The 72,089-nt window shown below is 38.3% G+C and overlaps 2 protein-coding genes and 1 long non-coding RNA gene across 7 annotated transcripts in view; 2 read left to right on the top strand and 1 right to left on the bottom strand.

The window, feature by feature from the left end:
* FAM172A (family with sequence similarity 172 member A) overlaps window positions 1-8,160 on the top strand; it is a 501,056-nt gene extending 492,896 nt beyond the window's left edge. For all 3 annotated transcript variants that reach the window (XM_031967600.1, XM_031967592.1, XM_031967603.1), the window contains one exon: window positions 7,545-8,160. In XM_031967600.1, the coding sequence (XP_031823460.1) occupies window positions 7,545-7,649 (105 nt within the window). In that variant the 3' untranslated portion in view covers window positions 7,650-8,160. The remainder of the gene's footprint in view (window positions 1-7,544) is intronic.
* A 27,302-nt stretch (window positions 8,161-35,462) lies between these two features.
* Window positions 35,463-45,522, bottom strand: NR2F1 (nuclear receptor subfamily 2 group F member 1). The gene is made up of 3 exons (XM_003759842.4): window positions 44,976-45,522; window positions 41,867-42,394; window positions 35,463-36,548 (listed from the first exon to the last, which is right to left on the bottom strand). The coding sequence occupies exons 1-3, from the start codon at window positions 45,415-45,417 to the stop codon at window positions 36,268-36,270; spliced, it is 1,251 nt and encodes a 416-aa protein (XP_003759890.1). The 5' UTR covers window positions 45,418-45,522; the 3' UTR covers window positions 35,463-36,267.
* Window positions 45,523-59,955: 14,433 nt separating this feature from the next.
* On the top strand, window positions 59,956-70,658 carry LOC116423446. Of its 3 annotated transcripts, none has more exons than XR_004234059.1 (4): window positions 59,956-62,502; window positions 62,774-63,291; window positions 65,890-66,006; window positions 69,207-70,658. It is a non-coding gene; the product is annotated as an uncharacterized LOC116423446 (long non-coding RNA). The 3 variants fall into 3 exon arrangements; XR_004234060.1 differs by lacking the exon at window positions 69,207-70,658 and having other exon boundaries at window positions 62,774-62,977; window positions 63,168-63,291; window positions 65,890-68,489; XR_004234058.1 differs by lacking the exon at window positions 69,207-70,658 and having other exon boundaries at window positions 65,890-68,489.
* Window positions 70,659-72,089: the final 1,431 nt, after the last annotated feature.

The raw sequence follows: 72,089 nt of genomic DNA, 5'->3' as shown, positions 1-72,089 counted from the left end.
GCAAATGTAAAAACCCACAAAGTATCTATGCCTTCTGTGTTATTTTGTCCATATTTTCTCAAAGTTTATCATCAGAGAATCTACCCCCAGTATGTTAGAGCCCTTCTTCTAGGTCTTTTTACATTTTGTAGAATACGTTAGTTGTCCATCTGCTATCCTTCATTCTCCATGCTTGACCAGTGCAAACCCTTTTCATGAACACTTCTTTAAGGAATATCTGTTACACCACTTCTTCAGCATAAGTGATTACTGGAAATTTTTTTCAGCTTATTTTCACATACCACATATTTTTCCACTAATCTTTATTCACCTGCAATTTCGATTCTTCATAGATTATGATATCCTAAAATTCACAGTCAAGAAGCATCATTTGTGGAACATGCATAAAAACTAGTTTTTGAGAAGTTTCAGATCATCAAAAAGCAAGACAGCTTGCTGAGTGCAATCCACCACGTATTCCCCCCCCCCCCCATTCAATTCTGGGTCAACTTATTTTTCATCTGCATTGCTCACCTCAGATACATATATTGATGTACTAATTTAAGGAACTAGTCATTCAACTATATATCATAGTTTAAGCTGAGGGTTCTTAGATTTTATCAGGGAAAAGGGTGGTATTTTATTCAATTTAAAGTATTCCTAACAGGGGTTCAGACACTTTACCATACTGCCAAAGGGGACCATGAAACAAAAAGAGTTAAGAATCCTTGGTTTAGAAAATAGCATTTTTAATTCATTTCCCCCCCCCCCCCTCCATGGATTGTTAAGAATTATTACTCTTTTAAGTAATTACAGGTCTTATTAAAGAGTCCATATAATGTTTTGGAACCTGATGGCAACCTAGTATTGTTTACCAGCAGAAGCATCTGGATCACCTCACCTCTATATTTTTTTCATATCCATTAGTTAATATCTATTGTAGAATACAAATTTGTTTGTATAAGCCAGTAAACAAAGTGCTTTATCTCCAAGGATATCTGAACTTTACCCTTTATATAAAGAAAATGAAGATTTTTGCTCTAACCCATTCCCATAGTCTTCAGTGTTATAGCACGATATTTACCCTACTGCCCCATTTGCAGTAAGAAGTGAATTGCAGTCAGTGAAGAATATTTCTGTTAAACTTTAATCTCAGCAAAACAAAAGAAATGCTGTAGGGGCAGCTAGGCAGTGCAGTGGGTAGAGCACCAACCCTGAAGTCAGGAGGTCCTGAGTTCAAATCTGGCTTCAGACACTTACCACATCTTAACTGTATGACTCTGGGCAAGTCACTTAGCCTTAATTGCCTCAGCAAAAAAAAAAAAAAAAAAAAAAAAAAAAAAAGAAAGAAAAAAAGAAAAAAATGCTATAGTAACAAGTCCCCTATCCCAGTTATTCCATATCTCAAGAAATTGAGCTTCATATAGTCCCGTTATTTTATGCAGCCCAGGAACCATCTTTACCATAAAACTTTTCCTGATCCCCAAACTACTAGCGCCCTTGTTCCCAAATTACTTTGTTTTGTATTTAACTACTTTGCATGTATAAATCTATTTAGTTATTAACTTTATATTTGTGCTGCATTTATTTCTATATATAACTCCTTTTTACAATGTGTGTAATAATGATTAGTAGGAGTTGTTTCATTCTTTATATCCCAGTACCTACTAACACTCCTGGAGAGTCCGTCTGTAAACTAGCATTTATTAAGCACCACCTGGGGGTCAGGGCACTGTACTTGGAGGTATAAGAAAGTCAAAAGACAGTCCTTCCTTTCAAGGAGTTCACAATCTAATGAGAGGACAATATGAAAAGAACTGGGTATAAACAAAGCATATACTGTATAAATTGGAAATAATCATCAAAGGAGATAGCTCCATCATTGGAAATAATTGTCAAAGGGTAATAATTAGTATTAAAGCAATATACAAAGTCTTCTTGTAGAAAATGCAATTTTTGCACAGATTTTTAAAGGAAGCCAAAGAGGCAGAGGACAGAGAGAATTCCAGGCAGGGGGGAGAGGGAAGCCAGTGAAAGTATATATATTAACTTCTTGTTCGAATAGCTGTCTAAATAGTCAAAGCTATCTATTTATTTTGCAGAAGATATTTTGAAAATAATATTTTTTACTCTGTAATTTTATAAAAATTATTGATAATGACATATGTGAATTAAATAATTCCACCAGAACAAAATACTGTATATCACACATTTGAGGCCAAATTTAAATTCAAGTTCTCCTGACTTCAGGGCCATGTAGGTGTTCTCCCTTTCCCCCACACACACTTTTGATATTTTAAACCAGAACATTTAAAATATATTTTAAACCATAACATATTTAAATCAGAATTAGCCAAAAAATAGAAACTCAATAAATTCTAGTTACATTAAATATTCTTGCAAATTGACCAGCTTTTTGCATAGAATTGAGTAGCTATTGCTTCCTTGATATGGACTAGAGGGGTAAGAACTGCTAGAGGCTCTACTATACAGAAAAGGAACTATCAAGATACTGCTAGAGCACAGAAGACGTGAAACAATGGATACCTATTGTGAAGCTAGGCTAAGTTCCACAGCACTCTCCTGAAAGCAGAAATATACCCCATTACTACCAAATTTCATCTAATTCCTGATTTTATTCATCCTAACAGCAAATAAGACAGAAGAGACAAAAATCATGAATTTTGGCCTCCACAAATCCCATAGATTGGAATTTTAAAATTGCTATATATTTACTTAGTATCTGGGGCTTAAAAAAAACAAACCTTTTTTTCTTCAAATTAATAAATATTTATGTTTTATTCTTTTGTGAATTCAAAATTGTTCTAAGGGTGGATAATTAATTTAAATAAACAAATGAAAGACTAAAAGGGACAAAATCCAAATTGATCAAGTGAAGTTGCATTCCTTTTTTTCTTCCTCATTTTTATTTTTTTTGTTTTACTGTTTATTATATTGTGATATATCTGTCATATACCTTTACCAAAGAGTACTATTTAAAGAGTAAAGCAAAATAAAAAACTTTTTTGTCTCATTTATAATCATGGGTAGAAAGAAGAAAGCAATAGTTATAGTGAGTTGTTTTAGTTGTCTGTGTTCATTAAATTTTTAAAGAAACAGTTTTTCATAGATTATTGGGTTACTAATCTGATATTATAGATTAACTGTGAAACAAGAAGGCAGATCATTGTCAGTCCAAATGTCAACCTGAAAGGATAAAGGAAGATAACAGAGGGCTCAGAAGGTATCTATGCATGGTGAAAGAACCCTTCTTTTCCTCCTAAGTGGGAGGCCCATTGGAATCAAGGGAAATATCAGGTGGGTAAGTGGGGAGTAATATTAGTCTTTAAAAAAAGAAGCTATTAATGGGTGTGAATAAGATAGTGATGGAACAATAATTAGCTCTCCTGATTTTCAGTTTATGTTTTCTCAGTTAATTGATAATAGACAAGGTTTTCCACTTATCTCATATATCGTTGCTCTATATTCGTAAGTTACCGGTCTTTTGATTAGTTTGAACATTCTACCTTATATCATTACCCAGTTAGGGAATATTTTTGAATTTCAAAATATGATATTTAGATATTTTTGAGAAAATTTAAATTTTGGTTGCTAATTTCTTCAATTATTCTGGAAAACTGATCTAAATTTTTTTCATTTATTATTTCCAATAGCAGATTCATATTTTGTTTTAAAATTTTCTTGTCAATTCAAAAAGTCTTTTATTTTCCTGCCTTTATGGTATTTAATATATAAATATTTTTGCTCAACTTCTGCCTCCATTTTCTAACATGGTTTAAAAAGATATATGTTCTTGAAACATGTGCATGTGCAATTCCTATAGATATTTAATCTTATGCTATATAAAAAGCCAATGCCAAAAAAGTGAAAAGAAACAACTTTCTCCATTCCCTCTATACATCTTCATGTTATTATTCCATTAATGAGAATCAGCCTATACTTGCTATAATTCAGTGTCACTTCTAGACTCAATATTTCCTCTTACTCCTAGCAATTTCCTGTCTCTAACAGAAACAGAAATTCTCATTCTTTATACCCTTAAATTGCAAAAGTAAACATTGAGGTCCAGAGCAGACACTCAGCTATGTAAGGGGCTTGTCTTTTCAGCACAATACTAATCAAGCAAAGAGTTATCATAACCTCAAACTAAACAACCTTTGTAGTGATCTTATCATCAGGGAAATTGTCCATTCTTCAGAAAGATTGTCACTGGGAAAGGAAAAATAAAGAGGGGGTTAAAATTGCTTTAGACCATTGACTTGTTAGGTCCCTCTAGATTCAAAGCTTGAATTGGTTTTCAAGGGGAGGAGGTACAGAAGGATAGCTCTAAGAAAGCTCACAAATTGATCATAGTCTTGATAACACTAGTGGGTGTGAGTATGATCATTATAGGGAAAAAATGCCAAATGTGACTAAGAGAAAAGAAATAGGAAAGGAAGAAGACAATTAACATCTATTTTCTTTAACTTATTGTGTTTGGGATCTCTCCTCTCTCTCCCCCCCCCCCTACTAATTTAAGAATGGGTTTTCACAAAGAGGAAAAAAATATAATAGATTTTAAAATCTTTTAATATGGTAAATGCAATTAGTAGCTGCTATTGTAGTATGTATTCATCTAAATCAAGGCCTAGAACAGAAGTTAATTGTTCAGTTGTCTGAAACAATGTGTAACATGAATGGCGCTAAGATGATGAGTGCTATAGAAATATAGACATAGAGACATAGATATTTGTAGACCAATCCAGAAACCAGACTCGTCTGGTTATGTCCTGTGTTAAAATTAAGCAAATACAGAACTGCCTTGGTTTGGGGAAAGCCTGTCTGCTAAATAGTGCTAAAATTGACATATTATAGGAAAATCCATTTTTATATGTTCTGTAATCATTACATATACCAGAGAAAGATTCTGATCAGTTCAATTTTCAGATATAGTAGGAAAAATTTCAAGCAAAATAAAAGTGTTCAGTTCAATTTTCATATACGATAGAAAAAAGTCAGACAAAATAATGATTTATTTCTAGTTCACCCAAATTCAAACAGGTACATCTGGATTTGCCTGGATAAGTATCCTTAATTTAGTGGCCTTCCACCCCTTGACACTTAAAGATTTGCCCAAAATGAGACGGTAAAGCCAGAAAGGTCCTTGTCTCTGGATTAGTATATATTCTAGTATTGGTAAATATTTTTTGAAGTTATCTGGGAGTTGTAAGAAGTTCTCAGTTTCAGTTCAATTTCATTAAGGGAAGGGTCCAGAAGTGGTAAGTTATAAAAACATTTATGTAGGTAACAGTGAAAAGTTAAGGTTTTTGGCTCTATACTTATTACAATAGGGCCTAACTCCCACAGCTAAGTCATATACACAGACTGTAGCTTTCTGCTTTGTGGCCAACCGAAGCCATCACATCCTTATTGTTGTAACTCCCAGATTGTGATACTGTCACAAAACTGTTGCTAGGCAACAAATGTGGTTACCGGGTCTCAGCGAATAGCTGAAGGGAAAGCAAAGTGTTGCACCATTGTAGAGTAACCATAGCAATGACCTACTATTACAGACTAAAGAATTATCATTAACAATGTTAAAGTATCAAACAGAAGCTCTGAATCTGGAGACTTCCAGGCAGCATCTCTGAATAATTGGGTTATCTCGGAAGAGATTTAAACTCTTTCAAAGGCATTCACTCATTATCTCTATGAGAAAGTGTTTTAAATTATTTTTATTATTTTAATAAAAGAAATTTCCCAAGTAGTTATGGGATTTATGCTAAGGTGATGTAGGTAAATTATGTAATCCATCAAAATTACTTGAATTTTATCAGGCGATTATCTTGATAAAATACTTCCCTTTCCTAGATATTTCTTGCCTATGTGTGGCTCATGGTGCACATGATTTGAAAAAAAGTATTCATAATATGATTGTACTTCATTTAAAGACAAAAAGAAGAGGGAGTTGAAATAAAAAATTAAAAAGTAAAAAAACCCTTAAGTCCCGACAAATATAGATTTCCTAAATTGAGGAAAGAGGAAAAGGAAGAGGAGGAGGAAGGGAGGGAGGTGAAGGGAGGAAGGAAGGGAGGGAGGTGAAGGGAGGAAGGGAGGGAGGGGGAAGGGAGGGAGGGAGGAAGGAAGGAAGGAAGGAAGGAAGGAAGGAAGGAAGGAAGGAAGGAAGGAAGGAAGGAAGGAAGAAAGAAGGAAAAAAAAAGGTGAGAGAGAGAAATGAAAGAAAAGAGAAACGAGTTGGTTTAGTGGCGGGTTGGGAAACAACTTAATGAAAACTTGACCCTGTGAATAAGTTGTCGATTCAGTAACAGTACAGACCGAGGTGTGGGCTCCTGTAGAGCCAGTTCTTCGTCCGGCTTTCTTTCCTATAAAGTCCGTACTTAGTGCAAAAGAGAATAGAGATAATTCGAGTGGGAGTCCTTTCAGTAGCCGAACTCGGAGACAGGCGAGAACAGTCTTTTTTTCACACACCCCCCCCCCCAAAACAAGCGAGAATTGTCGTTTTTCTCCTTCTTGGGAAGTACGGGAATACCTCTGGTGCTTTAGGAAGGGCGGAGGGAGTCTAGTTCCCGTCTGCCAGAGAAACCTGTACCCAGCGGAGGCGGCTTTGGAGCCTGAGGTGAGATGAAATATTTTCAAGCAGCCAGGGAGTTTTCCTTCCCGCCTAGCCGCTTGATTGGCCTTAGGGGGTGGATCAGGGTGAAGGACTGTCCTGCCTCCATCCTCGAGCCACCTCCGAGCAGGGTCTGGAGGATTAAGGTGAAGTCGGGGGCCTACCCTTGGAGGGTGGACCTGAGGACGAATTGACTGAGGGGCGGGCAGACCGAAGTATCCGGAACTGCTGCAGCACAAGGAGCCGCCCTCGGGTGTGGCAGGTCCTTCTCCCCTCCTCCTTGCCCAGTCCTAAACAGCCTCCCCAGGCTCCTCCTCATTGGTCTCTTCAAGCCCCTAATTTTGGTAGAAACTGTAACTTCTCCCCAGGAGATCCAATTGACCGAATCTTCAGGAATTTGTGTTTTTTGTGGGTGTGGAGCTGGTCTCGGCTTTGAAGGTTCAATCCTTCTTCACCTACTCTCATACCAAATGGGTGGTTTGCTGTACGCTGTAGTATGTAGAATTTCGTCGGTGTTCAGAAATCCTGACCTTCCTTTCCTGGTGTTCTCCCCTCCTGTGACAGGGCGGGCAGTTGGGAAGGGGCGGGTGAGGAGGGAGGTGCCTACCCCGGGAAGGCCTGCTCTTCGGCCAGTAGCTGGGGGAGGGGAGATGGGGGCTCCCAGCTGCTGGCAAGGATTAGGGGGAGGCAACTCCGCGCAGCTTTGGCCCTAAATATGTAACCCGCTGGGCACCGGGAGAACGAACACGTCGCTTCTTCTGGGGTGGGCTCACTTGCCAGCCCGCCACCAGCGCTGGGGCTGCTGTTCCCAGAGTCCTCTCCCCGCCCCTCCGCCACGCGTTGATGGCTTAAAAAAAATTTTTTTTTTCTTTCTCTTTCTTTGTAAATTCATACCCAAGGAACTGACCGTAACCAAAATCTTTGTCTCTTGCAGGTACTGAACGTCACGAGCTTACTTCGTGGAAGAGTCTCCCATCTATTTTCAAATTCTTTACTGAAGCTTCAGAAGCAAAGAACAGTTCACTCAAAGCAGCTCTAACTCGGCGCTCCCACAGGATAAAACACGAAGAGATTTAAGAAGAAAGGACACAACCACATACATCCGTGCATACAACCACGTACACCCGCAAACACACCCGCGAGCTCACACAGGCGTTCCTTAACTGCTTATTTTCGGCAGGCAGACTCCCAGCCCCTCATTAGATTGTTTTCTTCCCAGAGCACAGGGTCGTGATGTATACATCTAAATAGCGTTTTGCATTATTTCTAGATGAGTGCAACTGTCAAAGCAATATGGGTTCACTGGTTGTGCTTCCTGTGGGCTGTAGCTTGGATTTCGTGCTGCCCATCAGTGCGCAGATTAAGGCTGACAGCGGTACTGCACAGTGCAGCATGGTGCAGCTCTAATTGCCCTGACATAGCCCTGCACTGAGTTGATGGCAGAGCTTAACAATTTCTTCGTGGTCCTATTGCCTGCAGTATTTTCTGCTGCTTTGGAAAAAAAGAAATATATATATATATATATATATATGTATGTATATGTATGTATGTATATGTACATAATGTGTGTGTGCATACATCTATATAACATATTTAACTTTTTTTTTCTTTTGGACAGCAAACTTTTTTATAAACAAAACTGGAGGTAGATTTTTCTTCACACATAATTACTTTAAATATCTCTGACAACATGTTATTGATTTTACTTTGGGGATGAATCCTAAACTTTAAGTTAATAGCACAAATGCTTTACAGTTATATAGATTTGTAAGTGTAAACTAGACCCTCTAAAAACATTAAAATTTGTTTTTCTTTAAGAGACTAGAGAAAACTGGCTGAAGATCTATCGATTTCTAAACCCACTTTATTCTATTAGAACAACTATGGACTTGAAAATAAATAAAATTTCAATCAAGTCTGGATGGAGAAGTAATGAAAAGAGAAAGTTTGAAATGTAAATCAAAACAAATGAATAATTCTTGGGACACATATATATATTTATATATATGTGTACATATGCATTTTTGTTTCCCATTTTCTCATGTTTAGATATAATTTTTTAGATATAATATGTTTAATTAAATTCTAATTTAGGTTATGCACTGGAGTTTCACTTTTTAAACTTCACCTTGTTGGAAGTTTTTAATCCTAAAAGAAATAGTTTGTTTTGAACAAAATTTTATGGAACAGATGCCTCTGACTTTTTTGAGACAGGATTTTTGAATGGCATCAAAAAGATTAATCTGTGCACCCAATTCTTTTCCTTTTATAGGACTATATCAGGCTAGCACTATTCTTTTAGTATATTTAGGATTAAAGAATAGGGCTCTGACTGAAAAGTGAAGAGTTGGAATGAAAGATTTTCTCTTCTTGATCCAATAGTATTTTTAGATCTGCACTTGCTTTTTGAGGATCTTCTCTAAAATTTCAATTGCTCTGTAATCAGATCCAGATGAGATCTTTACAACACTGTGACATACCAGAACTAAAATAAATCAAGATTTTTCTGATAATTTTAATTCAAATATTACATTATAGCATGTTGAGTTTATAATTGTAAAAAGGTCCATTATCTAAGTGAAAGTTCCATTTATACTCTTAATGAAGATAGTTTTGATGGATACTTTTAATATTTTGTCATTAAAATATTGCTACAATAGAAATATCTGTATTATTTGATGACATAATGAAGCACACCTCAAATGTCATAAGACCTAGTTGGGTAAAAAAAAAAAAAAAAAAAAATCAATTGGAATCATACATTATGTGCTCCTATCAGCAAATTTTGAAACTGCTAACGTCTGATACCGTGTCTGGAATGCACGTACACTAATTAATTCTTATGGGTTTTGATGATGGCAAATTAAAGTGATCTTTTCTTCAGTGGTCCTGTCTGCATATCCTCTGATGTTATTAGAGCAAAGACAAAACGGAGGAAAATCAAAACGATGTTTTATCCAACTGCTGTGTAGCTTTAAAACACACTGCCCAACAGTGTCCAACACATTGGTCTGTGATGTTGACCCTTTTTATCTGATAATTCCCAGTTTTTAGAGCTAGTGGAAGAACTCCAGAAAATGGTGGCATCCTCCAGTGAGATGATTTTAAAAGTTAATATAAACTGAATATATTTTTTAAAATGTTTTGTTCTGTGCTACTTTTTCAACATATGAAAATATTCACAGAAACATGTGATTTATCTTTTTTTTTTCTTAAATAAAACTTGTAGGATGCTAAATTCTGAAAGTTCTTGGCAACCAAATTAGGGAAGAGTATCAGTATATCACCCTAATCACTCTTGTCCTGCTCTTCTTCATTCTCACCTTCCTTTTGACTTGTAACTGGAGCCAATCACTGCATAATTGCTTTGAAGGCTGTAAAACCTTGGGGTATGTTAGAGTTTTTCAAGATCCATGGAGAGCTATTTGAAAACTTTTGTTTCCTTAAGTAGGTCTGGGATAGAGACTTCAAGAGGAAATGAAGCATTTGAATAGACTAAACTTCCTAACTTGTTGATTACGAGTTTGTGATGTAAATGTAATAATATTGTTCATCTTTTTTAAATGCCAAATCTATGATCCAGTTATTCCTTCCTGCCTGGGTCAAATACCTGTTTCAACTTTTATATCTTCCCTTCTTTGGATTTTGTTAATTGAATGTTTAAATGGGAAAGGATTTAAACTTAAAATGTGGTCTTTATATCATTAGTTATATACTCAGTTCAAAGACTAACATTATGAAAAAATAGGAACTGTTAGATCCTGTGTGTTGAAACTAAGAAAGCATATAATGGTTTTGTGATTCTCTCAGTGTGTCTGATCCTGAAATTCAGTACATCTTTACAATTTTTAGTGGAAATACAAATATGCCTTTAATTGTGTTAACTACCTTTTTCTCAATTTTCTCATGCTCTGATCTCTGCTGACTTATTGCTTATACAAAGAGCTGTAAAGCAAGGGGATTGCCTATGAATTATATAATTCTGCTAATGTTTTCAAAATAAAGAGGTTCCCCTTCCATGTTCAATGATAGATTCCTTATGTTCTGCTTGTTTACTACTTCCGTAGAAGTTAATAAACAAGAACTTTTATGTATACATATATGCATATACTTATATAATATATGAACATGCACACAAATACACACATATATTTCAAATATTGCCGCTCCTTTTTGTTCTGTCGAGTTGGTAACTAAAATCAGTGATGATTTGCTCTGGAGCCTTCACAACATCTTTTAAAAATATATAGTTTTATATGACTAAAATATCTTTATATAGTTTACATATCTGGGAATTTTAAAACAATATACCGATCTGCCTTATAAATTAGATGCTGTTTGATTTAGAACTTCTAAATGTGGTTTTATTATATGCACTGAAAATATCTTTGAGAATAATAAAAAAAAGTTAAGACAAATTAATGTTATATTATAAAAACCATACCTACATATTACTTAGTATTTCTTTGCATTTTTACTTTTGGAGTGTTTTTGCTCTCTTCTTTGGATAATCTCTTATCACTCCGGGAAGGATTTCAGGTGTCAAGATATATTTATTTTTATTAATGTTGGTAATATTAGTGATTATAATTAATGAATGTTTGATGAGGTCACTGAAGATATAAAGTTTCTTGGTATTCAATGAAATATGCAAGATCCCAACAATTAAATGGCTGTCTGCTGTTACTATTGAAGTTTTTCCTGGACAAACTCCTGTATTTCTCCTTAATTCCCCAAAGATGAAAAATAGTTAATTTAGACAGTAAATTCTCAATATTTCTCAGTTTCCCCACACCTTTGAAAAAGGCTTCTTTAATCAAATGTGTGAAAAAAGAATGCTTATTATTGAATGTAAATGGATGGCAAAAGAAAGGCTAGTGATGGTGGTTATTATTAATAATAAGATTTATTGGGAAGGTGCAATAATAAAATCAATCTTGGGAGCCTTTCACTTTAAAAATAAAATCATTTCTTCCTTCCCTTCTTTCCTCCCTTCTTTCTTTTCCCCTTCTTTTTCCCTTTCCTTCATTTCTTGTATAGGGTAATTGAATGGCAGTCTCTTGTTCATCTTTTTAGTTAAATTCTATTAATCTCCAAAAAAGATCATTTGCAGGAAAGGAGTTTTAATCAACACTTCACAGCTACCCTACCTAAAACATCTGCTTTTATACTATACTAACAAGTAAAGAATGTACACTAAGTAGAAAACATTGAAAAGAGTAAAGTAACACAAAGTCAATTAACAGTGATTTGAGGATAGAAATAGCTATCAAAGCATTCCACCATTTTTTCTGAAATCTAGGTAATGTAAAAAACACAACAATGATAGTGTTAAACCACACACTTAGGAGGGATGAATGTTGATTTAATTGATTCATTTGGATCGATGTTTTTAAAGTTTCACACCACTGATCTTTTATGTAGTGATGTCTTTAGCAGTGAGTGGTCTGATATGAGCCTTCTCAGATTTCATCAGTGGGTCTCTCCATGACATCTGAAATTATGCAATAGTCTGTATGCAGAATGGTATATCTGTTTGGGAGACTTCAGTGTCAAAGAAGAAGATTAGATGTGAAGAACTCTTGTTAATTTCTGGCACAAAAATCTTAGAGCAGTACAAATCACAAAGAAAACCATAAAGTTTTAAATTTCAAAATATTACATATTAGGTGTTAAATGCTAGATGAGAGAGTTGAGTGGCCATACTTTAACCATTATACCTTCCACCCAATGCAAATCCTTTAAAAAAGAAATTTTGACTTAATCTAGAGTTTTATAGGTCTAAATTTAAAAAGGGTTTTGCATCTTTTTCCTTCCATGCTTCTGAATTTTCATGGGAAACTGTAAAATAAAGATGCACTATACTTTGCATCACAGCAAAGAACTTAAAATGAAAAGATAACTGTCAACATGCACGCATGCATGCACATATGTACATTGTGACATACATTCACTAATCAGAGGTATACCTTTAGTTTACATATTGTGCACCTTTAATAAGGAATGCGGTAAGAAACTTGCCCTCTCCCCCACAAAATCCATGGCACCATAGTATCACCAACAACCATTTTCACTTTTCTGTCCAATTTCAGATTGCATGTGTTTGTGAGTATTTCACTAGATCAGTGACAGCTCTTTTATTTGCATAATTATATGCTCTGGTCTGAAGAGAAAACTAACCCCCAAATTTCATGGGTCACCAAACTGTGACAATCAATGTTTTATCACGTATGCTAAGCAAAATCTAAGAAGCTATATGAAGTTTCTTGGGGAGTTTTTACTCTTCAGAAAATTTAAGAGTTTTCTTCTCTTGAATAGATTCAAAATCTTTCCAAGCTCTTTGTAACTGAATTCTGTTTGAAGGCAAAACCAGAGATTAACATGTAGATTTGGATTTTAGAGGCACTAGCATCGCTTCAAAGTGACTTAAGAAGCACAGCAATGAAATTTTACATTATAAATACTGTACGTCATGTCTAGAGTGGAAAAAGTGCTTTTCAAAATGTAGGTAAACAAAAAGTCATCACAAGTTAGTTATAAGTGAATCTAAAGTTTTATTCCTGGTTTTAATTCCTGGAGGAATTGGAGGGGGTATTTAATTGTCCTATCATTTCATAGACCCTTGTATATATGTGGCATATCTTTGCCTACTTATATTCATATCTGTGCACAATACTCACGTATACACGTATACATTAAAACAAAAGACATGCATTTTGTGAATATACATTTTCAATATATATAAGCAAAACATTATTTAATAATGAGATTTTTGACTATACCATTATTGCATGCCCATCATTTTCATTTTACCAAAAAAAAAATTGTGGAGAGTCCTGAAAAATCCCCTTTGTTTCATAAATACTTGAAAAGTCTCTGTTTATAGAAAATGAGTGTGTGCAATTGGCTTTATTTCATTTTTTAGAAAGCTATTTTAACTACTGATATTTTTATTTGTAGGCTAGCTGCCAATTTGGATTACAATAGCCAGCACATAAAAGCTCACACAAAGGATGTTAGTGAAATCCTAGAAGATATGTATTTCTGGTGTTTAAAGAATTCATTTTTATCTTTCATAATGCATGTATCACCAATTACAAAAAGAATTTGTGAATTTCATTTAGCAACATTGGTATATTGCCTTTTGCTTAAAATAGTGGGCATCCTAATTTTTCATCAGTAGTTTCTGTATCAACCAATTGAGTGTCAATGACAAATTAAGAAGAAACTTAAAATTTGTGTACTTGTGAAGTTCTTCAGTCTCCATATGAAGATGAGAGAACTTTAGAAAAGGATCTGAAATTCCCTAGACCTTTCTATTATTTTAAAGAAGATAGCTTCATAGAGGAGGAAAAAGCACTCACTGGTGCTTGTAAAGATGACCCACTACCTGTTTGACTTCAGGTGAGTCACTTACTGCCTCAGTTTACTCTTGGGCATAATACTTGCACTATCTCACAGGGCTGTTGAGAGAAACCATTTGTGCAACTTCAAGTACTATGGAACTGTGAGCTAAAAGGGGGAGAGGGAGAGAAGCAAAGGGGAAGAGGAAGAAAGTCTTACCTCTTTCAAACTGAACAAAGTTTTTGTTCAAAGAAAAATTAGAAGTGTCTTTTCTCCAGTTCTGAAAATGTTAAGTCCCTGCTTTTTTACAACTTTCATGTCAGAACATGATATCTTACTTCCCTGTATATTTGGTATTTTTTTTTTATCATCTACCAAATACCCTTACCCATTCCTTTCACCTCCCAATAAATGGGAAGGAGTTTGGTCTGAAGGTTTTTTCACTTCTTTTAATGAAAATTGCTTCAAAGTATACCTGTAAAATTGAAAAAAAAAATCAAGTTAATATTTAACAAATGTAATGAATTGATGGGGAGGGGGCGGTGTGTAAATAAACAGAGTCTTTGCACCTATTTGTTTCTTAGTTAATATGCGAAACTGAGCTATTCTCTCTCTTTTTAAAAGTGTAATAAGTCTTTATAGAAAAACCAATAGAAAATGTTTACAAGCTAAATATAGTTCCTTTATTTCTTTAGCTTTTGTCCTATATGAGAAGAATAATGGAAATCTTCCCCCTCTCTCCCAAACACACACAACCATCTTAGATTGCTGTTTGGGGGGGGGGGGGAGAGGGAGAAAGAAAAATATGAATTATTTTTCACTAAATTCTGTGCATGAGGAGATTGACCCTGCACCCTAAAGGCTTGGGTTTTCTTCTTTTATCATTCCATTTCTTTTTTGCTCAAGTGCTACCTAATCCCCTTGTGTCTGGAAAAAAAAGTATCTCTAAGTCAGTCCATCTTCTCATACCTCCAAATGACTTCTTCAAGGCTTTTTTTTTTCCCTGAGCACAGTTAAATAAATGGCTTTTCTCCAGTTCAGTTTCACACCTTCTCTGGGAACTTAGCTAATCAGGATTTATCAAATGAAAAAATATCATTGGGTTTTTTTTTTCTTTGCTTCAGCAAATTACTTGATATCATCCCCAGAATAACCAGCTCTAAAAATAGCCCCAGTACATCAATGCAACGTTTTGGCTTTCATACAGTTTTGAAAGAAAACCATTAAAATTGCATTGATCTTACAAATATTGATCTAGTGCTTGATATCAAATATCAAATGAGATGCTGCCAGTTGCTGATCATTGTGCCAGCTGTTTGAATTCTTGTCCTTTTCCTTCATTTTAACATGATTTCTAGTTCCCAGAGATAAGTAAGATTTTCCTGATTAATTCAATTAAGACTGATCCTTTTAACTGTTTTGGGGATAAATAGCAAAATGCTATGTGGTACATTTTCAAGATGTGTTGTCCCTTTAAAAAATGGGGCCAGTGGGGAAGCTAATTCACTTGTGTATTTTTAATAGTACAATTAATTTCCCTTATATTTTGAAAGGATTCTGTGATTTGCTATCTTTTTAGGACCAAAATTAAATTATTTTAGAAAAAAAGATACATTTATTAATATGTATTTTATCGAACTGATAGTAAAATTGTTGTCATACCCAACGAATAATAATCCTTGCGAATAATTGTATGTGTTTAGATTCATTTTTATATACTTGAACCAAATGATTGTTTTTATTCTGCTTATCCCTAGAATAGAACAACAGTTGCACTTAGGAATTCAGTTACCAACGGGAATTTTGGAGGGTAGTATGAATGAAGAAAATGTAATCTGTATTTTAAAAAAAAACATGCTTTGTCAAAATATCAATAATTATGCTATTTTAAGAGAGAAATTTGTACTGTGGCTACATTTCCACACAAAATTATGACATAGCTGACTTCTTTTGTAATACCTTAGATTCTAAAATTATATCTCTTTCTTCCTCCTCTCCCGTACCCCTCTTAGATTTGTATGACAGTCAAGAATTGCTGTTCATGTAATTAGACAGCTAGCCACCTTATAATTTTGAGTTAAAAGTTGACTAGGCTAGAGGGAATGAGAAAGAGCAAATTCTCAGACATGGCTTGTAAATGATAAAATTAATACAAAATAGTATTTTCTCATGGGGCGGGAGGTGGTGAAGAAATAGCTGACCCCATCTTAAAACCTGCAATTTATTTATATACACACACACATATATAAATACTTTTCAGAACTCAATTTGGAGAAAGTGAAATGAAGTCAAGCCAAGCCAACTCTCCCTCCCCAGTACCACGGACAGCGCCAAGTCCTTAGTTCACTTGCACTTTGCCTTAAGGACCTAGCAACTTTTAGCTTCCTAACTCCTGGCCTCCATTCTACCTGTCCCTCATTCCTCCGCTATATTATCTCTTACGAAATTTGGCATCTAAAGCTATATTCAGTTTCATATTCTGTTATTTTTATGTGGCATTTCCTAACCCTCTTTAATGTGAGATTTCCCCCACACCGTATTATGCCAGCCTTTAGAAATCGCTTCCCTGACTTTTTCTCTTAGCCCACATATCTCGTCTCTACTTTGATCTGTTGGTGAAAACATTGCCTTTCTCGATTATTTCCCCAGTTTTAGGGTATTGTAACTTTTCTTTGAGAAAATTTCCCCTCCACCCCAATATTTAACGTCTTAGCGTCTCTCAACCGCCTGATTTAGAAATATGATCTAGGAGCACTTTCTCCCTTGGTACCGGGTCTCACTTGCCAGAGAATCCCAAAATGAATTCTTTTTCCAAAGACACACCTCCAAGTCCACCTGTCCTGTTGCAAGGCGGATTTGCTCTTGGCCAGAGCTGTATGATGAGCTCTGGTGTTCCTAGACAGCTTGTTAATTACAGCCCCTGGAGAGGAGGCTCCGAGGTTTGAGCCCAACAGTGCTAAAGAGCCTGACAGGAACTTACTTGACAGCACCAAAAAGTTGAATTATTTACTTCAATTCCCAATTTCTTCGTCCGAATCCCCGAGTTGTCTTTCCTACACTTTAACTATTCATTTCTCTTTTTTTTTTTCAATGCTATTAGAATTCGATTTATGTAAAGCATAAAGAAAGAAGATCATAGCCTTATCATATTCTATCATATCGTCTCCCTAGCAACACCTGCGTTGTTTAGCTATTTCTGAAACCGTATTAGTTTTAAAGGATTCCAAATAAAATAAACCGCACCTTGTTCTATCGAACTGGTTTCCCTGGGTGTGCCTTTAGTGAGTCTAGACTCTCCTTACCCATTTCTCACCCCATCCGCAATTCTCCACCCCTAATTCACTTTAGTATTCCCTCCCCCCTTGTACCTACTTTGTGGACAAAAAAAAAAAAAAAAAAACTTAAAGGTAGGCGAGACGATCATAAAATTCCCAAACGTGTCAATATAATCGATTGTTCAAAAGAATTTCATACTAATTTTATCGCAAAACTTTGCTAGGAAAAGTTAAGGAACAACTACGTCTTCCTAATCCAACTAGCTTCTGTGAAATAAAACTTTCCCGAACAATCAACTTCCAAAATTGACTCGATAGTCTGATATTCTAATACAGCTCTTGATGAACTAACTGGACATATTATTTCAAATAAGGCATTTATAAAAGTGACAATGTTTTAAAAGTTTTTTTTTCTGGGTTAGACAAACTTTATTGTGAGATACCATTGTCCTATAGCTTATTAATATTTTTTTATTTCCATTTCAAAATTCTGCCCAGATTTAGTGTAATGGTTAAAAAAACAAGGCACTTTTCCTTCTAAGCCCATCACACTCAAATGCTTTTCCATCTAACTGTTTCCTCATCTTATCCTTCACCTCCACTTCCTACCCCACGATTCTTTCCACAGAAGAATTTGTCTATATTTGGGGAAAAAATTTTAGGTTTTTGTGAATCACTCCCTTTATCGTTCACAGATGCCTAAAACTGTTTCACTTTAACTGCTCAGGACTCAGCGAAGACAGGAACTATTTCAGCTCTGACCCCAGCCTTGGGTCCGACCGTCCCGTTTAAAATAATTAATTCTCTGCAACAGTTAATAAGATTCAAGTCTGCAGCTCAGTAAGCTTAAAGTTTTCAGGACAGTAAGTTGAACCTGTTGAATAGTAAACTGAAATACTAGGTACGTTAAAACTAGATCCAGCTGTATTCTTCAAATGATTTTGTCACAGTCAGGTCCCTTTATCAGAGGACAAGTTAGAAAATCTGGGCACATTTTATTCCATCTGGTATAGTTTCAGAAATGAAACAATTGTTTTAGATTTGCGATTACTGGAGGAAGAGATAACTTTTAAAAGGGAATACGGAGGAATAAGAAGATACACTGTCCGGTACCTGGCTATTGTGTTTTTCTATCGATAAGGGGGAACGAATATATTTGGGGTTATGCAGGTAAATTGTTCCTGAAATCCTTCTCAAACTACTGTTATTCCAGTTTCCTTGAATTTCTTTTCTGCTCGGAAATTTTACTTAACCCTTGGGAGTTGGAGATCGGAATGGAGGTGTTCTTCTTGTTTGATTATTTTCTTAGGAATATGTTATCCAAAAAGAGAAATGTTATTCCTGAGTCTCAGGTGGAGGAATGAACAAGTTTCAATAAGAGCCAAATATCCCTTCAATTCAATAGATATCACAGTAATAGTATATTTGTATTTGCCTCTTGAAGAGATTGAGAAACGAAGTTGGTGCAGCTTCTTTTCTCTCAAATAATTTCAAATATACAGAACATTCTAGTGGAACTTCTTTGCTATAATTATCCACGTTTCGGCTCATCAAGAGAGTATGTTAATTTAAAAATTATTAAAAACAGAACAGTTTTCCAGATAGAAGATAACTTTTCTTTTCATCATAGTTTTCTGTATTTTGATATAGAGTTGTGAAATTCTTTTCATTCAGTTCTCCTTTTCCCTTCCCCTCCCTCCCTCCCTCCCCATAGAACCTTTAAAGTCTCTCTAAATGACTTTTTCTGCCCTTCGGTCGTTTGTCAATGTCACATGTACACTGCCTATTTAGTCAAAGAAAAGTGTTTATTTCATATCTTATCAAGGAACAGATTCCTTTATTCGGTTTCTTGGAAATCAATACTCTCTCCAACATTTTTCAATATCCCTTAGGAGAAAAATAAGGTGTAAATACTAATATGAAATTTTAGTGTGACACTTTTGGCTAAAATCTGCCAGATGAGCATCACAACTCTCAAAAAAGATAGGGAAAAAAACCTTAGCCGATTGATATCAAGAAGAGACGCTTCCAGTTTCTACCAAGAGAATTTTATTATTAGCATTATTGAGAATGAAAGACTAATTCTTAAGTTGCATATCACTTTTGCAGTTTGTAGAAACCAGACAACAAACTGGTGTGAGGATAAAAAGGATTGGAAGCCTGCAAGACAACTGGAGTAAGGTGTGGAAAAACAGCTTAGTTTACCCTTAGTAAAAGAAACAACTTTCAATTTTTAACATAAAGGCAACACTCTCCATTTTGTTTCATGCTGTGAAAAAATTAATAACCTGATCTTTTGGGGCTTAGAACTTTTTAAAAGGACATTAAGACAAATTCTACATATTGGTTGGAGGGGAGATGAGCAAGTGTGAAAAAGAAAGGAAAAATATTGGATTAACTCATTTTAAAGACTTGCAATTTGTCTTTACAGAACTTCTTGTCGAATCAAAATCAGCTGGAAAAATACACACCAATTTTCAACTTAGAAGTCAATTTGAGATATGGCATAGTCTTTTCATATGGATTTCAAGAAAATGATACCTAATAGTATTTAATTCGTGAAAGGGTTGTAAACTGGGATCATACTGAAAATGCAACAAATGCGGGAAATCTCTTAAGTAAACGGGCATTTTATTCGAGAGTTGAAAGGGATTTGTAAGTGTTTGAGGATCTGGAGCTCCAACCAAAGTAAGACTCCCTCGGATTTAAGTTTTCGTGATCAACTTTCAACCTCGCGAAAACGAGAGCCATTTGCTTAACTTAATCCAGAACATATGTTCGCAACAGTAGCAGGTTTTTGGTGTGTGGCTGGGGCTGATCAAGTTGTAAATTTTCCGCCTTAGGTTTTCAGCGCCTCCTAGTTTCAGCCTAACACCTAGAGAGCAACTTTGAGAAGATCGTAGTAGTTTCAGCAGCTAGTTTTTAAGAAAAGATTTTCTGAACACACCAAATATCTTAATATTTCTCTCTCTCTCTCTCTCTCTCTCTCTCTCTCTCTCTCTCTCTCTCTCTCTCTCTCTCTCTCTCTCTCTCTCTCTCTTTTTCTGTCTGTCTGTCTGTCTCTATCCCTCTTTCAAGAGTAGTAGTCACCCTTCAGCTAAAAACAAGCAAAAAAATAAAAATAAAAAACCCACAAAACACAACCTGAATAACTTGTAAAATCCTGTCTGTGTGATTGTGGACTAAAAATGAATAGGTGCTTACCTAGCACTCATCCTCAACTTCTTTAAAGGCATATAAATGAATGGTGTGTTTTGTGAAATTGGCGTGTTCTTAAGACAAAACAGTTTACTGTCTCACATTGTTCATAGTTATTTTTTTGCACCAGAAGCTTATGGCTTTCATTTAAATTTTTCTAGGTCCTTAAAGAAAATGAACTCAAATAAAAGATGTTGAATTTTAAAGAGAAAGATCGAAGTGATTAAGGCAAATGCAATCTATAAACCATAATTCTTCTCCCATGAAAAACAAGTTTTGCTCTGTTTTTATTATTATCATAGATGGTATGGATATTTTTCTTTCAATCTCTCCATGCTTAAAGGAGAAGCTGGAGATATTAAGGTATTTAGGCTCTGAACTAACCATGTGAATTTGGATCAATTAATGAATCAGATTTAAGAATTGAAAACATTTCTCTAACACATGCTCATTTCTTCCTGAAATGAAAATGAGGGTGGGGGTTGTTAAAGGGAAGGGAAGGGAATGTTGTGGTGAAACACAAGGATTATAAAGAAAACCTGACAGTACTTGTTTCTCTTCTCTAAAACCCAAATAGGTTATTTGAGGAAAGTTGCCAAAATGTCTTTTGAAATGCATACGAATATTAGCTGAGCCATTAAAAAAAAAAAAAGTTTTATAGAGCTGTGTTTGGTTATGCAAGGTACTTTTTATTAAGATTAGCATGAGCTGCTCCAGTCTATATTCCCCTTGAATTAAAGTGACAATAAGAACAACAAAAACAATGACAATAATAATAATAATAATAATGCTGCGATAATAGAATGCCCACAACTGGTTGATAGTAAGGATGCTAAGAAGCTGCTTTAATTCTGAATTGAAAAGTCCTGAGACACAGAGCGCCATCTAGCAAGCAAATTTAGAATCAAAGTGCATCAAAGAAAAGTTGAGTACGAAGAGAACTGGGGATGGAGAGAGGGGGAAGGGGGATGCCTTAATATTCAGTTGTTGGAAACTTGCACTCTTCACCCGACTCACCTGGATTCAGTGCTCACAGTCATATTCCTTTTTCCAAGACCTTTCTGATAATTTCTAATAAATTTCATTTTGGTGATGAGATCTTATCCTTTTTTGATTTATTTCCCTAAACAACCTCTAGTCATTGTCCCTTGATTTTTTTAATTAAAATAATCTATCTTTCCATTTCACCCATCATATATATACCTATATATCTGTACTCTCATATTTATATATATATGTATGTGTGTGAATATGTGTATGAATGTTATATACACACTTATGTTACATACACACACACACACACGCATAAAATTTGTGCATGCATGGGGGTGAAATTGGAAAACAGCAGAGACAAATAAAATGGATTTCCTAGCTTAGAGATAATTCTAAATTAACAAAGTAGCCCAACCTCTCTTCAGGTCAGGAGATAAGTGTTTACTTTTTTTTTTTAATAAGCAAACACAAAATACTATTTTCTAAATATAAATAATAACGCATCTGTCTTCTCAAATTTACCTTACGATCCTTACTACTTTTGGTTGAAGGAAAGCCAAGAACAAGGTCCAAATTGGGGTAGGTAGGAGCAGGAGAAAACTTTTCCTGGAAAGTTTCTTTAAGATAGGAATATTTTTGCAACTATATTAATTATGTGTCTACAAATAAAACAAATGTGTTTGTGAATTACGTGAAGGAAAAATATGCTGCTTCTCCCAATAATTTCTCGACAGGAGTTTTTCTGTGGTCAGCTGGTTTGCATAGAAAGGAGGAAAATAACTCATTAAACTTTTACACCTGATTCCTAAAATCTTTGTGTCAGATCCATTTGAAATTCTGAAATACTCTCTTCCTAGATGCATCTCAAAATGGTTTGTGATTTCCTACTATTCAAGGTCATATATGAGATATTAAAAGATAAATGAAGATAACATTATTATTTTAACTCTTACATACAATGCCAGAGTTTTGAATTCCTTTAGTTTTGGGAGTTCTCCTTCCCATTAAAATAGCAAGAGCTTCAATGAACGCTTGGGACAAGAAATATTGACATATCTGAGTTGAGATTAACAGATATTCCAATGTCAGTGAAATAAATATGAAATAGCAGATCCCTTTGTAGTCACAGTTTGGTATTTTTCTACACAGTACAATGATGTTTCAGAAGAAAGCATTCTCTATATAATAACGTGCCGAACATGCTCATTAAAACATCTCCACAGGTTTTAGTATTTACAAAAACAAAGACACTCAACCAAAACTGAGCCAATACAAGAAAGATACTTCAGAGCTTGCACAAATGCCACCTTGGAAAACATCTAAGACATTTTGTGAAATCTCCCGTGTCTGCTTATGCCTGGGAAACATGTAAAAAGTTGAAGTTGGATTGTGCATACTATCCATCCAGTTCTAAACACACACACACCATCACCATCACCATCACCATCAGTACCACCACCATCACCCCTTTCCCTCTAAAGTTCATTGAAGAAGTTCACAGGCATGCTTCGCCTGGGATCCTAGTAAAGGTTTAGTTTTTTTTCCATGTCTTGTTAAATAGCATGTTTCCCCATCAAGGACTTCTTAAACACGAAACCTTCTCCATGATAGGGTACCCAGCTGTTTAATTTAACATTGATTTATTGCTTTTAAAAGTAAATTTACACACATGCCAACAGCGCTCCGTTTTGTTTCCCCAGACTCTGAGATTTATTTTCTACTTAGCGCTTGTCTGACAAAACAATGTCCTTTAAACTTTATTACACATCGATGAGGAAATCTGTCTTATTTTTGTTTGGATTTATTACTGTTACTTGTGGGGACTTTTGTAAATCTAGAAAGGCTAAGGTCAGAAAGTAAATACCAAAAGAAACATACACAAATTCACAAATAGCAGGGAAATCTCAGAATATGGCCTGGCATATAGTTGCTTGCTGACCACCTCATTTGAGCCCCTCTTTGATGCCTAGAGTAATTCCTCAGGGAGGACAGGGAAAAGTCATCTCTATTTTAGCATGAACAGGTAACATTCTACACTCAGAGGCTGTATTCCTACCAAGTCTAAAGTATGTGGAAACCGTTAAGTTCTTGCTGAGCCCATCTTCAAGCATAATTCCACTTTTTAACCAAGAGGAAAAAATCTGAGTTGTTCTCAGACCAAGTCTGCTTCACCACGATGCAATAAACTTCCAATGATCAAAAATAAGTGATATTTGACCTCAAGAGAATTAGGATGGACTTTCGAGCAGCTTTTACAGTATGATTCATCTACATTTTGTTTTTTCTTTAATTCCCAGTAAAAGAACCCTTTTCTTCTTTTCACTGATACAAAATAGCACTACTCTTAATTTTTCATTCTTTAAAAAAATAATCAAGAGCAAAATCATAATAGGAATCATAAAATAATAATGTTAGTTTGTGGAAATAATTTTAAAGACAACTATATATTCCATAAAAGGTTTCGTTTAGGGCAAAGATATAATTAAATTTCTCCAACTTGAGACATGGGTAGGATTTTTGAAAAATGTGTATGTTTTCCTTCTCCAAAACTGATTTCTCACAGAAGCATCTAATAATGTTCAAATGAGGACACCATCTCTTTTCTAGCAAAAAGTAAAAATGTGACAGGTTTTGTTATCAGGTAAGATCGATGTAAGATTTTCCCTTTCTTTTTCTACAAGTACACCTCTTTTAAATAAAGATCCCCATTTTAAAGCAAGACTATTCCCCAACTGCCTTGTCCACTGTTTGTTTCAGAGCCTCCACATAAATCCAAACTTCAAGAAACTGAACATTTTTAAAATTGATTTTACCAATTTGAGTAGATGGAGAAAACAAGTTAATGGATAATATTTTTTCTATTTCTCATCAAAATAGAAATACATACACAATGTCTCTCTTCTTATTTAAAAAAAAACAAAAACAAAACAAAACCTGTGAAACCTTGAAATTTCTCCTATTCATATCAGGAACATTCACACCCCCCCTTTTTGGCCTTTGAAAAGGGGTCCTGTCACTCAGAAAGGGGCCATTTCTTTAACCTCTTTCCTATACACCCACAAGACAGCTTTCACATACACAGATTCCCCTCCCCTCTTTCCTTCTCTCTCGGAAGGCGTCCCTCTCAACTAAATCCACATTTCTACCCAAGATGTTTTTAAGTCGCCAATATAAAGATTAGAGATGTTGATTCTCTAACAAAACAGAGAAGTACTTCTTTAATCAGAGAAAGAGTAGGCCAGAAAGCCGCAACAATCAACCCGTAATGTCTTCCTTAGAGCGTTAATTTCCAGCTGGAATTGAGCGAGTTATTGACTGGAGAATCCGCCTGATCAGGACCATTCTTTTTAAGTCAAGAAGATACACTTCACATTAAGACAGGATAGCTTCCATCCACGAACCTTAACTTTCACTACTTTGGAGATGTGGGGGAGTTCGAAAGGTGACACAAATGGTTTCCCTTCGATATATGGTAGTCACGTGGCTACATATCTCGATATTAGGAGAGTTCTTTGTTAATGAAGACTTTACACTACACATAAGTCCATACCCATGCATGTTACATGAGGAGGTGTGTAGTTTTGGTATTTAACAGAATCTCTCAATATATGTGTATCCTACACAACTATTCTGATCAAATTCTCCTTATCATGGAAAAGTCACATAACTAACCCCTCTCATCAGAGATGCTCAGCGCAACGTGCAAATAAATATTTCCATTTCCAGTCTGCAGAAAGAGATTCTGACATACCAAGAGGTTGAAGCTGAAAGTCACAATTAAAATGAAAGAAGGACAAGTTAAGACTGAGTTCTCACACTACAGTTATTAACCATTAGGATATACAGTTCTTCCTAGTTTCCCTTTTCAATTCCTTTTTCTTTTTCTTCACATCTTCACACTCTTTTTCTCCCTCGATCCCTTGCTGTCATACTTCATGGGTGGGGAGTGTGTGTGTGTGTGTGTGTGTGTGTGTGTGTAGTATAGAGTTCCTGACTATATCTCACTCTTAGAAACCTGCCAAAGTTGGAGAGGGGTGGGGGGTGAAATTGGGGTGGGATGCCTTGGAGTAGGGGCACTGATGGGAGAGTTTAAGAGACTTATTTGGGAGGAAATAGAGGGTCAGATTTGGTCTAAGTGGAACATCTGCAAAACATTCAAGCAGCTTATTCAGCAAAGAATCCAGCCATTTATTGTAGAAATAATAAAAAGGCACTAATGATTATAGTTCCCACCCCTTCCCCCAAAAGGCCAAAGCTTAATGAAATAATTCAAAGGTATGCCTCATTTCCTAATGGTGGAATTAAACAGCAACAACAACAAAAAAATCCCAACTAAACTTTCCATCTCTACCGTCTGAAGGGCCTGGGAACCGTGCTGAGAAATGAGGTAAATAAAATGTAAGTTAGAATGCTATTAAGCTCAAGAGAAGGTATATGGTTTATGAACAGTTTTGTCTTGATAAACAATTAAGTCACAGAAATTCTTCTTTAAATAATATCATTTGGAATACTTCTTCAACACTCAAGGATGTCTGAGGTTAAATAGCTTTTAAAACGTCAATTTTAAGTAGCTTATGCAATGAATAGCTACCTTTAAATCCTAAAACCATTATAAATATGCTATACATATGGATGCCAGTTTATCTCCACATATTTCTTTTTAAAATGAGGGAAGCATTCATAAAAAGCTGCTTGGCACACTTTATTTTAGGAAAGCAGATGTTAATTTTTTTCACGTATCATTTTATGACCAAGTACATGTGTAACATTGGAAAGCATCCAGAACGCCTCTATTATTTGCTAAATGACTGTTAGTTGAGGTATATTATTCTCAGCATAACTATGGTATAGGTTATATCAATAAAATAAACATCTGTGGTTTTACCAGGAGAGAGGAAAAATTAAAGAGTTCCTATTAAAGTGGAAAAAGAGTTTGTGTAGGAAGAACACACCTGCAATGTAGTAAATTGGGCATTTATATTGTTCCATGCAAAACAAAGTCCCTCTGTAGTACATTAGAGATTATTTACCTTATGTGAAATAAAGTTGAAAGCCTGCCCCTCCATGCCAAATATGATTCTCATTGTGGCCTTCTGCATGGGAAGATAACAGGTACTGAGCATTATTTTCTGTCTTGGGGGTGATTTCTCTTCATGCAAACCTTCTCTAGAAAATACACAGTTCCTTTTGAATACCTAAATCATACCTAGCTTGATGCAGATGCATCAAGATGGTAGGAATTCCAAATCACTAAAAATATTTTTAGCTACTTTTCTACCATAGAAATATACCCAGGAATTTTTTTTTTTCCTTTCTGCCTTAAGTCATTTGAATAATCCAGTGCCTAGCCTAAGTCGGAATATAACAATTAGTTGTATTCAATATTTATGGTCCAATTTATTTACATCCAGGAAAACAAATGAAGCCAGTAGAGAGATAGCAAAAAGGGCGTTAAACATAAGGCGCATGAATACGTTCACAGTATTTTTTTCTGCTTAAAATTCTACATATAAATGTTCAAAATTAATGTATACATAGTTGTTCATACTATGAGAAATGTAGATATAATTTGTATCACTAGAATTATTTGCTGCTCTCTGTTCCTAGACCGTTCCTCTCTGAGCACTGCCCTTTTCCAAAAGGCCATGGAGGGGATTTTAAACACAAAATACTGCAAATATGAAAAATAGGTCACCAATAAAATTGGTCTCAGCATGGAGTATAATTGCAACAAAATGCTGCTGAGTAAAATCTAGGAGCGAGCTGGCTGGGGTGGCACAGTCGAAAACCATCTGGTGTGTATTAAAAGTGGTGCTGTAAATATTGCTGAAAGCTAATGCATTATCAGCTTCTATAAGTGCACAGGGCCTGCAAGCTTTCCATATGTTAGAATATGTAGATAGAGTGGAAAGTGGGGAAAGGTGTCATATCAATCATGAGCTTTTCAAGCATTGTTTTGCACACTTCTTATGGAAGTTCGGCCAGAAAAGAAAAAAAAAAGCTCCCACTAAAAACCCAGCGACAGGACATTCTCTCTTAATACGTCTCCTTCCGTGTTCTCTCTCTGTGTGTCGCTTGTCTCTTGACTGTGACTTTTTCCTCTGCTCTCTCTATTCCTCTCTTTCTTTCTCTGCTTTCTCCTCCACCACCGCCCCCCTCCCCCTTTCCCCACTCCTCCTCTTTCTCTATCGGAAGACGATAGGTCAAGCAATTGGTGACGTCACTCCGCATCAGTAAAAGAGAGTAACTGTTTCAGAGAGAGGGAGAAAAAAAATTCATGTTTTCCATCAGTTGCAAAGTTTCGCCTTTTTAATAGAAATGCGCTGCAGCCGCAAGTACTCTTATCTGGTTCCCTCTAATGCCTTTAGGTTGTTAGTCGTTCAGCCGCCTGCAGTATCTTTCCCTAATCCAGAAATGTGCATCCCGTGCCATACTCGATTTAAATTTATGAAACTCATTAAAATACTGTAAAAAAAATGTCTCCGAGTTCACGTTTCCATCCAACTGGCAACTTTTACCAACGTGGGTGTAGGTCTCCTAAACTAAGTGAAATTCTTCTGTCAGTCTTTAACTTTTCTTCTCTTAGAGTTCTCTCCAAGTGGAGATCTACACCAACGCTTCCGCCCCTCAACCCCCGTCACCCTCCCACCCCCCTCCCTCCCTCCACACACTTAAAATCTTCCTGCTGTCATATTTTTCCCGAGAAGCAAAAAGTTATAGTTTTCCTTGCAGTGATCACATGGAATCACTGATCCTATTTCTCCACCCCTTCTTTCAAAGCTCCTTCCACACCACCACACCACCACCACCACCACCCACCACTACCACCACCACCTGCCAATTCCTGAGTTACAACTCCTTATTCACTACCAGTGCAAGGAAACTTCCCTGAATTGTCTTGCAGAAATCACTTTTTCTCTCAAGAAGTTTCACCGGAGTCTTTCATTCTTTCTTCTCCCATGTCATACTCCTCCCTTTCCTACATAGACTCACACCTCTATCTTTCAAACACATAACCTTAACTCCAAGTGTTTCATGTGGCTGAACCTGCTGTTAATGACAACCCAAGTTCAATTAGCAAATAAATAAAACTCTTACTTTTTTGGTTGCCGGCTGCATTCCCCCTCCGGCCGTTGCCTCCTTTAATTATGGGAGCTATATTTCTTCCCTGAGAGACATTCGTGGGGATTTTTTTTTAGGTGAAAACTCTTTTCTGCTGAGGTATTTTGAAGCTGGGACCAGTGAGTGCCCCATATCCAGAGGCTTTGAGTGAAGTGCAGATTGAGACATATCGAGTTCCCTATAAAAGGATCATTTCATGTGGGAGGTTGGACACAAAGTTTGCACTCGTGACTGGCATTCCAGTGAGAGACATGCATATTTTAAAACAACAAAGCACGCTGGAAAGAAGGCTTAGGGGAGGGGAAGAAAAACTTGCAAAGAAGTTACTAAGTGACAAACATCTGTCAACATGAGATAATTTGTATATTCAGTGTAAAACTATCTGACTAGTTTTATGCAGGTTCAAGGAGCATGACTTAGTACAGCGAGAAGAGCTCAAATTTTACACTTCTGAAATATTGTTAAAAGATAATTTTGTATCAAAGGGTTATAATTCATATTTTAAAAAAATAAACACTAATGAGAATTCAAAAAAATGTTTCAAGTTAATATTACCTATTTCTGAAACTTGGTGTAAAATGTTTCTTTTCTGACTACAATTTTTATGGGGAAATGAGTAAACAAAATAGAACACTACTATAATAATGATAGGTAATAATATAATAGATTTAAGGTGGAAAGCTCATAATATTAGTATTAGCAATAACACTAACAATAAAGGAAAGAATGAAATAAAAAAAAAAAAACCCAAGTCTAGTTGCTATAAATTTTTAAGTACATCAAACAGTTACAGATGCATAAAATATACAAAATATCTGCCTCTCTTCAGGTCATCAATAAAGGTGGCACAAAATTTTCTAAAATTTTTCTCCAGTTTAGCATACACATACACACATACATATTTATAAAAGGGTGGGGGGAAATAAAGTTTCCTCTCTAGAATTGAAGTTTTAAAGCAAATGAAAAATACACGAGGGGAGCTGCTGACAATGTTTTCTCTACTATGGAATCTCCAAAAACCACATGGAACTTCACTTTACAGCTTCCCCACATAAATCTGCTTCTCAAGATCTGAAGACAAAAGGAGAGGAGGCCTAGTGGTGAGCTGGATATCTCTGTTAGTTGTCAGTGCAGGTCCATGGGCAGGGAATGCTAATGAGTCTTTGCGCAGCTGAAGACTGGATCTCTATGGTAGACTCTTATACCATACACACAAGGACCCGTGCACACACACAAACACACACACACTCACTCACTCACTCACTCACATGCTACTCTGCTAACACACCGAGACATACACCCGCACAATCACCCCCTCTCTCCCTTTCCTCTGGGGGTATAGAGATCGATAGCTGACCCAACGATTTGTCCAGTGCTTTATTTATCTGGCCGTGCAATGATATTATCAGTCTTAAACGTTATATATGGCGGGTGTCTTCCTAAATCACTAAAATAGGATAGCTTGCAGCGACCAGTCTGGTCTTTCTAAAAGAAATGCCTCACCATCTCTCCACCACCCCCCCCTACATCCCACCCCCACCTCACTCCTCCCTACCAGCCTTCCCTCTTTCCCTCCCTTTTTTGCAACTGGGGATATTTTATACCCTGTAGTTTGGGGTTTGATTCATTGCTTTAAGCTTGATGGAGGGGTTCTGTAGACAAGTAGATGTATATACGCTATTATACAGCCATCATTGAGATTACTAACAGTGGCTCTCTTGTCAGTCTGATCCACCGCATAGAAACACTATTCACATCATACGTATTTCTCAAAATTCAGGTTGGGGGGGGGGGGAAGAGGAGGATAGGAAGAGTTTGTAACCTTGTGTCATGTTAATTGTTTTCTTTCCCAATCGTTATATTTATAAATCTATCTCTACATTGCTTGTTATTTCTTTGTGCTTAAAAATTGAAATCACATGCAGCCTTCTTTTCCCCTCTTCACACAGACATGTACATCCTTCTCTTCCATCCCCAATCCCATAACTATTTACGTCTTAGATATACACGAGTCTGCAGTCCCCATAAAAATCAATTGTATTGAAGTGAATGTAATAGGTCAACATTCCTCAAAGCCTCTTTAAAAGTCTCAAACACATGAAACAAGCCCTCCCCAACACTTGTCCTTTCCTGAATTCCCTTTCCCTTTCCCTCCTTCTCTCCTTTCCTTCCGTACAGGTGGTTGCCCCTTACACAGCCAGAGTTAGAGAAACACCCTGGCAGAAATGTGTACATCCCCAGGAATTCATCGTACGAGATCGTTTCTGCTGAAAGAGCTTCAATATTACTTCACCTTGGTCAGCGGTGGCCCTTGTGATCTTGTCAGTGGCTTCCTCCTTTCTCCAGATGTGGGTGCTCGAGGTCCTGAGGAAAGGGAACCGACACTCTCTGGGGAGGATTTCAGCCCCAGGTCCTTCCAGGCAAACATCCCCCACAATAAATAAATTAAAAAAAAAAAAAAAAAAAGAGGGAGGGGGAAGTTGGAAAATGGATTCGCTGACAAGGAGGGATAATAAATGAGAGGCGCTTTCAGATAGATATCTCAGACGTGAAATTGCGCCCAGCTGGTTGTGTAAGCAAACAAATAGTTTCATGTTAGGAACCCTCAACTTGTGGCTTGATGAATAGGACACGACAGAGGTAAATGGCTCTTTAACTCATTTAAGAATAAAACTCTTTGGCTTCCTAAGTAAAAGACCCGGTGACGCCATAGATCCTGAGCAAGCACTCTAACAAGAGTTTTATTAGTTTCTACTTGTGTTCCCAGATTCCAGCCTCCTCCTCTACACAAACTTTTTTTCGATCCTTACCATCGATTTTTAATAGCAGAAATGATCAGGTTATTAGTCCTGCAGATTCCCTTCCTTCCCACCACGATAAGCTTGAGTATAAGATCACATTGTCATAAAACCAAAAAGTTGACACTTAGGATAATAATAATGATGTTTTAAAACAAGCTTTTTTAAAATAAAACTCCAAATATTGCGAAGTTAAGGATTGCCTCTCCTAGAAAGCCTATACCCATTCTGTAGCAGTTTGCAAAAGAGAAAGTATTGATAAGCCTGGTGAACTTGATGCCTCATGTTTCAAAGGCAACCGGGAATCAAAGAAGACTTTGGTTATTCCTAAATTTAAGATAAGACAGCCTCAAAAGAGAAGTTTTTGGGGGTGGAATGAATTTATTCATCTTACCTTTAGGGTGGGATTGATCTACCCAGCAGAAGGGTGAGGCAAATTTCCTTCATTTCCTGGGGGAAAACATCCTGAGAACATTTTTTAAAATTTGAGTGAAGTGTGTGGTTTCAACAATTTAAAATTATTCCAAAGACACAAAAGTTCTATGCAGGTATTTGGTTAGAAAGGGGAGTGTTTGATCTCCTTCTCATGTAGAGGTTATTTAAAGAGAGGTTGCCACTAGTTCTGGGTGCTTTGCAGCTATGGAGATGCATTTTCTCCTTATTTCTGGAGGAATGCTAGTGGGTTTTGCTTTACAATAAATTATCTTTGTTTTATCTGTTTGCATTGATTTGAATCCCACCTCCTAAGAAGCCCATTCCAATAAGATCGTTTCCCTTGATTTATTTCAATATTTTGTTCAGAAGGGCAACAGATCTCCCCTTATTTTACCTTCCCTTTTCACCACACATTCTGCTCCTCCCCTCCCCCACAGTAGCTTGACATCCTTATGTCTCAGGATCTACTAGAGAGGTTGACTGAGCAAAGGAAATAAGAACTTCCTGAATGTTTCTCAACTCCAACTAGTATGGAGGAAACTATGCCAGGCTAACTGAGCTGAGCTCTCCACCTGCTCTGCCCAGTCACCTGCTGGGAACTGTTGGATCTGTCCCAGAAATTATGAAAATAGGAATTAGCTTGATCCTGGGATAGCTAGGGAGGTAGACAGTGAAATAAGGAATTCCAGAAGCAAAGGGAGGCAGAAGAAAGAGGACAACTCCAGTAATTTTGGCCAATAATTTAAAACATCTGCCTCCACCTTTCCCTGTTGCTAGGTGCCTACAGACCCATTTTATCCTCACTTCAGGCCCATCTTCCTTTCTAACACCAACACTATCAGTACACTCCTGTATCTCTTCCTGTTGGTGATGTGAGAAAACCACAAATATGAACTGAGGATGAAGATCTGTCATTGGTCAACTCCTTGATATATATATTCGATAGATTAGATCAAATTTAACGATCAGGCAGTTCACAGGAAGTAAAAAGGCATAACCCTTCTATTTTTAGACGTCCTTTATTTAGATTGTTGTTTTCTCACATCTTAAATCCTCCATTAGCCCAACATGGTTCTATGTGAGAATTGAAAAATTTCCAAAGCTTAAAGCCTGAGAGTGACACACAGAAATTACACATGCACGCGTGTGAGTACACATGCACGCACGCGCGCGCACGCACACACACACACACACACACAGAGAAAGACAGAGACAGAGACACAGAGAAAGAGATTCAAAAAGAGAGAGGGAGAGGAAGAGAGAGAGAAGGAAAGTATCTATCTCCTCTCATTTTTCCTGGAAAGAAGAGTTTTTACAAGAAGCTTTGAACAGACTTAACTGATATAAATATTTTCTGGACTTTTGTTCCAGCATAAAGATTAAACCATTCATTTCCATGGAGGGAAGAGGAGAGGATAGTGAGAAGCATTTTAGAGGAAAAAGAGAAGGCCTGACCAAGATCTTCCTGCTCAATAATGGAAACAAAGTCATAGTTCCATGTGCTTTTGCTGTGCCACTTTACTCTCTATTTTCCAATGGCTCCATACCAAACTGTGTATGAATAAATGTATGCTCTCAAGCTTCTGGGAGGTCCTTGACTTTCTTTCCATATCAAAACTCATCATCTAAGAGATGATCACAAGGGGAAACTTTCTTCTTATAGTATAGCATATATGTCTATATACTTAAAGCGGTGTTGAGAAAATATTGAGGGTGCAAGATATATAGATTTCCAATACCTTGAAACTTAACCCTCTACAATAGTTTTTTTTTTTTTTTTTTTTTTTTTTTTTTTTTTTTTTTTTTTACCACTGTCACAACCTTTTCTTCACCTTTTCCAAGAGAGGAGTGCCCATGTCACAACTCAAAAATAGCCCTCATGCTTTACCTTACAATGGGTACACAGTTGTTAAACCTCCATATTTAAATTAATAGAAAAATACATTTTTGAACAACAAAAATGTTTATGTTTCCATCAGAGGGATCACATTGTAATGAATATATTTACATCTCATTTTTTAAAGCAAAAAATATGGGTGTATGAGCTTAGAGCAGACTAATTCTCCCCCTCCCCTATGCTCCATTTTTTCCACCCTTAAAATACATGCTTAGGACTATTTCTTAAAAATGTATTAGAGTAGAGAGTTAAATCTCTTCTCTCTGCCAATTCTTCCATTTTTTCTCACTCTTCCTTGAGAGTCAAATCAAGGACAAAGGTATTGCTTTTGCATTTGGGCTGAGGGCTAAGGCCTAGGGTGGAAGTAGAATGGGAGAAAGAAGCAGTTTTCTTAATTTCCATCTGGTAAGTTCTAGTTTATAATCATAATCCTATATACATCTGATATTGATATTGATATTGAGTTGATATTCTAATTCTCTATGCTGAATATAGGCCTACAGAACATCTGCCCCCAGATGTTGGTCTGTAACATTCTGGTAACTAGTTACTGTACAGAGCTGCACTTGTCCAGGCTCTACTGCACCTAGAATATTAAACACCCCAAGTGGGTTAAAGTGAGTGAAGGGTTTTTCTTGTTAATGCATAAAAAAGGAAAAAAGAAAAAAAAAATCTGGAGCCTATAGACAGTAAATTGAAAGCAAAGTACTGCTACTGGCTCCTGAAATGAAAGCTCTTGCCTCATTGGGGTATGTTTGGGAATGGGTATGGGGGGTTGGGGGAGGGGTGTTATTTTTAAAGATCTGGCTTTATTAATACGTTAAGCAAGAGCTCCCTTGGCAGTATGTGTTCTTACAGCTCTGTCTCAGATCCTATAAAACATTCATGCTCTGAAAGCTGTTACAGAGATCTGCACCACCAGCAAGCAGCATTGTGAAGCCTTTACCTTCAAAGGGGCACCATGATGGAAATGGTTTTTAAATTAAAAACGGGGCTTTGGCACACCTCTCCAATTCTCATTTCATAGAGCGGCCACGAGAGAAAGCCAGGGAGGGTCCATCTATGCCACCCAAAGAAAAATCCTCCTGTTAGATTTTCCTAGGAACAGACTGGGAATGATTTTATGACAATACTTGTGGCTATATAGGAAAACAAATACTGCCGATTTTTTTTTTTTTTTTCAGCTGAAAGCATAGCAGAAACTGAGCACACAGCCTTGAGTATCCTAGCCCTTCTGAAGCTCTTTGAGGTCCGATCTCTCTCAAAGGCACTAGGACCACCATCTGTCTTTCTGAGAAACTGTTTCAGATACCAATATATAACCTCTCTCGATCCCCAGAACAACCACGAATTACACCACCTAAAGTAGTAGAATTACCGATAGTTTGCCATCAAACCAAAGAACAATAAAACGAAGATCTATATTCCAAGGTACCCTGCGCGGAAATGTGCTACAAACAGGACATTCTCTGCTTTTCTAAGCCTACAAACCTCCAACCACCAACATAAGCTAATCATGAAGAGAATAAATCGGTCTCACTACAAAGAAAAAGCTTACACCGGCCTTGAAATCACTTTTTTAACCTTAGTGGCTAGTTCCTAGAATCTACACAACGAAGTGGATTTTATTTCAGTTGTGCAGTCTCGACTTAACTTTGCTGGGGTCTTTAATAAAGTCCTCCCTCTCCCCCCCCCCCCCCCGCTTTCCTTTTCTATTCTAATGACAATCAGATTAGAAAGTAATTTTGAGTTTGTTTCTTATCTTTTGAAATGTGTCAAGCAACAAGACGTGTTTTTGCTAAATCTTTTATTTTTGTTTAAATTCTCACTTCAATTTTAATTCTTGAAGAACAGCTTCGACAACATATATCGCACTCATTATAAGAAGCAAAGGGTTATATCAAAAATTATTAGTATAGAATCACAGGAAACCTGGTTTGGAACCAGAAAAAAATACAAAACAGATATAGATACATAGACACAGGACAATTTTTTTATAATTATTTGGAAAATGTTATTTTCCCCTAATTCTTGTTTGTTTTTCTTTATGCGCATACGATGTTTTAAATTTTTACAAAAAATGAAAATAAAGACTAATATTTTACAAAATGAATAACAATGTTCGTGGTAAGTGTTTTTGTGTGTTTCTACATAGGCTTCAGTTCGCTTCGATGTTTGTTTTGTTTTTCTGTACAGAATATATCCACACATCAGTCCACAATAAATCCTGGAAGGTCCATTATTCTCCTTCTGTTTTATTAAAATCCCCATGGTCCTTTCTTCATTTTTCCCCCATAGACACAAGGTCCTTTTCATTTCCTTTTCAATGTGTTCACAGATCTGATCCTAAATGAGTCTTTTTCTTTCTTTCTTTCTTTCTTTTCTTTTCTTTCTTTCTTTTTAATATAGTTCTGCTGGGTTGGTTCTGCTCCAATCCCTCACCTCTCTCCCCTCCCTCGCTCCCCACTTGCCACCATTTGCACCCCCGGCGTTAACAAGTTCGACCGTTTCTGTTTGTTTGGTGTCCTTGGCCAAAGCCTCGTCCTCTGTGTCTCTACTGGGGGCTCAGGGACCAGGGGCGGTGTAGTCTCAGATCTAGGAACACTGGATGGACATGTAAGGCCAGTTGAAGCTGCTCCCAGACAGTAACATATCTCTGATGAGAGTTTCAATGGGGGTTTTACCTACCAAGCGAACGAAGAAGAGCTGTTCAATGACTGAGGATGAGACAGTGCGCAGAGAAGGCAGCCGCAGCAGCAGTTTGCCGAAGCGGCTCGGTTGGTTAGGGTATTGGCTTCTCACGTACTCCTCCAGGGCGCATTGAGACTTCTCCTGCAGGCTCTCGATATGGGCGGCATCTGACAGGCCACAGGCGTCTGCCGGAGCAGCCACACACAGGGAGGAGACAAGTGGGGGGAGGGGGGTGCAAACAGTTAGGACAGTGAGCAGCAGAGTCACAAACAGAAGCAAAAAAAAAAAAAAAAAAAAGCTTCCCCCTTATACCTCCCCCCCACTCCCTTCTTCCTTTTTTCTACCTCCAACAAAATGAAAATAAATCAAACTCCCAAGCCTAGAGAATCTAGATAACTACACACACACACACACACACACACACACGCACACACGCACACACACGACATCAACCTCTCCCTCTCTTTGTTTTTCCTCCTTCACCTTTGGATTAAATAATGTAAGACTCTGAAGCCATGTTTTCTACGCACAACAACCTGTCCTCAGCCTGAAGGGCAGGATCTTTCGGGGTATTCAGTTCATTAAAACGATTGCGTTAGCCGTTGATTTCAGAGGGTTTAAAGGACCCTGGCGAAATATTCAATCAGAAAAAGACCTAAATGGATCTTGGAGGCAATAGAAGCCAAAACAACAGAAGCCAAATTCTAGACCCAAACTAGATTGAGTAGCAATAAACACGTAGAAGGCTGGAGGTTGGGGGGTGGGGAGGGAAGGCAATTTGTAGATATGCTGAGAATTAGAACACATCCAATGCTTAGCAATATAGGGTTTAAGTAAGGTTCCTATGTAAAGAATTCACAGTGCAATTCCTAGACGAAAGCTCTATCTGTGTCTTAGATCAAATAATTGAAAATTGGTCACATCTTTGTAAGCTGTATAATAATCTAGAGGAATATAGCTCAGTTACTCCAGGCTGTGTGCTAAGAAGACATCTGCAGCTATCAGACACAAAGCTAGGAACGGCTGCGGTGCCTAAACACCAGCTAAATGTGGCCAGACATAGAGAAGCTTCTTATTGAAGAAGAGAAGGGAGGAAAACTCTGAAAAGTGATATCATCTCAAGGACTATCTACTTATTTACATCAACTAGAGTCCTTATTTCAGTAACAATATTACATAACAGCAGGTTACTTTTTATTGACTGGTTAGTAGAGGAAATTTGGGTTCAAGGGAAGCTACCATAATTGCTCCTATAGTTCAGATATCCACATTGCTATTTATTGCAATAACGAATATTTTAAAAAAACATAAGGATCATAGGAGAAACATAATTGAGGTTTTATAAAGATCAAAGACAGACTTCACTAAAATTCTATCTATATAGATCTATGTATGTCTTAATGCAAGGTAATGGCCCCAGAAGGACATTGAAAGATTGTGTCTGTAGAAGAATGACGCTGAAAAGGCACAATAAATGATTCAAATCAGAACCCGGGTGTGAAGTTTATGTCTTATATTAAAGAACTGGATACAAAGATTTCTGAGCACCTTTATCTGCAAGAGTATGGCCTCAAGCAAAAAACAAAAAACAAACCCAAAAAACAAACAAACAAAAAACTTCCCCCCCCCCCCCCCCACACACAAATAATACAAGCTATAATTCAAGAATTCCTGAGAAAGGAATCCTTTGACCTGAAATCCAGACTAGGTTACTTTCAGATACATAATTACCCAAACCAGATTGTTTTGCTAATCCATATTATATTGTTAATACAGTGACATTCTTTAAAACCAAAATCCAAAGTAGAGTTGATTTACTGCAAAAAAACAAAACAAAACAAAAAATCCCCAAACAAAACAAAATAAAAAACCCACACATGCACCCTGAGTAGCTAAAGAATGTACAGGTCTGTTCTTGGCCTTGAGTTTAAACAGACTACAGCGATTGCCACCAAGCAGTCTCATATTTACATTTATCTTGAAATACATGTATTATCTCATATTATGCCCCAGGACCCTATTCAAATTCAGACAATACAATATGAAAAGGTTCCCCCTAATACTTTAGCAGATTTTTTTTTTTAAAGACCCATATGTCATTCCCTTAAGGTCTGTAAAATATTTATCAGATATTTATGATAAGTGCCCGCCAAAGTGCAGGGTCACAGGACACTAACCTACATCTATAACCCTTAACTGAAGGAAGTAGAAATGTTGGGTATTGAAATCTGTATCCTCTCCTCAACCAGGTTTCGATTTTTCTTTCTTTTCTTTGAAGGCTAGTGCTACTATTTAAATATACACTCCTATTCTTACTGAAGAAAGAAGGATTTGGCTTGATCAGGACTTGGGTTAGAAGTCTGGAAGTTAATTTTCCTTTTCTCATTGGAAAGAGGGTTTCACCAGTGGTGAATAGACAGGAATGGGCTTTTAGATCGATTAGGTTATTGCGTCCACAACTCTTGGATAGCTAGGGCAAGTGTAATGCAATACATATTTACACTACATGAATTATTTCTCAGATAAGAAAAGGAGGCATAATGTGCAAAATCCGTGTCTCTCTTTTTATATGGCAGTGTCAATATGGGGACGCTCAATATTTCTTCTACACTGTATGGAAAAGAAATTATGTAAATAAATAACCATTACTGTTCAGGGCTCTACAGCCTTAGCCTTTGTCGTGTAGAGAATGTATTTCATGTGATGCATTCAGGAGAGTTTAGTGTTTAGAAAATATAGATGTAATCAGGTGCCATAACTAGAAATCAAAGTTATTATTGTGTTGAAAATGGATTTATTGTATTTATGTAAACTAGACGACGGGCTTTCAGAGAAGCTCTCATTTATCTGAAGAAATATTTAGGTGTGTGAATTAATAGAGGGTTTTTTTTTTTTTTTAAAGTAAGTTCAGGTCATGACCTAATCCTTGGATGATGTCCAGAATATTAGGGATTAAACAAATTATCCAGGGCCCAAATGTAAAAACCACAACAGGGGACCCCCCTGCCAGCATTAAACACTTAGCCTTAGCAAACTTCTTTGGACAATATGTCTAAAAATCCTTTTTCCATCATTCAAAGTTTGCTTAAAAATTGGATGACTTTGAAAAAGGCTTCCCATGAATTCCCTTCTGGCTAGCAATCAAAACAAGTTTAGTCAAAAGTGGAAATGTGTGTATGGGGGAGGGGGTGAATTGCTCCTGACAGCTGTATTTCCATTTTCAGATATTCTGCTTTCATTTTCCCAACAAAATAATATTATTGTTAACTTATTAGATATCCTTTGTGCCTTTAAGTAATCATCCAAGCAAGCTCTTTGGAAAACTTTTTGTTTTGTTTTGCAAAGAAGGATTTGAATTCTGTTATTTAGGAATATAAGTTGAAACAAAAGAGTTAATAATTACAGGGACTTTACTGTAGACTGATAGTTCTCTAAGCTACATGGAGAAGGGGTATGTGAACAGAAAATTCAAGGGAGTTGGAAGGTGGGTAGAACCAATGCCTGTGGGATAGAAGAAGGGAGGGGAGATCTCTCTTGAGTAGACCATTCTTCACTACAGTGTCACATTTCTATTTCCTAGGACCTCACTAGATAGGGTTAAAAAAATCAACTTCACTGTGATTGGCCTATTTATTGATGGAACCTCCACAGTGAATGAGTGTAAAAAGTAGGTAAGTCTACAGACATGCTCCAGAGTTAAATCAGTCTGTCTGATCTATGCTTTCAAGCCTCTTTGTCACTTTTAAAAACATGTTTCCATCAAGAAGACTTATTAAGATAAAATGCATTCAAACTATTGATGTGGCTATTCAATAAATCTTCCATTTGTTTTAAGGTCCGTACTTTTCTACTCCTGCAAAGAATAACTCCTCTTCCACTAACAGACCTGCATTTGCACTGAAAGTAAAAGGGGGCAGTCAAAGTACATGGCTCTGGCCACCCTGCATACAAATTAGGTTCTCTTGTCTAAATAAATTATCTGTTGTTCAAATCGATATTAATACTACATTTGCTACATTACAATATTGTGCAAATTTAAGAGTCATTTTAATACAATGTAAATACTATTTTTCACGCATGAAAGGCAGCAAATATTGATAGATTATAAATTGCTTACTGCTCGACAAGGCCTTGGGAAGGTTGTTCCATCTTTGCTAGAGAATGGTTTTCATTTGGCTCTTTTTGATTCTAGGATAAATTTATTAGGAATCTATTTTTCTCTATATGAAAGAATTTTTAAAGAATAACATGAATAGTAGTGTTAATTATTGCTACCAAATATCTAAGTGGAAAAGAACCACATCACTTCTAAACAGCTCTGCATGCACATTTGACTTCTTTTCTGGCTTTGTTTACATTTCTCCCATTACCTGCTGTCTTTGGTGTTTATATGTTTGCTGTTTGCAGGATATGATAACAAGAGATCTATAGAATTCACATAGTCTAAGATGAGAACATTTCAAAGCCATGTTAATGTACTTTCTTACAAGTTAATTTGAACCATCTATCATAAGAGTGATTGTTAACATTCAAGTTACCACCGCCTACACTTAATTTGATATTTTCTCCCAGCAATCTGTTAAATTTCCAATATTGGTGGGGTTTGCATAGTAAAAAGATTTCTCTTTGAGCCGACGCAATCTTACTTTCCTTCTGAGTTCTACGGTATTGCTTTAATTTTTAAAAAATCTTTTAAATTTAGAATCAAGTTTTTTCTTTCTCTTTTATTATCCCAATAACATCTGCAACTGCAAATATCGGAATGATTTCCGATAAGGGGAAAACTGGCAGTAACAAAGCGATATTGTTTATGATTTCTTTGAATTGATTTCCCTCTATCTCCTTAATTTTAATTTGTGTGTGAGAAATGGAGAGAAGAGAGAGAGAGAGAGAGAGAGAGAGAGAGAGAGAGAGAGAGAGAGAGAGAGAGAGAAACAATCTCAATCGAGAAATTCTTCCAGTGAAAGTACCATGCAAGAGAAACGAACATTCTCAAGTCCTCCTCCTTTCTTCTCCTCCCTCAGATCCCTGAGCTCACTCAGACGCCGCCAGAGTAGAGGTAGAGATAGTCACCCTGGTTTGTTTCATTCCCTAACCAGGCCATCACATCCTTTAAACCAACCCATAGCAGGCTGAGTGAGACTAAGCTGCCGCAGTAACTGAGAAAGCAGCAGCAGCAGCAGCAGCAGTAGCAGTAGAGGCCCACCCACCCCTAAATCCACTCCAAACCTGGCAGCAGCGACCCCCTCCCCCCCCAACACCCACCCAAGCACCCACTCCGAGAGGAGTGTGAGGAGGTTAGAAAGAAAGAGGAGATGACCGGGGAGGGGGGGGGAAAGGTGCGGGGGAGGGGGGGGAGAAGAATCAGGCTGACTCTAGCTCTTACCAAGCACTTGTGCTCCCTCTCCCCATCGCAACTCCCCCACCTCTCTAACACTCCCTCTGTGCATCTCCCTCCACCCCTTCTTCCTATCCCTCCTCCCCTCTCTCCTCCACCCCTCACCTGATGTGAAGAGGACGATGGCTTTGAGGCAGCTGTACTCTGCGGAGTCGACGTGCAGGGCCTTGAGCTTTTCCACCTGCTCCTGGAAGATACGGATGTGATCCATGAAGGCCACGACCCGGTCGGCGGACATGGGCGAGGCGTGCAGGCCGGCTGCGGCCAGCAACGGGGCCACGTGGAGGGGCATGGAGCACTGCGCCGCGTTGAGGACAAACAGCTCGCTCCACGTGAGCCGCAGCAGGGCCACCTGGTCTGTGATCTGCAGGTCCGGGAAGAAGGGAATGTTGCGGGCCCATTCGACGGCGCTGAAGAGTAGGCGGGCGGCCAGCTCGCAGATGTTCTCTATGCCCATGATGTTGTTGGGCTGCATACACTGGCTGCCGTAGCGGGAGGTAGGGTAGGGCTCGGCCCGCAGCAGCAGTGAGATGTATCCAGATAGATAGCAGTGACCGTTCAGGGGATCCCCATTGGTGAGGGCATATTGGCCTGGGTTGGGTTGGGTTGGAGGCATTCTTCCTCGCTGAACCGCTGACAAAAAGAAAGAGAAAAGAAGAGGAAATGTGCATCCAAGGGGCTTGCAAACATCTCCTCAACGCGGTGCTGCGGGTCCCGAGACAATGCAAGTGCCTCTCCCCGCAGACACACATACGCCCAGGCGCACACTGGCGCGCACACACACACACACACACACACACACACACCATATACACACATACTCTCAGACTCACACACAAACATTGTCCCACAAAGGGGTCTATAGATCCAGACAGGTATCAATCCATCCAACTGCAGAATCTTGGTAAGTGCGGCAATCGTTCTGCTCTCTTCTCTCTGCAGACTTAGTACAAAACTCATCCCAAAGAAGACCTCAGAGGAAGAGATATCGTCTTGCTCTTACACCTCAATCACCACATGTCCAAAACCCAGAAAAGATAACCAAGAAAATATGAATACAGAATAAATCCCCATTCACCCCTCCAGACTTCAAGAAACCAGGGTTTAAAAACAGGGCTAAATGCTTGTGGTCTAAGGCAAGTGCCCTAAGTACACTGATGTGCAGATTATCAGTGTTTTGCTCATAAAGTGTTTCTATATCACTTTCAAATGCTATAAACCTGTCTTTAAAATAGATACATATTACATACCCTTACTAATCACTTTCAACTTCTAAGCAAACTAAGATTCTAGTACCACTCCGTCTTCCTTTCCCCACCACATCACACAAAGTTCTTACTGTTAAAAACAACAAAAAGACTGAATACTTTCAATGAAAATAAAAATGTTCGAACTTACAGTAGCCAAACATTATTGAAAAAAGTAAGAAATATAATTAATATCTGTCCTGTTCGGTCCCACTGCAAAACCCTGCAGACAGCTTTTGCCCAGTGAATGCTCTAGCTTGCAACTGCAAAAACCCTGGATTCATTAACCATCTGAATGCAAAACGTAAGCATGCTTTGAGTTCCTAAAGCTGAACAAAGTTGGTTTTTTTTTTTTTTTTTTTTTTTTTTTTTTTTGGTATGTGTATGTTTGACTTCGACTGTCTCAACGTTTGAAATTGTCAAGTAAACAAAGGCAACTTTAGTACAAGTTGAGGCTATTGCTCCCCCTCCCCATATGCATTTTGATATGCCTGCATATATATGTAGTTATAATTTTGCTTTCCCATTTAACAATTCATAGTTTCTTTAACTTTGACTTTTATCCCAATTTTAGTGCAAGCAATAAATGCAATTTGAGCCCTTAAAATCAAATGGAGCTATAATAGCTTCCCCACTCTAGTATAGTTTTGAACTTGGCAGTTATTTTTCAATTAAATGAGAACACAATTCAAAGTTTTTTTTGTTTTTGTTTTTTTCTTTCCCCCCTTCTTCAAATGTCTACAAAAAGCTCCCTGGAGCTACGAAATGAAGTCGTCATATTTGCCAGTTCTTCCAGATCTGAAGGAATTCAATTTCTTTTCTTGTAAGCATATAAAATATAATTTTAAAACCAATTAAAAGAGTAATTTTCTCTCTGCAAAATTGACTGGTTATCTTATTTGACTATAAGACATCTTTAACGACAGTAAGAAGATAAACTTTAACTGTAAACTGCTAAATCTCTTTATAAAAGAGTGCAGCATATCTTTCCATATGAAATTGAGGCATATCCAACATCCAAACTTGTGCTGACAAAACCAGGCTTTAAATGGTGTGGAAGCTCGTGCCAGCTGCATACTAGGCATTATGATGAAATAAGAAGCAACGGTAAATACGCTGCAAATTGTCATTTGTATGGAGTATTTAAGCAGAGTGGAGTTTGGTGGAGAAATAAAATAAGTAACATGCTTTTTAAAAAAATGACACAACTATAAAAGCAAGGATCAGTCACAAACTTTCCTTTCAAAGTAGGAGTGAAAACAAGGCCACAGATCTGGAGACAAGCACACTGCAGCACACTGGATAGGAGAGGGAACCATTAAATGCGAGTAGATTTCCTTTCCCCCTTCTCTCCCCCCTCTCACCCCCCATTAGACCTACAAGTGCAATAAATCTCGATCCTCTTTTTCCAAGCCAGGCTTCAGAAAAGATGATGACAGCAATGAATCTACTATAAAGTGTCCCTCTTCCCACCTTTCTACCCTCCCCTATTTTATAAAGATTTTAAAAGGGGAATGGAGAAAACATAGCTTTGCAAAAAAAAAAAAAAAAAAAAAAAAAAAAATCACCCCCTCTCCACATCATGCCAACAGATACTAAAGCAGCCACACACACGCGTGGGGAAGAGACACAGCAGAACTAAGAAAGAATGAGGATTTTTTTTTTCCTTCCAAACCTCATCATTAAAAAAAAAATCCTCATCACGATAAGTAGGAAGGAGGGGTGTACAGGAAGGGGAATGCAAGGCGGGGGGGGGGGGGGGGGTGGTGGAGATCGGGGGTCGTTAGAAAGGGGGGTGTCAGCAGAAGCGAAGTCTAGGTTGCAAAGCGAGGCGAATGACTAGGGGAAAGGGGGGGAGGATTACAGTGGGGGATAAGGTAGTATTTTCGAATGGAGGAGAAGCAAAAACAAGAGAAAGCAAAAGAAAAACACAGCAAAGCTAGAAGTAAAAGAGAAGAAATATTCACCTTCCCGCCTCATGCCCACTTTGAGACACTTCTTGAGGCGGCAATATTGGCACTGATTGCGGTGATGCTGGTCTATGGGACAGTTCCTGTTGGCACGGCATGTGTAAGTTAAGTTCCTGCGGACGCTTCTCTTGAAGAAACTTTTGCAGCCCTCGCAGGTGAATTGGCCGTAGTGTTTCCCGCTCGATTTGTCCCCGCACACCACACACTCAATATGTTGCTGGCTTTGGCCCGAGCCGGGCTGGCCTTGCCCCTTGTCTCCCGCCGTGCCTGGGGTGGACGGAGGTCCCGGCTGACTCGGGGTCTGGGGGGTGTGCGGGGCCGCCGAACCCGCCTGCTGCTGCTGTTCCCGGGCGGGCTGGGCTGCGGGATTGGGGCCGCCTGGGTTCCCCCCGGCCACGTCTTCCTGCGGATCTCGCCAGCTGCTAACTACCATTGCCATATCTCAGGGCCCAGAAAGTGCTGGGGGAGCGGAGCTTCTCGCAGAGGGCTGCCGGGGAGAGAGAGGAGGGAGGGGAAGGGGAGGGGGAGGGGGAAGGGGGGAGGGGGAGGGGGGGGGGGGGAGCTCGGGTTTGGGGGAGAGGAGCCGGAGCGAGGGACCTGGGCGATGCTGCTGCTGCTGCTGCGGCGGCGGCGGCGGCGGCTGCTGCCTCGGCGGCTCCCGGTGCCGCTGCCGCTGCTGCCCTGGTGCGGTTTGTTGTTCCTGCCGTTTTCTTTCTTTCTTTCTCTCTCTCTCTCTTTGCAGCCCCCCCTCCCCCGTCTTTCCCCTCCTCTAAGTAAGGGCTGGGATTTGAACTCAAGACTCAAGCATGCCTGTGCAGGCTCTCTCTCCCCCTTCCCCCTCTGGTTCTCGTTTTGGGGGTTGATTTCTCCTTCCCCCCCTCCCCCACCCCTTTGGCTTTTTTTTTTTTTCTTCTTCAAGTTGAAAATTCAGAAACGGCAAATAAGGCTATAGGGAGAGGCATTCAGAGCTGCACTGGGGGGAAGACGAACATCGGATACAACACACGCACACACATACACACTCTCTCCCTCTCTCTCACACACAGATACACAGACACACACACACACACAACACCGGCCGAGTGCTAGGAGTGCAAAGGATGTGCAGACATAGAGGAGGAAGCAGGGGAAGGAGGAGGAGGAGGAGGAGGAGGTGGTGGTGGTGGTGGAGGAAGAGGAGGAGGTCGGGGCTGCCGCCGCCGCCGCCGCCGCCGCCGCTGCTGCTGCTGCCGCCGCTGCCGCCGCAGCCGCTGCCCAGGCTGGGGCCGGTGGTGCTGCTGTAGCTGCCGCCGCTGGTGCAGCCGCCGTCGCCGCCGCCGCTGCCGCCGCCGCCGCCGCCGCTGCTGCCGGGGCGGGTGCTCCGGGATCTGGAGGTGCGTAAACTGGAGAGCACAAGGATCGAAGAGAGGAAAAGCCTCAGGATGATCAAGGCTTGAAAGTGTCCGGGGGCCAGGTCCAGGGCAAACCGCAGCCAGCCATTCAGGAAACCAGTCCTGGAAAGCGGGATTCAGGAGATGAAGATTACACAGTTTGCTCTTTTTTTGTTGTGGTGGCGGTGTCGGTGATTCTGCCCTTTTTTTTTTTTTTAGGGGGGGGGGGAAGGTAGTGGAAGAAGAAGAAAAACAGGATAAATTCACGCCGTAGACGACTTCACAGCGAAGTTAAAAAAAATTAAAATAAGAGGAATTTACAAAAAAAAAAAAAAAAAAAAGACATCCAAAGTAGGTCGAATAAATAATCCTCTTCTTTTCCTTTCTTGCTTCTTCTTTCTGTTTCTTCTGCTATAACACACAGAGCTGATTAAAAAACACTGGAGATCGCCCAAAAATGTTCTTTTTTTAGTATTTTAAATAAGTCCTCTTCAGCCAGCAACCAACACCCTCCCTCTAAATATATATGTATATATATTTATATAATAATAACAATAAGATTACGAAGGGAGAGTCTCCTTCTTTTTTTTTAAAGTTTCCCCCTCTCTCTTCCAACCAGAATGGAGTAAAAGAGATTAAGAGGAGGGAAAAAAGAAGGAAAAAAGAGAGAGAAGGATAAGAAGAAAAACTAATAGAATATGCAAGAAAGGAGAAAGGGGAGAGACAGGGAGGAGAGAGGGGGAGAGAGAAGAGATGAAAGGGGAGAAAGACAGAGAGAGGGAGAGAGAGAGGGAGAGAGAGAGAGAAAGAGAGAGAGAGAGAGAGAGAGAGAGAGAGAGAGACCCAAAAATTGAATGCGTTTAAACGGGAGGACTAGCAGAGCAATGTTTCCGAAAGGGGGATCTGCGCGAATGTCTGTATATAGTGAACTTTGACACTACTATTGAAACTGACACGTTTCTATGGAGATCGCTGCCTTATATGGAGCTCATGTCAAGGAGCCAAGAGAAGGGCTGCTGGCAACTGATAATCAAAGGCGACTGACTGGTCAGAGCCCTGAATTGGGGGGAGAGAAAATGGGAGGCTAAGGTTAGCCAAGCCTCCTTCACTCCATTGGTTGAATTTCCCCTCCCCCCTCCTTCCTCCGCCCTCCCCCCTTTTTTTCCTTTGCTACCTACTGACTGGGATGGGGAAGGGAGGAGGAGAGAAAGTGAGAGAGAGGGGCGGGAGGTTGGGGGGAGGGGGTGTTCTTCTGACAAGCGCAATTTACATTGAGATCGCCCTGCGCTGCTATTTACTTTGAGACCTGATTAGTATGGGTCGTCTATGGTCACACACACACACACACACACACACACACACACACACAATATCCAGGGGGTGGGGGTGGGGAGAAGGCACTGCATTAAGGGAAAAGAAAAATTTGAAAGAAATTATTTTGATCCTGACTGAAAAAGTTTTTTATGTATATTAGATTTTATGAGTGTGATGAGAGTTCCATTGGGGGAAATATTAAGAGAATATTTTAACTGGGAATGAACAAGCCTACCATTTTAATGATTTTCGTAATAAAGTAAGTTTTGATCTCCACATATATGTATACATGTATATGTATATATATATACATATATCTATATCTATATGACCTAAGAAATAGGTTTTCAATTCAATCCTTGTTCATTTTATTTTTTCCTCAGCTGCAATGAGGAGAGTGCCCCATTTATTGCCCAAAGTCCTGCCTTGGTTTTATAGCTTTAATTACGATAAATCACACTCATGGAATTCTCCTTGCCACAAAATGCGATCAGAAATCCACTTTTCATTTACACCTTCTCCTCTTAAAATGTGTGGTTAAAAAAAAATGTTATTTACGCTTTTGAATCGGTTTATTGTTTTTGCTCTCCCTTATTTTTTCCTTTTTTTATTTAATTTTTTTTGGGGTCTCTAGACTGCCAAACGGCAACACTTCAATAATTATTAATAAAACAAAAGTAAGTTCTCGAATTGTTGTCTGGAAGGATTAATGCGCGCAAGTGAGTGATTCCCAGGAAAATAGAAAAGGGAGGGCTAAAGGGGGAAGGTTATGGGGGGAGAGAGAGAGGGGGGGGGGGAAGAGAGAGAGAGAGGGAGAGGGAGACGGAGGGGGGAGGGAGATATGGAGCGAGATGTTGGGGGAGAGAAAATGTGGTGGTGATTGTGATTGGTTAGATGAAGAAGGGGAAGCTAGTCTCTCCCCCGGCCGCCTTTGCCTGAAAGAATAGCTGGAGCTGCCTGCCATCTAGCGGACAGACATCGAGACTAGGAAGGGCAGCTTCGTTCACTTACCGCTTCCCCCCTTTCCTCTCCCCCCCTCTCCCCTTCCTCCCCTCGTCCCCCGCCACCTCTACCTTCTCGCACTGAGCCTGTGCCTTTACTGCGTCCGAAGTCAACACTATGAAATTTCTTTCAATGGATTTTTTTTTTTTTTAACTTGAGAGATTGTACTGGGAGAATAGAATATTTATATTAGCTGAATATTCTCCAATAGCTCAGTCCCAGCCCCCTCACCTTTGAAAACATGTTCAAAGAGGCTCTAGTGTATTTGTGTGTGTCTGACAAAGCAGCAGCAAAGAGTACGCGCTCCACTCGGGATAACGTAAAAGTTTGTCTCAGCCAAAGCATTCTGAAATCCAACACCGTCTCAGGTAAAAGTGGATGTAAAGTATCCCCGTTTTATTGATAAAGATGGATTTTTCTTTTACACTTGTTTTCTCTTTAAATTCCCAGCAGAGGTGTATTTGTGATGTTTTCTGGGATAACGGGAGCGTAATGCTTCTGCTCCCCTTCAAACCTGAAATAGTGGAAGCGTGGGATGATTTGGTGATGAGCAGAACCGATCACTCTTAATAGCAGAATAAGCGGTTTTATTCGTCTGTCCCCACAAGCCCCCCAATCCGAATAATGAGGAGATTTTCAATGGGTTCTCTGGGCCAAGCCGCCCCTATTGTATATTGCATTGATAAAAAGGATGTTATTGACTATGCAACAGTGGGCTCCTTTCCTCTCTCTCCCTCTCCCCAAATAAAGTCGCACTCATGTCTCTTGGTCAGTGAAAAGGTGAAACGAACAAGATTAATTCAGACAAAAAAGAGCAGGCTCTATGTATACGATCTAGATTTTACTCAGACTGTGAAGAGCTTGAGAGTGAGAAGCAACGCAAGATAGAAACACAGAGGAAATGGAGAAAGAAGGAGAGAGAGAGAGAGAGTGCGTGTGAGAGAGGGGAGAGGAAAAGAAAAAAGAAGGGGAGGGAGGGAGGAAGGGAGGAGAGAGAGAGAGAGAGAGAGAGAGAGAGAGAGAGAGAGAGAGAGGAACAGAACCGGCAAGCGCCCATCCTTCTACTTGCCGCTGTTCCCCAGAATCCTGGATCGCTCACAGCTGGCACCAGAGAGACCCGGCCAAGCCCTGCCCCGCACCAGGCAAGTACTGTTTCTCATCCCACCCCTTAAATTCAGTGTTGCTAATGGGAGGGGGGGGGCAAAGAGGGCTGCATCATCTATCTCTGTTTCCTTAGACTACCACTGCCTTCAGATTGTAGAAGAATTAGAGAAGGAACTTTTAATTTTTTTTTTTTTTCTCTTGATAGCAAATCGGTTTGCTCTTGGCTCCGGTCACTATTTGGGGAAGCTAGAATGGTGGGGACCTATTCAGTTACACAGATTTTTATTTTATTTTATTTTTTTATTGTTTTCAGTCTGTGTAATTTAATGGGTATTAAAGTAAAGATTCACATATTGGCCTCTGGATGTGAAAATGTTATGATAGCATTTGTCCAGATTCAAAACAAGTAACATAGATACAGACACACACCCTATACAACATCTGTTGATGCATTATACAGGTAGAATTATAGGTTTTGCTATACATACAGATGCATTGAAGATATAATTTCCAAGGATTTACTGAGCAGGATTTGCAGTGCTGACTATGAGGGTGCCAGGTCATCAGCAAAGACGGATAAACAGGAGAATGCTCTGTTGGGTCACCTGTTCTGTTTGTTATGTGACCACCTAATGGAAGAGATCGATGGTAGCTTGCTTTTATCTGGGTGATAGTGTCAACAGATTAAAAGAACCTCTATCAGCCCAACCCTAGGAACTGAGAAAAGAACTGCAATGAGCAATGGCAGAGAGAAACTCGGACTATCCTGTGTCAGAGCCATAAACTCCTTCTGCATTCTTCCTTTCTTGAAGTTGTAATGAAAGGTGGGAAGGTCAAAAGGGATATTAAGGCCAAGGTAGAAAATGCACTGGAGGTATGGAGGAAAGGAATGAGAAAAGAATAGCATCAATGAAAAATTTTAAAGTACATTTTCTAGTCTTAGAAGCACAGACTTGGGTCAGAGGAGAAGAAAGGCAGGAAGGGGAGAATGGTTGTTTTGCTAATGCTGTTTGAAGTGGCAACACAAGTACTCAATATGATGGGGCATTTTTTTTTTTTTTTTTTTTTGGTGACAGAATTTCAATGTTTTACTTGGTTAAGGGGTGGGATAACCCTTATCTACTTGATGTGCGTGTGAAGCAACGCTAGAGGAAACCTGAAGGGCCCAGGAAGGGCATAGCTCTGCAAGGGACCAGCCTAACTCACCAATTATTGCATTTCTTACTCTCCTTCATACTGGCTTTTACTCCAGAAGCTGGGGGATAAAAATAAGAGTTCAGGGCTTTCATGGTTTAAAAAGAACTGGAGATGGAGATGGGGTGTGAGTGAAAATGCTGGCATGATTGGGTGGAGTCCTGTTCTTTAAAGCCTAGATCCGACATTACTCCTATTTTTTTTTTTTTTTTTTTTTGCTTTGACTATGATTTAGAAGCAATCTTTAGTCTTTCCTAGCCCAAGATTGGCCTCACCTTGTATGTCAAACAGAAAACTGGCCCCCAGGGCTATAGCCCTGTTTCTCAGCAGCTGTTTGCACTTCCCTTCTTCTAAAAGAAGTATAACCATCATGCCATCTTCATTCTCAAAGTTGCATCTGCATCAACTTTTAAAAGGCTTTTCAGTGTGAAGGTTGGGGGGTCGACGTGGGGAGGAGAGGAGGGTCTGGCAACCAGAAACACTGATTTTCTCCTAGCATGGCTCTAACCCAAGCTTGGCTGAGCCAGGCAGGCCCACTTCAACTGACCCCTTAATTCTGTTTTGTAGCACCCTTTGTCCCAGATTTCACCTGCTCCTCTCCATCTTCCCCATGCAGAAACATTTTCCAACGGCCCTTATATAGCTCCAGCCTTTCTCAAACAAGGACACCAGCTGATGGAAGATAAAAGCAGCAGCTTAGGTCCTGAGGAGAGGCAGTGGTGCTGGGGCTTTTGAAACCCAGTCTGGTGTTACTTTTTCAACTTAACATCCTCATAGTCCTGAGACTCTCAGATTTAAACATACAATCACAGTAGTTAAATTAAGGGGAATAAGACCTGCCTATATCATATAACAGAAGCCATTATTTTGAGAATACAACTGTATTAACCAACTCCATAGAACTCCAAACACTTCTTCAATCATGTTTATCTGAGCAGGGTCCCAGTTTCTCAGTCATCCACTGGACTCTCTCCTGGGCTCCTCTCCCCCTGGGTTCTCCAATCAGACTTAGTTTTCAGTCATTCTTCTCACCTAGAGTCTTAAATGTAGTTACAGCAAAGCACCCTTTGTTTCCCTCCTTTTTCCCTGTCAAGACTAGCCTCTATGTGCAGTTGAACATGATTGCTCCCTCCCATCCCACACATTCCCTTCTCTGTAGTGCATTGCCATCTATATCATAGCTACTAGTTCTCAACTGGGTCGGCTGTTGAGGTATTGTTTGATCTCACATAGAGCTTGGACCTCTCTATAAGCTCTGTCAAATAAGACCTCTCTGTAGAAGTAAACCCATTCTTGGCCTAAATTTCCCTTTGAACTTCATCCTTCATGGTGTCCTTGTCTTCTTTCCAGTTCTGTTTAGGCTTTTCTTCTGAACTGATCTGGGACAAGGGATGGTCCCTTGTGTGGTCAAAGGAAAAGGCCAAAGGAAAAAAGAGGACCTACTTTCCCACTGGTGAGGTGGAGGGTAGTATCTAAATGGTCAAAATGCCCTGTTCCCCTCCCCCCAAAAAACAAACAAAACCAAACCCACACACACATTTGTTCTGTTTCATTACAGAGTGTTAATCAATTAAAACAAAACAAACAAACAAACCCAAACCTTCCAGAGAATAGTGAATTACCCCTAATCATTAGAATCCAGTAAATTGCATATGTTAGAGAAAATGTATATGATAAATGCATAGAGAAAGTAAAACAGAGGGAGTGAGAGACACACATACAGAGATAGAGAAAGACAGAGACAGAGAGAAAGAGAACAATATATTGACACAGGAAGATTTCGTTCCCCCCTCCCCCCAGGAGATTGTTTCTGAATTCTAAACATAGTGAAGTATGATGAAATATTTTCCCTAAATCTTTCTAATAGTCAACTGATTGTTGAATCATTCTTCACTAATCCTGGTGAATGTTTTGGTATTGGTATTTTTCTTTTCATGCAACCTACCTATTCAAATGATTAATTTTGGCCTTTTGGTAAAACACACTGAATAAAAGTGGTCTTGTAAAAATATTTTCTAAATCCATTTCAAAAGCTTTGATGCCCTTCAGGAGACCAGATACTTGTGAACAATTCTCTTCTACATCATCCCTCTCATACCATTAAAAAGCTACATTATTTAGTTTAGGAGACCAGATAACAGGAACAACTGTGTATTGTCAATTACATCTAGAAAAATGAACATACTGACAGCCACTGGAAAAAACAAAAAAAGGTCAGTCTCTCTGATCCCACTGCAGACCTTTATGAAAAGGGCTTATTTTAAAGGTGCTGAATCAATTAGTCTCTCTTAGTTCAGAATTAATGCCAGAAGTGAGTGGAGATGAGGAAGACATATTTACAATTATGTGCTAAGTTTAATACTTTTGGAGACAAAAAAGAGAAAGACATATCTATGATTTTGTTATTTAAAAATAATCCTATTCTTTCTCAGAAGGAACCCTAGTCCCTGAGACTAAGGTGAGCTTGTAGTTCCTGAGCTACAAAAAAGTTCTGCCTTTTATTGTCATCGGGAAAATAGGAGTGTGAGGAACAACTTGAGAGCTTTTCTCCTATTAGTCTAGCCACGAATTCTGTCTGAGCAGTTATAGCATAGATCTATGTACGCTATCTATCAGTCTGTCAACCTAACCCTTTATTCTTTGTCACCTTTAAGTGTCAACATCCAGAGATTGAGTGCAGACCTGCTTTAACTTAATAAACAGCTTCATTTTCTGCCCCAAACTAGGCATTTAAACTAAGTGTTTGGGAACAAGCAGGATAAGTGAAATTCTCCTCTCCCCATTTCCCTTAGAGAACAGAGGATCAGTACCATTCTGGGGGTAACTTGAAAGAGGGCACAACTATGACCTTTTTATGCAAATCAAACCTTCCACTAGAAAGCAGGGACAATCATTTCGGGCATATTCATAAATCTAGAACTGAATATTTACTTTGGAGGTGAGTAAAAGTAAAAGTAAAAAAAATCAAGCCATATCTATAAAATTGTTTATATAATAATAATAGTAATAGTAATAATAATAATAATGATAATAATAATAATCACACCTCTTCCCCCCAAAAAAACCTTCCAGACTTTTCCATTTGAAAATGCCTGACGTGAAAAATGACTGCCTGGTTATTCTTCTCAAGGAAAATAGGCTGGTTTTGGATGGAAAGTTGAAGTTTTGAAGTGAGTTTGAAGGTTGCTAGATTGTCTTGACAATACAATCAACTGTACTATATAATCATTTTCCTTAATAGTTACCTGTCACAGATCCTATTTCTTTTACTACAGGGATTAGTCCATCAGGAGTAAATTTGAGTTGGACATTTCGCGGACTTTAAAGATCGCTAGAATATGTTTAAGTATTGCATATCACTTTCTTCTCTGCCAATGAGATAAACCAGTGCAAAAAGTGTTGGGTTCTCAAACCCAGCAAGTCTGCTACTGGTGACTACAGCAGTGATGCAACCCAATTTAACTTTATCATTAGGGTTGATCTAAATAATAAACCTTAACATTTTCTTTTAAACTGTCAGTAGTAAGATATGTTTATTACAGTGTCTTCTACCATTGCGAAGAAGGTAGATGCTATAAAGTTTAAATGGGATGGAATGAACATAACAAAAAGCTCATGCAAACTATAGACAGCTGTAAATAATTATGTATTTTTACCATGCTACGTATATTTTATTTACACATTTCAGAAGAGGTTAGGGGGAAAAAAGCTTTCTCTCAACGGGGCAGTTAATAAAGTATTCCAATGGCATGATCTAACCAAACCAGAGGAGAGTTCTATGTTTTATTGTTAACCCCTTGCACGGAATCTTCTGAGACTGAAAGGAAAAGGGAAAAGCTTTTGTGTTAGCTGATCCTTGGCTATTCTGGGGCTCAGGTTGGTGTGAAAGGGACGAGGAGGTCACTTGAAATCTCCTTTTATCCACTCCCATTTTCTCTCTGGATCAGCAATTTTGAATAGACACCATCTAATCGCTCTTAATGGAAAGAAACTATGGAAGCAACGAAAATGCCTTTACTCTAGAAGTAAATAAATGTATAGGAACAGACCCCTATTACGGATGTAGAGCTATACTCTTTTCTATCTGTCCTTTTTTACTTTCTATGCACATATATACAAAGCTATCTAATTCACATTACATATTACATGTGTGTCCTTAGGCAGATGATATTTTCCCCGAGCCACAAATAAGGAGGAAGAGACTATATTTATCAAGTTCAGGTGATGCGCTTCATTGGAAATTCCATCCTTATTTTCTTTCTGGGATATTATATTTAAAGCCCTAAAAGATCAAATGGTTCATCGGAAGATTGTGGGGTTTGGTAGAGGGATTTTAGTGAAGATATCTTATTTAAAATTGAGACCGTTTTCAATTTTAAACTGCAAAGGACACTTCCATTGAATTGTTTCTCCTAAGATGCAGGAATAGTGAAAGTCAAGTGAGAGAAGATATATCAGTAATATAAAAAACTGCAAGTAATTTTTTTCATACATTCTCCTCTTTGTGGGCACTCCTAGTTATTAATTTGGTTAAAAAATTAAATAAGTGGTGGAGAGCAGACGGGAATCTGATACCAGGCGGATTTAGGTGTTTTTTTTTTTTTTTTTGCTATAAATACATAACGCCGTCTCCTTGAAGTTAAGCAATTAAGTGCAATTTATTGAAATCAGAATTACTTCAGCAAATTTCATGTGCGGACTAAAATCTTAGCCAAGTTGTTTTCTTTAGTTATTGTTGTATTTACTTCTGGGGGGCTATGGGAGTGGGAGGGTGGGTGGGCAGAATCCACAGGACTTTAAGCGGAGTCCGGGAAAGTATGCTTGATATCAAAAGCTGAAGGGGCTTCAACTTTACCGCCTCCCCTCCCCCCCCTTCCCGAAGGCTTTACCTCTTTTTCTCCTCTTTGCAATATTCTCATTGCCCTCAGAGCCTGGGGACATTTCGCTTTAAATTCCTTTTAGGGAATACTTTGTTGCTAGGGCTACAAGTTCTCATCCCAACCCACAAATCTCCCTCCTTCTTCCCTCCTCCAGACCTCTCAGACCCTAGGATACTAGGGTAGAGAGCCTGAGGGAATTTTTCTGCCACTCTTCCTAGATCTAGATCACCTGCTCTGTCCGAGCTTGCTCTCTCTCTCTCTCTCTCTCTCTCTCTCTCTCTCTCTCGCTCTCTCAGCAGTACCTGATAGAATATGTAGGTCCCACGACCTCCAGTTTCAACCCTTCCACCATCCACTTTCTCCGTGCCCTCCCCCCATCCCCAACCTCAACTGATACTTTCCCCGCACTCTCGGTGAATAGGAGCGAAGGAGCCGCCCCGTCCAATAAAGATTAAATTAAGTAGAAGAATCCCAGCCGCTGGATATTTGGAAGCTCCGATGGGGCAGCAAACCGCCGTTTAACACATTTTTTCCACTCACTGTGCACAAGCCTTAGACCTGTGTGGCTCCAAACACACACACGAACACACACAAATGCAATTAAAAAAAAAAAAAAAGAAAACTTTCTAAATTTAGAAGGGGAAAAACTGTGGGGTGTGGCGCTGTCCCAAGAGCTTTGAGGTTCCCTCCCAATTCGAAGGGTCAACAATAAAATCCTTTCTTTTCCTTCCCCACTGAGAGTTCAGACCGAAGGAGAGTCAAGTGTAACTTAGGTTTACTTTGCTCCTCTTGCGGGTTTGGTCTTGCCTAGAAGACACAGATTTCTCCTGTGGAACTAGCTGGAGGTGGGGTGGAGGAGTGCGGAGGCAGGGGACACTTTTGGAATCCGTGTCTTCAATGACTAGTTTTAATGCCAAGGAAGAAAAACGACTTTTAGAATCTTGAAACTTAACCGAATTACTTACTGCTAGCTAGGAAGAGATTTTATTTAGACTCAGAGTTTAGACTCTGGACCCAGAATTTCTTAGGAAAGAGGTGCACCCTTTTCCAACCTGGTACAGATTATCGGACAGGGAACCCAGGAACTGTCCCCACCTCCACCTCTGTTCCCACTCCCAATATGCTCAGGTCTCCACTTGGTCCCAGGGTAACGTCCTGAAGGACAAATGGAAAGTCCTATTTTGTTAAGGATCTTCCAATGAAAATAAAAAGAGGGAATAAATTAACCTCAAACCAGCTAGTTGGGGTGTAGTAGTTTAGCAGGACTAATTGCAGACAATGGAGCTGAAATGACTTTTCCAATTAGCTGCTGGTTGGAGTTTAGTTGGAGGAACTGTCAGCTCCAACGATGGGTAATTGCTTTATTGCTCACAAAACTATCATCTATTTAGAACATATGTGCTAATTACTCTGGATGGGCGTCGAAAAAGAGACCATAAATCTATTAGCACTTTAAAAAGTCTATGGTGCTTGTAAGCAACCCAACTCCTCTCCATATTATCGGATGCACAGGTTGGCGTGATGGATGGGTGTCTTTCCGAAAAGCAAATATATTTTCCACTGGAGGCAGCGAGAGGATGTACTGGTCAAATTCCATCAAGAGGAGGGGGAGAGAGTCCTGCCCACTCATTTCACTCCGGCGATAAATCAGTGTCACCAAGCCCTCTTTAGTGGCATTGCGCTCCACCCCCCCCCCCTTTTTTTTTTTTTTTTTTTTTTTGCAAAAGATTACTTTAGAAATCTTTTAATTGGATTACTCTGGAAAATTAATCTCTTTAGGCTTGACTAAATTTGTTGTACCCAACACTGAGAGTGAAACCTAAGGCACCGAAGGCAGCGATATACTGATGTGCCTTCCTTCTGCAGGCCCGCCCTAACTCAAATCCTTTTCTAAGGGTCAAGAAGCAGAACTCTGTAGACCTTTTTAGTGGATGCTGACATCCGAAGCCCTCGATTCCTCCAGTTGCAGCTATTTGAACTGGGATGGGGGGAAGGGAAGGTGTGTGTGCTGGATTGGGATCATGACTGAGATAAGAATCGAGAAAACTATAGCAGGGCGCTCACGTCTTTTCTGAGTGAATCCTCGATTCCTAGCTCCACTTTTTTCATATTCTTCCATTTACTTCTTAAGCAACTGCAGTCCCGTCAATTTGTTTCCAACTAGCACCCGTCCTACAACCCCTTTGCCTGTGTCGAGCTTTTGGGGATCTCAGCCTTGCTTGTGGAGATTCAATTAACTTGGGAAGAAAAATAAGTGGCGGGCATATGGTGGGTTAATATCGCAACTCTCCAGTATTTCCACCCAGTCAGATCCCCTAATTAAGGCTCCGGCAACCCTAGAGGAGAGCACGGAAAAAGCTGCACTGCCCTTCCTTCACTTAACTATGTAGCCTCAAGCTCAACTTCTTGCGTAAAAACGCACGACCAGCTCTTGGAGTGCTCCGTGGCACTACCTAGGAGATTTCCCTTTCGGGTGCCCGTGACCTCTCTGACCGGACCTCAGAACAGTGCCTGTCTTGCCAGCCTTCATTCTCCCAGCAGCCCCTAAAGCCGTCGGCTTATTCAGTCTCTCACCTCGCCAAGAGTTGGTAACTGATCTCCCTGCGCACCAGGTCTCCAGCTCCCAGAAGTTGGTTCTGAGGAAACCAGTATTCCTCCAGAGCAAGGAGTTCGGCCTGACCTCCAACGTTATTCTGGTTGTCTGCCGCGATTATCTGCGGGAGATTACAACATCTGTATGAAATGGGATACCTCACTTTTTAAGCTCAATTTAGCTCTTAATAGCAGCCCCGTGAGGTGTGGTTAATTGATGGGGATAAAGGCATAATGGTTTGACAAGGCAGACCACAAAGATCCGGTTAATGTATTTAAAAACAACAACAACAACAACCCCAAACAGTGGCAGTGTTATTTCTTGGAATTGGGTCGAGTTGGGAGTTGGGAGAGAAAAGGATCTAGGTACTTCGAAGACAGCATATTGCTACTAATACTTGATCAACTAATACCTGATTGTATGTTTCGTTGGGAGCCCTGTCTCTGGTTGGGTCAGGCACAGAGTATTCAGTATCTGCCTGGCAGTTTTCTCCCATCAGACAGGGCTTCAGGGAAGCACATTGGGCTTTGGGAAACTCTCAGGAAGTGTGGAGAAAGGACCAGGGTGGAAGAGAGAACACCAGGGTGTTCAGAAAGAACAGGTGGCGAGACTGTCTATGTTGTTAGTGGGCTTTAGGGCTGGGTAGCTGGAGTTTTCGAGGGACAGGGCTGACTTGGGGGAATAACTATACTTTTCTGAAGAGCTCGGATTCAATCATATTCCATTCCCTTCTCAAATCCCAAGTCCTAGATTCCAAACTCATTCTGTCCTTTCACATAGAACCTCTTCTCTCGCCTTTTGGGTCAGGCGTTGGCAGCGGAGGAAGTACTAACTTTGAGTGGGAACCTATGCAGAATTCAGGTGCTTGAAACTTCGGCATTGTTTTAGGTCTATCACAACAGAAGGTAGAGTACTGTACAGACAACCATAGAGACAGGTATGTGAATTGATTAGAGTCCCACACATACTATGAGTGGATGTGACATGACACCTTCCTTGAAACATAAAGAACTGTGATAAACCGCTTAAGTACGTGGACGTAGCTACACAAAGATTTCTTAGAGCTACATGAACTTCATAACTACAAAATAGCCATAAACATCCACATTTTAAAAACCACCCTTCCGTTTCAACTCAAACTATGAGTTACGCATCAATAATTATGTCTCTCAAATGAGATTAAATCACTTAAGCAGAGTAACCGGCACATAGTAGGTGTTTAAAATCTCTCTCTCTCTCTCTCTCTCTCTCTCTCTCTCTCTCTCTCTCTCTCTCTCTCTCTCTCATTCTTTCTGCCTGTCTCTTCTCTTTCCCCAGTTCCCAACCCTTATGTCCCAAGTACACCAAAGGCACTTCCAAACCGCATGTCCTATTCTAGATGGACATAAATAAACACTACTACTAATAATACAAAAAAGGCATCAGAATCTTACGGAAACCAGGACGTCCTTTCTGTGCGAAATTGTCAGTGCTCTCTGGGGTTAGGGCCGCAAGCTTCTCTTTCATGTTTTGTAGTGTCTCCTGTTGAAAATGTTTACAGTTTGGAGAATGCTAACCTTGATTTTTCAGGTTTGAGCTCCCTCTGGAAGCGGAAAGAGAAATGACTCCACATTACTGTACATATTTTATTGCGATGATAGATCGCAGGTGTTTCAACCGCTATTGTCTGCCTTCCTCCCAGAGCTCCAGACAAGAGAGATACAGCTACAAGAAACTTAGTTAGCTTGACCTTCTGAAGAGCTGAGGAGCATCAGGATATTAATGGTTCAAGAAGTTCTAGGAGTCAAGGATTTTGAGATTACAGTTCTAAATTCCTTGAGTTTACCTGCATGTCTTCAGCCATTCTTCCGCCTTTCTATCACTGTTACTCATCATTTGTTGTCTTTCAATGTTGTATCGTTAAGAAATTAAGATTTTAATTTTAGTTAACCCTTGTGAGTCCTATCTCCTCCGCAGTCTGCATTAGGAGAGGGTCATCTTCAGGTGAATAGCCAGATCTCTAATTTACAAGATATGTGATACATGTCAGTGCCAGATGACTCCTGTTTACAAAGGTCAGATGATACACACTTAGAGTAAACTCTCTTTCTTCACTCCCTCCCTCCCCAAAATTTCCTGGTCTTGGTATCTTCCTTAAGGCTATTCAAGAAGCTACTTCATTCACTTTGAAAAAAGCCAGAGGCAAGAAAGTTTAAGTCTTTGATTGTCTTTAGCCTCAGAATCCGGTTTTTTGTTTTTCTCTGTGTACCTATGTGTGCATTTTCCCAGCCCAATCAAGCCAAGGGATTGAAACTAGCAGGCTGGAGGCTCCAAATGCCATTTTTTACGTTGATGTTTGCCATAAGAGGAATCATGACCTAGTGAATGGAAAAATCTCCTTGAAGCTAGGGAGACTTGAATTCAATTTCAGACTCTGACACATATTGGCTTGATTTTGCACATGCATGTCACTTAATCCCCTAGGGTCCCAAGTAACTTTCTAAGACTATAAGTAGCAAAGAAGGTGCCCACAAACACTGGAAGATGGAACTTGTTCACCTGGGAGTTCCTTATATTAATGGAACCACAGGCCTGATCTCTATCTTGTATCTACCCATCCTCTCTCAAGTCATACAACATTGTCATCTTCTACTCCTGTAGGGAGCATAAGATCATTTATGAATAAATCACTAATTTATGGAAGTCTAAATCAATTCCTATCCTTCTCTACCTTATCCTTCCACTCTTGCTGGAGAACACATCTGGGGAGAAACCATGGAGTATATGAAATCCCTTTGCTTAGAAGAAAATATGACTCCAGGAGGAAGGGGAGCCTCAGGGCTCTGTTTTCTGATAAAGTGTTGGTTTCCTTTCTATCATAGAGGTGTTGTAGGATACAAGATGTGACATCAGTATCAGGTGTAGTTAGGTCTTGTAAGAATCTACATTAGCTAAACCAAAAGAGAAGCTTTCTTAGAACTCATCCTGCAGCTGCATAGTGGAGAGGCAGGGGAGAAAGACTGATGAAAAAGGAGTGTGTGTGGAAATTTGGATCGCATTTTCTGTGAAAGTTAAGATTGGAATTAGTTTTTGGAGCAGAAAGAACAGCAAATCCATGTGTTCAATTAAGACAGAGAGAAATATGGAGATGGAAGGTGGTCAGAAAGCCCAGCAAGTGGGACTAACCACGCCTGGGAGAGGAACAAAACTCCATTTTTATTTTTCCTCTGTATCCCACTGACTGAAGACTTAGCTCTATCAGTCTTAATCTGGGTGCGAAATTGTCAATGTTCTCTGGGATTAGGGCTTCCAGAACTTAATGCAGCACTTCAGGGAGATGGCTCTCTCTAGCTCTGGGCAGTTCATCGGAGGCTCAGAGAAAAGCGTCAGTCTTGTATGATCTTTTCTACTCCTCTCTTGCATGCAGTTTACCACACGTAGTCAAGGATACAATTTGGAATCTTATCATCACCCCAATCCAGACTGCAAAGATGATGAAAGATCAACAGTGCAAAAAATGGTGTCTGCATCTCCCCCCTCCCCCCTTCTCTATTCTCAATAGCTGAAATCTTTCTAGTACTTCTCCGAAAAAGCATTTCCTTTCAAAAGTTAGTAACCGCCTAAGCAATCTGTGCTGCACTAGTTAGTTGCAGCTTCAACAGATGTTCACCTGGGATTGCCAGGGAGAAGGTCCCAGAGACTGGAGGGGGGACCCCTAAACTCAGCTTTTTACGGCGATGAACTTTTGGTTTTGAGTGGCTACAAACTGTCGAAAAGCAATTTTGTTCCCGCTCTAAGTTCAAAAACATTCTTCTTCAAGGCATTCCAAAGTTGAAAAACTGCCGGGTGTTGTTTTACAGAAACAGGTCTTGAGAGAATAAACCAAATATCTAGAGATATTTGTAATCTCTCCAAATCATAACGCTGGCATTGAGATCGCCATCAGGATACTGAATAGGATCTTCCTTCAGACAGGGACTGAGAAGAGGAAATACCACCACTGTGCAGCCCAGCCTCAGTGCTGAGGACTGATTGAAAGAAACTGCTGCTCCAGATGTTGCTCTAGCGGGCTTTCGAAGTGTGAGCAGGTAATTCCGGGAAGAGTGACATTGTTAACAGAAAGCATCTAATTAACAATGACTTCATTTGATTGGAAGGATGAAAAAGCCTTTTTAAATCAATCCAGATTGACTGGTTTAGCAGAGCCAATTTATGAATATGGAGGCTGAATGGAGTCTGCTTTCTTTCAAAGATGTCATTTGAGGGATAATAGCATAGGTGAAGTCATTTGGTTACAGGGTGGAAACTTTTATAGGGCCTTCCTTGGGAATTTAATTCAGTGCTTCTTCATTTTATTAGGAACAGACTGACTCCATCAACTGAGCTCTCCCTGTTTAGAGACAAGACTGCTTGAAGCAATTAGGTTCACCAATTAGCATAGTTTTACTGACCCGGGCAACAGCAGCGCTGGCTCCTCAGATTATCCGCTCCTTCAAAGTCCCTGGAAAACGGAGGAAAACATGCTCCCCAGGTGTGCCAGGCAGGAGATGAGTCTACAAACAGGTTAGCTACTCTGGTTCTGACAAAAAAAATGTTCGCCTTTTTCAGTAGTGGTACCTTAAATACATGTTGCAGAAATATGTGGAGATTTTTCTTCCCTTTCCTTACCAAGGACTTCATTCTAGTATTTCCTCCTTTTGATACTATCTCTTCTCCTCTCCCTCATTCACTTTTTTTGTTGTTGTTTGGTCAGAATCCTTTCCCAGAAGATATACATTTCCTGCCTCTCCTTCTCTTGCCCTGACAGTTCTGTGGAAAAGGCCAGGGCCCAGGGATAATTTGCTGCCTCCCTGCTTGAAACTATGTTAGACATCAAGGTAAGGGAATATGTCTGGGATTAATGAGAGGCAAAGAAAGGTGTATGTATGTGAGGGTGTATGTGTGCGTTTGGTGGGGTTGTGTAGGGATTTAGCATTAACACTTGCTTATTCTGATACAGCAGAAATTGCCTCTATCTCATTAGATCATAAGATCATTAGCCATTAGTATGAAGCCTAAAAGGCTTTTGAAGGGCAGTATACTATAGTGCCCCTTGGGCAACAACTTTACTTCCATAAAATAGCAGAAGGGCCAAGTAGGCTAAGAAGCTTCACTTTGGACTGCAATGGGAATACTTTCAGTGAATTGGGAAAATTTTTCCTTCTGGTCAAAAATCTTCAGGCACCTTTTCAATTGAAAGGGGGACTACTATGTTGGAATGTGACTTCTCCAACTTATATAAGTTGTCTTTCTCCTGTATAAACATATGTTCTTGCCTAAGAATTTCATTAAATTAAATTTGTGACAGTTCATCAGTAGCAGCTACTGTGAAATTCCCTTAATTTTATTAAATCAATAAATGCCAGATCCATGCATTGAATTAAAAATGCATCAACATGGCTAAGAATTACAATCAAATGGTCATGGTCTTTAGAATCAAATATGCTATTTAGGGATTGTCCAGTTAGCATTATTTAAATTTATCTTTCTTCTTTGGGCCAGGACTTGGACAGCAAAGTTTGTCTTAAGCTTTGAAAAATCTTTCTCTCTGATTACTATTTACATTGAACTCCACAAATGAAGTATATGTTTGACAACAGTAATACAATATAATAGCACATTTCTTGTCAATCACTGTTTTTCATCATGGGAATATGTTGTCTTTTAGAGCACATTGTTCTGTGTAAATATCATCTTCAGGAGTAGAACTATATGCATGTGCTTGAATAGGCACATATGCAGACATTGACATGATCTATGTTTACACATATGAATATACTATACCTTGATGAAGATGCATTGATAGTTGTTAACGATTTGGCAGTGTTCTCTCAGCAACAAAGCAGACTAAAGGTATCTCCCAGCGTTGTTAAATGAATTAAAGGATAAAGAAAAAAGTTATTTGTTTACTGAGCTTAATTTGCTTTAAAAAATTTACATTGTGTAGGAGAATGACATTTTTCAAGTCTTTAAACTTAACACAGTATTTAGAAGCTCACACACTTTGAATTATTCCTTCTGTACATGAAAGGGCATCTCAAAGGTGACTTATCAGAAGCTAATCAGTTAAGTTGTAGCCTAGTGGGCAAATTTGCAGTTAGTCTTTACTGAAAGTTTTAAGTGTATTAAATACTTGGAAAATGAACAGGAAAAATAGTATCATATTTATAGATATTTACTAATAATGCTAATAATTAAAAAATTCACATCCTATTGATGTGAGTGGCAAAAGCAGTACAGAATTCTGAATATGTAGCATTGGGTTCCCAACATTATGCAAGAAAAATCTTTATTTGATGAAATAGGCAATCAACTGAAATCTATCCTCTTTAAATAAACTGATTCCCTTGTATTTTCCCAGTGTTGGTGTAAGTTGTTGTCTGTGATGTCCCTCAGGGCTCTTTCCTCTGCTCTCTGATTTGGTATATAAAAGCAACTCTGAGTGATGGATTACTGTGCCACTGCAGCCTGTGAAGGATTAATTTGTTTCATTGATTTCTCTTTAGGCAGATTGCCAGAATTTGCTGCTTCCCACCTTTCCCCAAGTCTTCCAGCAGTAATAGACAGTAATAGCCTAAGACAAATCAGCCCATTCTTATAAAAATAGAAGCACGACATCTGAGAGTCCCAGAGAAGCTATGGCAAACTTCTTTATTGGTATATTGGGAACCCATGAGTTCCATCATTTGTTTTTAAACTCAAAAAAGAAACATTTTTGAATTGTTAACTTAAAATCCCCACCATCTTAATATAACTTTAGGACATATTTATATATAAACACTTATCATTAAAGAAAATAAAATTCCTATAATATCACTTTCCAAAATATTCTGGCCCTAGCTAGTGCAGAAAAAGGGGGACACATCTGTTAGTCTTTTAACTCCTCTATTTGTCTGTTTTATTGACTAAAAATCCAATTTTTATGTTATGTTGAGACCTTAAATTAAATGTGAAGAAAACTATTTTGAGTTAATTTGCCTCTAAGTATTAATAGGCTTTTTATTCCAAAGAATTTTTAGGAACTCTGGACAAGTACTAGAAATATCAGAGCAGAAAGTCCTTAATGTATGAATCAGTCAATCAACATTTGCTAAACACCTACTCAGTGAAAGCACTGCCCTGGGGATCATTCTAATACATATTGTATGGGCACAGATTAGAGAGTTCTCTTCCCCTTGTGTTTTGAAAGCAACAGTGGCTTTAAAAACAACAACAACAACACCCTCCTCCCCCCAAATACTGATTCTTTCAGAAGTGTTTTTCCAACTACAGATGTGAAATAGGCCAGTATACAAATCTATTTGTTTCCCTTCTGTAGTGTTGAAAATTATATTGATTTAATGTTCTCAAGTTATACTTTTTATGTAATTAGTAATGTAGTAAAAACTAATATTGTCATGTGCTAATGTCTTTTCTTCCTCCGTTGTTCTATGGAGCTGTTACATGCCATATCAGCAAGTTTACACTTTTCTTGTGTTTTTCTGAAAGAGAAGAGGAACATCTGTTTCAATTATATATCTGCATCATAATTATAACAATTAAAGAGCTGCCATGTAAGTATACAGTAAATATAGTTTGCTGAATGACCTATACTTTTGTACTTGGAAAACTTAAGTGATTTTGGAGCCATTGAACAAAATTTGTTTTCATTATCTTTTCTTTTTCTTCCTCTTTCTCTTCATTTTCCTCCCCCCATCTTCCTCCTCTATTTCATAGAGAGTTTTAGAAAAGTAATTCTTTTCTTTTAAGAATAAGATACTTGATGCTAGTCATGTTCTATTTTGTATAAGAGGGAAATTTGACAATGGAGACGTATACATACACATGTCAGATTGTTGAATGTCGTTTGTGAAAATATTTTTTTTTCCTAAAGGGGGCATATCTAAGATTATGATTCAATCATCAGATACCTCCCCATATTGACTTAATAATGATGCTAGAACAACACTGCAGTGAATTAGTAAAAAGAAAATCCAAATTCACTCGGTGTTATTTATGCCATTTATTTAGTTTTTACATCTTATTTGGCTGGAAACTGGGAAAGACAGTTACATTTTTATTTGTGATCATTTTCACTTTCTTGTTTTGTTTTAACATAACACTATCAAGTTTATGTTTTAAACAATACTGGAGTATCTAGAAAACCAAACAAAAGACTCTTTCCATTGATTGACCTTTAAAAAAATTCTGGGAAATTAAAAAAAAAAAGTTTTACTTTTGGAGCAGAACAGGCAATTTTTTTCAAAAGGTCTATACATAAGGCCCGAGATATTGATCCTTTTAAAATAGCATAGAAAAAAAATGGAATTTTAGAGCCAGCAGTGTCTAATGAGTCCATTCCCTTGTTTAGAGAAGACAAAACTGAGACACTTGTTTAACAGTGCTGAGACTAGAATTCAAGTTTTGATTCTTAATTTGTTCTCACTACTTGTCAACTATAATTTTGATGGACCCCCTGTTATTTTCATATTCAGGAATAATAGATCCATATGACTTTGTAGCCAAGAAAACTAGAAGAGAAAACTTTATTACTAAAGGGTCTTTTTGGAAGGGACTTTTTCTTCCCTGTCTTTACAGTATCACATAGGAAGTTGGTGTAAAGGTCATGAAGATAAGGAATTTATCCACATCCTGCTCATATCACATTTCCTGGAGTTTTCCTGGAAAGAATGAAAAGCTTTACTCTCTTTGGGACATACTTGTACTAGACTCCTTGTGTACTAGACTTCCTTTTCTGAGGTCTTCAAAACAAGTGAATTTAGGAGGTAAAGGTAGATATATCCAGTTAAAATGCTACCACAAATCTGCGTTATTATAACAGTTTAAATGCTATAGTTTAGTTAATAGTTAAATAGTTTAAACTGTACTTTAAAAAATATTACAATGGTTCTTTAATCTCATGAATATGGATGTTCCCCTCATGGGCTTAGGATACAAGTCATCTATGCCTTCTTCCATGTGATTTCTGTTTATTTTCTCATGTAATCCTTTGTTGTAGAAGATATTCTCTATATGCTAGAGGCTAACCTGGTAACCAGAGGTAGTCCACCATTAATTATAATTTAATTTTGCTAACTACTTGTACACTGTGTTTTCTGATCATAAGTTATTGGCTAGCTTCTATGCAAATTATTTAGGGTTTTTTCATTCATTTAATTTTATTTAAAAATTATCAGACATTGATTTTTTTCTTCCTCTCATCTTTTTGCACTCATTCTAAAGAAAGTCAGAAACTTGTATCATCTAAGCATAGTCAAGCAAAATAAATCTCCACTTTTAACACATCCAACAATACATTTCTTATTCTATATATTAAACCATGGCTTCTGTTATATGGTGGGTACAATATTACATATACATTTAAAATACACCAGGAGAAATGTTGGAAATCAAACAAAAATCTTTTCTGGTGACCTGTAAAGATAAATTCTTATAGCTTTCCCCAATACCCCAATGATTCAGAAGTGCATTCGTGCATCCTCTGAACTCTTATAGTTCTTGGTGTCTCTTATGTAGTTTACCCATGGTGCTTTGAATATTATTTATTTTTGCATATGTAGAATTACAAAGTTGGAAGGGACCTTAATGATCATTCAGTTTCACCTATATCTAGACAAGAGTCCTTTCTAAAACATAACCAACAGAGAGATTATCTAGCTTTCACTTGAAGATATTTAGTAATGGAGAAGTCACTACTTCCAGAGGCAATCTATTTAATTTTTGGATAGTTAGAAAATATTTGCATATACCAAATTTAAATTTATCTCACTGCAACTTCTTCTTAAGTACTTACAGTTTTATTTTCTGGGGTCCACAAACAAACCTAATTCCTTGTCCTTCTCCCAACTCCCCACTCCTCTTCCACATTTCAGTCCTTCAAATCTAAAAAAGAAGATTATCATGTATCCCTAAGAGAGTGGATTCTTAATCCCTCTTATGTCATAGACCCTTTAGCAGTCTTATACAATTTATGAACCTTTTCTCAGAACAATTTTTTAAATGCTTAAAATAAAACACAAATAATACTAAAGGAAATCAATTACATTGAAATATAGTTATCAAAATATGTATTAAAAAAACCAAACAAGTTCACATACCCAGATTAAGAACCACTCCTCTAAGTGTTTCCTCTTTCAGATGAAACATTCTTGGTTAATTCAACTGATATCATATAACATTTTTAGAATCTTTGATGTCACCTTTCTCCAGAAAATCTCCAAGTTATTAATGTACTTTCTAAAATTCAGTATCTTGAGTTGAAGACAATACTCTAGATGTGTACAGAATAGGATCAGATACAGTGTGACTATGACCTTTTTAATTCTGAGCACCATGCTTTTTAGTGTAATTGAGTTTTTTTTTTTTGGGGGGGGTATATTTGAACAAAGCTGGGAGGAGAGAAATTCCATCCTGAATCTTTCATCATTTCCATTCTGAAATCTATGAGGATTTGTGGGTTCTTTTGAGATTGGTGGCATTATGTCTACAAAATTTAACCACACAAATTTGCGATAGTATTGTCTAGAGATAGGTTTATTTAATGGGGATAATGAACACACATATACATATATACCCATATATACATAAGTGTTATACATACACCTACACATATGGTGAATTATTAACTCAATGGTGACTATATCAATATTCACCTGTATAATTAAAATGGATTCTTTAACAATAATACTAGAAATATAAACTACACAATTATTCTTAGCAGAAAATTGCACTGTATCATCTCTTCTTGGCCTAGAGGGAGAGACTTCTACTTTGGCTTTTCTAGCAGAGATACTAAGAAATAAATGAGAAAATTAGGAAATTACTGCCAGCTTTCCACTCCTCTGAACAATGTGGAAGAAGGTCAGAGTTGGGGCATCTTCTCTGCTTGAAATCCAGCAGGTAAGAGAGAAAATGAGAAAGAAAAAAATCTTGCTATTTCATTGTGGTTGCTTAGAAGAGGGGGAAAAAAAACCCTTTAACTCAACCTACCAGCTCTTCTGGTAATCTAGTTAGCAAGGAGTGAGAGACAGGAGAAGATAAGAACAAAACTTCTACTTCAGGTCAAACAAAATTACATATTTCCAAGTCACATATCTCCTATAAATCTCATCTTCACCTGCAATGACCTCCTACATTGAAAGACTTGCACATGATAGTAGTAGAGTCTGATCTTATATAAACAGATCTCTTCCATTCAAATTTTCATGAGCATTTAGAGGCCACATTTCTTTTTCTTTTTTTTTTTTTTTAAAGAAGAACCCTGGAAATGGAAAAACAATGGAAAGTTTCTTCTTTAATCCTGTGATCTTTTCAGGAACAGTCCCGTAGCTAGAGCTGGGTAGAGGGAGGGCAGGCTATTCTATTTCTCTCACCCCCCTTTAATGCCCAGATGGTGTCAGCTACCATGAATGGAATTACCAAGTGTAGGCGTAGCAGAGGAGACAGCTATAGGATGCTAATTCTTGGAATTTTTTTTATTATGACAGTTTCAAGAAGAGTGGTGAATTGAGGATAGTTGTGATAATATCACAGAATTTACTAATATTGAACTTGAAGCCCGTTACATTGCTCAAATAATTTTCAGATATCCTTCTTACCTCTACCTCTCATCTTGCATTTGAGCATTTGCTTTTTAGGATATCCTACTGCTCAAATTTCTTGAATGCACAGATAGAATCATAATAATAGTATTAATTCTTATTGATATAAAAATTTATTATCATTTGCATAGGACTTTCCTCATAACAGTTTTGTAAACTTTTTTTTATATTTTATATTTTTCAGAATGCCTAGGATAATGTGTTCTTTGCACACAATAGGTATTCAATAAACATTTTTGAATTACATGAAATTGTTTTATATTAAATATATAATATTTGATAAATGTCCTTACATGTCTACCACTATGATCCAGATTTAATTTCTTGTTAAGGAGAACACACACACACATCATAGTATGATGACAGAAACACTGGATTTGGAAACTTCTTGAGTGAATCACATCATATTCCTGGATCTCAGTTTCCTCATCTGTAAAATAGGGAAAATAATCACTTCACAGAGTTGTTAATTGAAATAATGTGTGTAAAGACTTTTTGTCATTCACTTGTGTCTGACTCTTCATGATCCTGTGTTCCACACTGCCCCTGACATTTTTTTGACTAAGATACTGGACTGGTTTGCCATTTGTGTGTGTGTGTGTGTGTGTGTGTGTGTGTGTGTGTATGTGTATGAAGATAAAAGAGGTTAAGTGACAATCACTTACCCATGGTCATACAGTCAGTAAGTCTCTGCGAATGGATTTGAATTCAGGGCTTCATGACTCTAGGACCACTGTTCTTTCCATTGAGTTACCTACCTGGCTCATAAAAAACTTTAAAGATTTTAATGAGCTTTATGTCAGTTTTTATTATATTGCTCATCATCTAAAGAGCTTTAAGATTTTACAAAGGACTCTCTTTAAAACAATCTCTATGACATAGGTAATGTAGACATCATCATTCCTCTTACAAATAACATATTGAAGATCTGAATACTTAAATGACATTTCATTGTGATGGCCAGTATGCATAAAAGATTTAATTCAAACTATTTCTCACAAATTCACTCCTTTTGCCAGTTCCATGTGTATATTTCTATGTATATGTCTATTTTTATATCTACCAATCAAATTAATATCTCACCCTTTCCTCTCTTAAAAAAACCAAATCTGTAAGTAGATCATAAATGGCTTCTCATTGAACTAATTGTGTTTCTTATGTCAATTTTTTTATTTAGCTACAAACTGTTACCAGGACATCAAAGTAAAGAGAACACCTATGGAACAGTATGATAATACATTCTTAAAATCTCTCCAGAGAAAGGCTCCATTCTAAAAACAGCAACTTGGAATTACATGTGTGTACTTTCTCTTTCAGATTTTTACTCTAAAAAATTTAATTCATTCCTAGTCCAGATGAGTAAGCTTGAGTCATAATGTTCAAGCTGCACAATGGAAAAGGAGCCTTGTCAGTAGAGGCAAGGGATTTACAAACTGCTGTAAAATCATGACTTCTCCCTAACTGATGTTTCAAGACCAGAGAATTGATTTGATAAATTAACTACTTGCGTACTTCTGAAAGCAGAGGCTTGGAAGACTATAAAGTACAAATCCTTGTCTGCAGAAAAAATGAAGCTACTAAAGGTAACTTTATCAATGTTGTGAGTATTCTCAAGGTGACTATTTTCTAACTATCAAACCAGAGAATCAACTTTATTCTGAAGAATTCAGGCCAAATTATCTTAAATGCTCAGTAGGACTAGTTTCCGTTAGAAAAATGTCCACAGAGTTTGAGAAAAGAAAGAAGACTTATAAGGAAGATTAACCAACTCTACAGATTATATCCCTTCTTCATCCAGGCATTTTCTTATTGGTTGACACACAGTTTCTCTATTAACCATAAATCCTTTTTCATCACTTTTACATTACTATCTGGAAGGGTATGTATATGTGTGTGTGTGTGTGTGTGTGTGTGTGTGTATAAAAACCTTGAAGGGAAAACTGCTTACTTTTCATCTTTGGAAAATATTTAGAGCCTACATATGAAAGAGTTTGTAATCTAAAGAATTTTAACCATTTTCTCTTATTGGTTATATA

The sequence above is a fragment of the Sarcophilus harrisii genome, chromosome 1 (assembly GCF_902635505.1).
Source record: "Sarcophilus harrisii chromosome 1, mSarHar1.11, whole genome shotgun sequence".
NCBI classification, from domain to species: Eukaryota; Metazoa; Chordata; class Mammalia; order Dasyuromorphia; family Dasyuridae; genus Sarcophilus; species Sarcophilus harrisii.
The sequence above is the reverse complement of the archived record's forward strand: the minus strand, read 5'-3'. Positions and strand labels throughout refer to the sequence as shown.

Bases quoted from the DNA above. Each gene is read 5' to 3' on its own strand.
- NR2F1 (XM_003759842.4), bottom strand. From the start codon at position 45,417: ATGGCAATGGTAGTTAGCAGCTGGCGAGATCCGCAGGAAGACGTGGCC. The intron at 42,395-44,975 runs GTGAATATTTCT...TCTTTTTGTCAG, and splicing joins AGTGGGCATGAGGCGGGAAG to CGGTTCAGCGAGGAAGAATG. The intron at 36,549-41,866 runs GTGAGGGGTGGA...CTGCTCCGGCAG, and splicing joins CATCGTCCTCTTCACATCAG to ACGCCTGTGGCCTGTCAGAT.